This window comes from Myotis nattereri (genome assembly GCF_964212035.1).
Source record: "Myotis nattereri genome assembly, chromosome: 3".
NCBI lineage: Eukaryota > Metazoa > Chordata > Mammalia > Chiroptera > Vespertilionidae > Myotis > Myotis nattereri.
Genome location: NC_138077.1, coordinates 6654109 through 6724592, shown reverse-complemented (window position 1 = coordinate 6724592; position 70484 = coordinate 6654109). Strand labels below are relative to the sequence as shown.

Genomic DNA, 70484 nt, shown 5'->3' with positions numbered 1-70484 from the left:
TCGGAGAAACAACCCCCCTCAAGTGTGCGCCCCCCACTCCAGAGGAGTGTTATCCTGACGGCCACGCCCCTTCACCCCACCCGCCCAGACCTCGCTTCTGCACTCTGACCTGTAAGTGGGCAACAGGGCGGCAGGAACTTGGTGGGGCTGTGGGGGCGGGACAGGCTGCCGAGGACATGCCATTATCTCCCACCGCAGGTGCATCCACGTCAAGCCCCGGGTCACTGTCACCCACCGCCTCTGGGAGAGACTAACTGTGCCAAAGCCCCTCCTTCCACCATCACCCCACAGCCCCCCACCCCCAGCAGGAGGCATGTAGGTAGATGTTTGCATTACAAACGCTCTCCTAACACTTTGGGCCCGGTTCACCTTAACAGACACAACTGTTCACTCAGACCCAGTCCCTCTGCCTGCGTGTTTCTGACTGAGATTCATAACCCCGCTTCCGGTGGGTGGAGAAGGGCCGGTTACAGAGAGTCATCTTGAACGATGGCAAAGAATACACACCGGGCATTCTCACACTGTTGCCGTGTGAGTCATGTTAACGCCGTGGCCTGGAGTTTCTGAGGGTTGGCTGTGGAGCGTAAACTGTGATATAAACAGGTGAAGTCTGGAGCACTGTCTGACCAAGACCTGCAGGGCTGCATTAATGAAAAGAGCATGCCCGCCCACCTTCCTTCATCGGGGTCTTAAGTGAGTTCCACGCTGGCTATTGGGGCTGAACGGATGGTTTGGAGCAATGATCCCAGTGAAAACAACTATAAACTGGAGAGAGTGTCTTTTTAAACTGTTGGAAGGAACTGGAGCCCCAACAAGGTGGTGAAATGGTACGGATGAAGATCTAGGCAAAGGTGGAAAGCAGGGAGGTATGGCCAGCGGTGGCTGCTGCCCTTGTTGGGGGCGGCGGCTGAGTCAGGAAGGGAGGTGAGAAGCTGAATGAATGGCCCTCTGGCCACCTGGTGAGACGGGAGGACAAGAGCAGGAGTCCAGGCCGGCCAGGGTTAGGGTCTTTATTTTTTTTAATATATTTTTATTGATTTCAGAGAGGAAGAGAGAGAGAGATAGAAACATCCATGATGAGAGAGCTTCATTGATCGACTGCTTCCTGCACGCCCCACACTGGGGATCAAGCCCACAACCCAGGCATGTGTCCTGGTAGGGAATTGAACCGTGACCTCCTGGTTCATAGATCAATGCTCAACCACTGAGCTATGCTAGCCGGGCCAGGTCCAGGGTCTTCATGCTCCTGCAGCTTTGAGTTGGGAGCCCAGTGGGCCACACCCTCAGACTAGGAAGGGACAAAAACCAGACCTCCTGCGGACTAGAACTCAGGTTTTCTTGCTGCTTATTATTATAAAACAGGTACAGTAAGTCACCATGGGTCCTAAGAAGGTTAGTGATAGCAGCAAAATGAAAGGAAAGCTGTGAGAACAACAAAAGAATTTTTAAAAGCGTGTCTGATCTGGCTACTGAATATGGCATGATTAGCCCAATCTCAAAACAGAGAAGCTATCAAGAGGACGAATGTTGTTAAGGGTGTGAAAGTGCTCATGAAATAACAGTCGCAGGCAATTGAAGAGGTAGAAAAATGGTTGATTTGGATCAATGAAAAGTAGCAGGCCGGTGATAGCATTTTGGAGGCAGTGATGTGCGCTAAAGCGAAGATGCTGCGTCTGACCTCCCTGGGACAAGGGGTGGTTCGATAAATGTAAGAAGGGACGTGCCACTCATAGTGTAGTGAGGCCGCCAGTCCTAACCAAGCAGCTGCTGGTGATTCCGGGACAGAATTTCGGGAATATGTAGAGGCTGAGGGATTTGCTCCCCAACAAGTGTTCAGTGGTGGTGACACAGGCCTCTCCTGGGGGAAAATGCCCAAGAGGACCCACGTCACACAGGAGGGGAAGTCATTGCAGGACACACGCCATGAAGGACAGGCTGATGTTACCGTCCTGTGGGAATGGGAGGAGGGGCTTTAAATGGAAGCCTCTACTCACCTACCATTCTGAAAACCCGAGAGTTTTCAAGAAAAATTATATCATGAAAAACAAGTTGTGTATGATGGGGAGGGCTAAAAGCAAAGGTTGGGTAACCAGGCAATTTTTTTGAGTGGACGTTGAAGTGTTTGCCCCGAGTGTGAAGAAACACCTCTGGGAAAAGCAGCTGCCACTCAGGGCACTTGTCATGGGGCGGAGCTGGTGGAGGAGCACAGCCTCATCACTGCTAGGTCCTCGCAACCCACCCCACTCCTCCCATCCAGCCCACGGACCAGCAGGTCATTTCTAACTTAAAAACACTCTACACATCACCAGGCCGGCGTGGCTCAACGGTTGAGCATCGACTCATGAACCAGGAGCTCACGGTTTGATTCCCAGTCAGGGCACATTCCTGGGTGGTGGGCTCAATCCCCAGTAGGGGGCGTGCAGGAGACAGCCGTTCAATGATTCTCTCTCATCATTGATGTTTCTACGTCTCTCTCCCTTCCTCTCTGAAATCAATAAAGATCTATTTTAAAAGAAAGAAAGAAAAGAAACTCTATACAAAAGCCCTGTTTCAGGGGTGTTTTGAGGTGATCTCAGGGAACTCCTCAGGGAGTTCTGAAAGGAGCATTTTATTCATTTTGGAAGGAGCATTTAATATCCTCACTTGCTGAGCTTCGAGAGCAGACACTTTGTGAGCATGGTGACCCACTCCTTGTATGGGAACCAGTAGTTCTGGAATGTATGAGTATGGCATGATTAGCACAATCTCAAAACATAGAAGCTATCAAGAGGACGAATGCTGTTAACGGTGTGAAAGTGCTCATGAAACAACAGTCACAGGCAATTGAAGAGGTAGAAAAATGGTTGATTTGGATCAATGAAAAGTAGCAAGCTGGTGATAGCATTTTGGAGGCAGTGATGTATGCTAAAGTTGGTTGAGGTTGGGATTCCAAACACACTGGGGACATAGACAGGTGCTAATGCTGACGAGAGACAGGAAAGCCTGGGAGACAGGAGCACACAAAGCAATGGGAGGGAGAAGAGAATGGGGGTGGGCCTTCCCCAGGGGGACAGAACCCGGGCAGGTAAGGGGGTCCCTCCTGAGGGTGAGGGGCAGAGGAGGGGAGCAGAGCAGCTCTCCCAGGCTGGGGAGAGACACGCAGAGGGACAGGAGCGATGGGAAGGACACACTCCGGCCTCCCGAGCATTTCCTGGTGCATCAAGACGGCTCACGCAAGTTGACATCACATTGGACAACGTTTTGACCGTAACTTGGAGTTTCAGGCTACTTTACAACATTATAAATCCTAGTTTTGTTTCATAATGTTCCTATAAAGTAGATGAAACGCTATTTTCATTTTATGGAATGAACTGAGCAAACAGACACCTGGCTCCCGGTCACATAGCCAGTCAGTGACTAAGCAGAGAGGTACATTCCAGAACTGCTGGTTCCCAGCATGTTGGCAAAGTCCGCAGGCTGGCACCCCGGGCTTTCCCCTCCCTGTCTCCTCCCCACTGCACACCCACCCCTGGGGCTCCCTGCGATGAGAGAGAGTGAGCAGAGGGCCAGGAGTGGGGAGACGGGCTAAAGGAGGGCGCAGGCAGGTTGGTGGAGATGAGGGGAAATGCTGCTCACAGCTCAGCAGGTACTGGACTGCGGGGAAAACACTCTCCCAGCTGCTCGTTGGTCACCTGCCTCTCAGGCTCACCCCCGAGCACAGGTGGCTCCCCAGTATTCCACTCATCACCTCCTGTGGAGCAGTCGCTGTCACCCAGGCCCCCTCCAATAAATCTCCTCCTGAAACACATGCGGTGTGTCTGCAGCCTGGATAAGGGAGGGCTGGCCTGGTCACTCTCGTCCTAGAGCCCATTGGCTCATAGACACACTGCCTGGGGTCAGCCAAACCTCAGAGCAGGGCGACCGAGCACATGGGGGCCCCTTAGGGTTCCTGAAGAGACACACGGCCATGTCCCCCGGGCTGGGAGCCACCTGCCCCAGAGGAGGGAGTGGCAGGAGGGAGTTGATCCTGAAGCCAGACTTGGTCCTTCTGTGGTTCCAACTCAGTGACTCTCGGACACCAGGTCACTTCTCCGTGGCTTTCAGCTGAGGTGGGGCCAACCCAGCGAGGACTCTGGGACAAAGATTGTGTTCAGGGCCCTTCCGTCCCCTCCTGCACTTTAGATCCCTCAGCCCCGTGGGACCCAGATGTCCCCTCAGCCTTCTTCCTACACAGCCAGCTGTCACCGAGCAGAAGGAGGGCAGGCTAATACCAATTCTCACTCAAGTAGAAAAGGCTGATGAGGATTGTAGTAAGTTGTCCCTCATGACAGAATCCTGCTTAACATAGAAACCAGTCTCTGAATGTAGCAGCCAGGCTCTCGATGCCAGGCTGGTAGAATTCATGGACTCACTCATCCATTCACTCATTCGTTTCACTGTGGAAGCTGCTGGAAACCCCTCCCACATGTGGGATTATGCAGGACATGCTTTCCCCCTGTGTGGGACATGGCGCCCTTTCCCCTGCCCTCCACAGGACTCCTAGGGGCAGGGGCCTGGGAGCTGGTTCCCTGGCCTCTCCCTCCAGAAGAGCCCCACCTAGTCACTGAATAGAAGATGGGGGAGTGAGCTTTTTATGGCTGTCCTTTCCTCCCAGGATCAGCCTGGTAGGGCTCTGTTGCCCCTTTGCCTTCAAATCAGGGTCCAGAGTTCAAGGAGCCTGGACGGAAGTCAATTTTAGGATGACAGTGGGGATTACCCAGCCAAAGCCAGATCTCACTGAAGAAAAAGTGGGCAGTCATTAGCTCAATGGCTGAGTCTGGCTTTAGAATGTGGAGTCTACCATTCACTAGCCCTGGGCCTTTGGACAACAGATTTGCTCTCCCTAAACCTCAACTTCTTCACCCACAAAGTGGGGTGGTGGTGGCCCAGTCACTCTCCTCCTCTGCAGGTTTGTTGTGTGATAAACTCACATAGCACTTTTGTTCATTGGGCAGCTCGGCCTCTGCATGGCCTGTGCCTGCTCCCCTGGGCAGGAGCCAGTGTGGAGAGAGCGCATCAGCAGACAGACAGACATCCAGTCCCACAGACAGACAGCACGGGGTGTGGGGTGCTGTAGAAGCAGGAGTCTGGGGATGCGGGCTCATCAGGAGGTCAGGGAAAGCCTCCCCACCAAGGAAGGAGGCCTCTGAGGCCAGAGTGGAGGCTGATTCAGGCAAAGAGGAGGGAGGAGAGAGCAGCATTCAGGGATAAGGAACAGCATTCAGGGATAAGGAACAGCATGTGCGGGATTCCTGAGGCCGGAGGGAAGGAGCCATGAGCGTGGCTGGGGAGGAATGATCTTGAGTGAGGGATTTCATCGTTATTCCAAACCACTGAGGGGGTTTTATCAAGAAGGGGATGCGCTCAGACATCAGAGTTCATCATCCTTCCCCTTCTCACCATACGTCTCCAAGCATTACCTCTAAAAGTCTACCTGGAATCGGTACTGCCTCAATAACTTTTCAATGGACTGTGATCACTTTTCTGATGCTGTGATATGAACAAATAACAGCTTTTCTAAATTTCAAATAGAGCTAGTGGGTCCCAGGACATACGCAATTTGAAAAGGACTGAATTTTGTGTCATTTGAGGGGTGGTCCTGATGACAGGCGGAGAGTTGTGCCAGCTAATTTTAAACACAGCCTTTGGGAGCATAACTTAAAAGATGCGTTGAGCCCTGGCTGGTCTGGCTCCGTGGATAGAGCCTTCGGACTGCAGGGTCTGGGGTTTGATTCTGGTCAAGGGCACATGTCTGGGTTGTGGGCTTGATCCCCAGCGGGGGGCATGCAGGAGGCAGCCGGTCAATGATTCTCTCTCATCAATGATGTTTCTATTTCTCCCTCCCTCTCCCGTCCTCTCTGAAGTCAATACAAATATCTGAACAATAAAAAGATGCATTGGCAATTGCTTGACAGACTGTAACAGACTTTGTACCATGAAGCTCGGTTTGACTGCTTCGTTTGGGGCTGAAACAGCACAATTCACAGCACCGACATAGGCATGATAACCCAGGGGCGTCCATGGCAGAGCGGGGGGAGAGGGAGGGGCCGTGGGGGGAATGGACAGCAGGTGGCAGTTCTGCAGGGACGTGCCGTGTGTGAAGGGCAATGTGGTGGCACCAGGAAGTGCAGGTCCCTTGTCCTTGAACAGTCAGGGTGATGAATCCCCGGAGAGGAGGAAGACGCCGTGCAAACGCCCCAGGAAGTGAATGCTGTTTGAGAGAAAGCTGTAAAACACCCCCCAAGCCCCACATTTAACAACCAGGAAACAGGCAGGCAATCGGGAGCTACACTCAGCTCTAGTTTCCAGGAACAAGTGAGTCATAAACACCCAGTCACCAGGGAAACCACGTTGCTGAACCCCGTGGAGAGACATAGGAAGGTGTCACCGAGGGGCAAGTGCACTCGAGACACTTCCTGCAGCCATTACTCTAGTTCAGGGGTCCTCAAACTTTTTAAACAGGGGGCCAGTTCACTGTCCCTCAGACCGTTGGAGGGCCGGACTATAGTTTAAAAAAAAAACTATGAACAAATTCCTCTGCACACTGCACATATCTTATTTTGAAGTAAAAAAACAAAACAGGAACAAATGCAGTATTTGTATTTGCATGTGGCCCGCGGGCCGTAGCTTGAGGACCCCTGGTCTAGTTTGTTCAGCAAGAAGCTGGACTGGGAGGTGCAGGTGATGGGGTCAGTTTAAACCCGGCTCAGGGGTGATGGCAGCCCCTGCCCCTCCTCCACCTGGCCGCTTCCTGCCAGAGGCCCACCTACCAGAGGAGGAGGGGGCCTGCTGGGAAAAGCAGGCAAACCTGCAGGGAACGTGGGGTGCTCCTCAAAGCGTGACTCGGGCTTAAAATGCAGGTCCCAGGCCCTGCCCCACACGCACCGCCCGCCTTTGAGGGTAGACCCAAGGGATCTGCACTTTATACCACGCGCCTGAGGGGGTTGCACGCACATGAAGGTGTGGAAATCACGGGGAGGCTGGGCAGCAACGTCTGATTTATCAAAGGAAATGCCCGGATCCTTCACACGTTGGCCAGCTTTGATTTTAATGCGAAGGTCTCACCACGGCCCCACATGCCCTTGGTGTAGACAGCCGGGCAATGGCCGCCTCGGTTCGCGTGCCCCTGCAGCCCACCCCGTCCTAGGAGCTTGCCTCCAGGACCCGTGCGGTGTCGTCGCCTGACTCCTCAGGCAGTGACAGTGCACAACGCCTGTTCCAAGAACGGTTATTTGAGATGGAGATCGGGTTCCAGGGCAGAAATGCGGCCCTTCTCTTCCTGGATCCGTTTATGCCAGGGCAGGAGGCTGCGGCTGCTCTGTGTAAATGTCGAGATGAATTAAAATGCAATGCTTGGGCAAAGGTCACTCACCTTATCTTTCATAGCCACCCCGGCCTTCCCGAGAACTCGGTATCAAATAAACTCGTAAGGAAGTAACCCCACCGAGTAATAAGCTGATTCATTCCAAGTCCCCCTGCTGACAGCGCAGCTGAGATCAGAGCTCTGAGCCCTGCTCACCCTCGGGGACAGTGGTTCCAGATGTGCAGAGCAGAAGAAGGCCCAGGAGGAGTATAAGGAAGCGTTTCTTTCAGTTATCCGCAAACTCTCTGGCTACCTCCCAGGGGCGCAGAAAACATTAACTTGGTTAACGCATGGATTCTTTGTCCAACGTCATTGTGAATGAGCCGTGTTCGTGCCTTTTAAAAGACTCAGCCACCCATGACCTCTAAGAGGCTCCAGGACAGTTCATCAGACTCCACGCCTCAGCCTTCTCTGCTTCTGCGGGGGTCCTTGGCCTCTCCTGGCGGTTCTCAAACTTGGCTGCCCCCGGGGACTTGCCAGCTCCTGCCAGGGAGGCCTGACTCCTTAAGGCAGTGGTTCTCAACCTTCCTAATGCCGCGACCCTTTAATACAGTTCCTCATGTTGTGGTGACCCCCAATTTCATTGTTACAAATTGAACATAATTAAAGCATAGTGATTAATCACAAAAACAATATGTAATTATATATGTGTTTCCCGATGGTCTTAGGCGACCCCTGTCAAAGGGTCGTTCGATCCCCAAGGGGGTCGCAACCCACAGGTTGAGAACCGCTGCCTTAAGGATTAAAGCGGAACCTCAGGAAGGGAGCCCTAAGGATAAGACATTTAAAACTCTCCCCAGGGGGCTGCAGTGTGCAGCCGGGCTGTGACCCAGGGATCACAGATTTGCACGACTGAACTGACCTTCCTCTTCAAAACAGCTATAAAGTACTTGACACATGAATGAACCACGCAAAATTCAGATTGTCCCAGAACTACCTCACCTGAATCAACGACACAGTTGAAAGGGTTATTTTCTGCCCCCCACCCCCACCCCTCAATCCCAAACAATAGTTAATTACAGGAACTGACGTAGGTGGCTGAAATCTAGATTTGTTTTCCATCTGCCTGAAGTTACCAGGCAGACCAGTGATTTTAGCCCTGGCTGGACATTGGCAGGACCGACGGAGGCTGAGAACTGGCATGTGGCTCTGGTTTAATGAGCATCCAAGGCTGAGAGCCACTGATTCTGTGGTTCTTTCATCAAGGTCTGCATTATGCTCTTCGGTCTTTCTAAGTCTAAAGTGCTTATTGTGTATTCAATCTTTAAAATATCTATATATATAAAAGCCAAGCAACCAGAACGTTGGAACAACCAGAATGACTGGTTGCTATGAGCACTGCAGCTGGCTAATGGGCCCGATTGAGGGGAGGGGGGGTGGGGGAAGATTGGGGGTGGGGTCAGCAGGCCAACCTCCGTGGCCCCTCACACCCCCCTCCTCACCAGCCTGGCCCGATCAGCCCCCATTGGGGTGGGCTGGCCGGACCCCACCCATGCACGAATTCGTGCACCGGGCCTCTAGTGTATATATGTTTTTATTGACTTTTAGAGAGAAACGTCGATGACAGAGAAACATCTATATTCCCTCTGGGGATTGAGCCGGCAACCCGGGCACATATGCCTTGACCAGGAATCAAAACAGCGACCTCTTGGTACTTGGGTCAATGCTCAACCACTGAGCCACACCAGCTGAGCGTGCATTCAATCTTAAAAATAGTGTGGTTGCTTATAGAATTCTAGCTTGAAAGCCATTTTCCTCTGCCTTTTGCAAGTTTCCACTCAGCACCTTCCGTCCGGGTGCTGAGATGGCTGATGATTGTTTGTGTAGGTTACTTTTTCTTTCCTCTCTGGAAGCCTTTAGACGTTCTCTTTGTCCTTGACGTCCTGCACTGTTACTGCAGTGCGTCTGCCTGTGGGTTTATTTTTAGGTATCTTGCTTGCTCCACAGTGTTATCTTTCTATTTGGAAAATTATGACTTTCTTCAATTTTGAAAACTCGTCAACTCTTATGATTTGGATATTTCTTCCGCCTTTTCTGATATTCTCCTGTCCTGGAACTCCTGTGAGATGTATGTTGGAATGTCTCATTTTTATTCTCCTTATTATTTAACTCTCATGTTTTTCATGTCTTTGTCTTTTCTCTGTCCTATTAGCATTAATTCCTTGGTACAATCTTCCATTTCTCTAATTTTCTCTTTAACCGTATCCACGTTAGTGTTTATCCTGTTTTTTAAGTTGTTTATCTCAATATTTACAGGTGTGTTTTTTTAAATTCCAGTCATTTTAAAAATCTACTTCTTGATTCATAGCTGCTTGAGGTGTTCTGTGATTTCCTATTGTTCGTTTGCTTCTGTTATTTTCCTTTCCTCTGCCTCTTCTCAGATCACACTCAGTCAGCGGAAGTCCTTTGGTGATTACTCTGTTATTTGGATTTCCTCAGGAGCAGCTTTCCACCTGTTGCACTCGGGGGGAATGTGTGGAAGGCGTTTATTTTTACCCTTCGCTTTGAGTCATTATTTTGCAATCTCCAATGTTTTGTTTGTTTAGGGTTCCTCTTTCTTCTCTCATGTAGTATGGCGGGTAGGCTTATGGTTAACTCCACTCCCTTCCAAGGTCAAGCAAACAGTCTTTATCACCAGCAGTCCAGCTTTGTGTTCCTGGGTGGGAAACCACGCCCCTGCTCTCGCTCCTACAGTGAGCTGGCTCCTGCCACCCACACAGGGCCATTGGTGCCTCTTCCCACGTAGGAGGCGACATTCTGATGGCACTGCCAGTGTCCAGGGCTGAACACCAATAAGCCAGTAGCTTGTGCCCCTTCTATGAGTTTTCTCATTCTCTTTCTAGTCCATAACATTACTTTTGTTTTAGAGTAGCTATGTGCATAAAATATTTTGTGTATGTATATGAGGGTGCTTTGAGGTGCAAGAAAGAGAGAAGCGAATTTCAAACAAAAAGACAACCTACTGAATGGGAGAAGATACTCATCAATTATACATCTAATAAGGGGTTAATATTCAGAATATATAAGGAAGTCATGCAAGTTAACATTAAAAGAGCAAACAATCCAATTGAAAAATGGGCCAAGAAACTGAATAGATACTTCTCCAAAAGAGGACATACAAATGGCTAATAGACATATAAAAAGACTAGTGGCCTGATGCACGAAATTCATGCACTTGGGGGTGGGGGGAGGAGGAGGAAGTCCCCCAGCCTGGCCTGTACCCTGTCACAGTGCGGGAGCCCTGTGAGCCATCACCCCAAAGAGGTAGGCCTTGCCCACCCATCCGGGGCTCCTTGATGGGTTGCCCCAAGGAGGTAGGCTGGAGCCGGGGGAGGCCTGCGGACTTCCATGCACCCGCAGACCCCTGGCTAGGGCCACGGCGGAGGGGCCTGTCCGCGTGACTGCAGACCACCACCCCCAGGTGGTGGAGGGGCCTCTCTGCCATGGCCCTGCCCCCAACCCAATGCTGCAAGTCCCTGCCCACCTGCGCCTGCTGCGCACGCAGCCTGCTGATTGGTCGTTACTGTGAAGGCATCCCGACCAATTTGCATATTACCCTATTATTAGTATAGATGCTCAACATCATTAATCATCAGAGAGATGCAATTCAAACCACAATAAACTATCACCTCACACTTGCCAGAAAGGTTATCATCAACAAATCAACAAACAGTAAGTGTAGGTGAGGATGTGGAGAAAAGGGAACCCTCATGCACTGTTGGTGGGAATGTATGGAGGTTCCTCAAAAATAATTAAAAATAGAACTACCATGTGACCCAGCAATTCCAATTCTGGGGATTTATTTAAAGAAACAAAACAATAATTAGAAAAGATAAATGCATCCCTATGTTTATTGCGGCATTACAACTGATAGACAAGATATGGAAGCAATGTAGGTACCCACTGATAGATGAATGGGTAAGAAAATGTGAGAGAGACATTTAATGAAATATTACTCGGCAACAAAGTAATATTTGCAACAACATGGATGGGTCTAGCAGGGGTCCTCAAACTATGGCCCGCGGGCCACATGCGGCCGCCGAAAACATTTATCCGGCCCGTCGGGTGTTTTTGCCACCGCTGTGTGCATAGGAATTTGTTCATAGTTTTTTTTTAAACAATAGTCTGGCCCTCCAATGGTCTGAGGGACAGTGAACTGGCCCCCTGTTTAAAAAGTTTGAGGACCCCTGATCTAGAGGGTATTATACTGAGTGAAATAAGTCAGGCAGAGAAAGACAAATACCACGTGATTTCACTTATATGTGGAATCTGGACAAAACAAACAAAACAGAAACAGACCCACAGATACAGAGAACAAAGCTGGCGGTTGCTGAAGGGCAGGAGGGTGGAGGGTGGGTGGAAAGAATATCTGAAAGACTCTAACAATTACCCCAAACACTCAGGCTAAGTTAGTGAGCAGGAGGCAGCCAAAAGCCTGGCATCTGCATAAGAAGTGGATCCTAGTGGGGCATAGGCTATAGGGGGAGTATTTTTAAAAAGAAGAAAAGAAAAAAAAAACCCAACGTAACAGTGACTTTAAAACGAGGCACTGCACCATGCCATGCAGCTGCAGGTCCAGCTGTCCCTGTGGACCCCACACCCAATGGCCTAAGGGACTACAAGGCGCTGGATGCTACCCTGGACCCCGCTCCCCCATGGACCGTAACCTTTCCCGCAGCGCTGGAAGCAGGTCTTGTGTGAACAGCCTGCTTGTGTTGCCACTGCTGACATGGGTCAGAGCTGGGCTGAGCCAATCCAAGGACTTGGAAGGGGTTTGGGGGGGGGCGGCGGGGAAGGACCTGCACCCAGTTCCCAATCCCCGCCAGTCTGGCTCCCTGCACCGTTCAGCACTTTCTTCCCATTTCAAAGCCCCTTCTGATCCGTTGCTCCCTGGGATCCTCAGTGAAGGACGGATCACCTGGTCCCTGCACAGAAATGGATACCGGCCAAGGCTGGGGCCACATTGTTGGCAGGCGGACACCCCGCTAGAGAATGGGGGCCTGGAACCCCAGCCCAGATTTCCTGGGGACGTCAGTCACTGACTGCATGTAGGTGCCTAGTGAGGGCCGCATCCTAAAATCTGTGCATGAGGCCCAAGGGTTAAGGTGCCTCTGCCTGCGTTTCTGGTCCAACAGGAAAAACCAGGCCCATGGGCTCTGGTGGCTGTGGCTGCCGGTGGGGAGAGGACTGTGTCCCCAGGGCGCAGGGAGAAGAGGGAAGAAAAGGGGAGCAATCATTCAACAAGTACACAGACCACCCTGGGGCAGCGTGGGCCCCTGGACCCAGCACCCACTGTGGACATGACCCTGCAGGCCGTTGCGAGGAAGGGTCGGGTCACTTTGAGTTTCTGTCTCTTCTCTCCCACACTGAGCCCTGCCTTGTGCCAGCTCCCCCAGCTCCTCCCCGCCTCCCACTATCACCAGCTCCAAGACAGTGAAATAGGAATTTTTAGGGGTGAAATAGGCAGGTTTAGGGAATTTTTTAAATTAAGGAGGTCCATGGAAAAAACACAGGGCTACAGAGTTGCAAAAGGGCACATTATTTCCATAAGACAAGGAAGCTGGAAGTGGCAGAAGTTACATTTCCATAAGATAAGGGAACTGGGAGTAGCTAAAGGTCTATATCCTATATAATAAAAGGCTAATATGCAAATAGACCATATGGCTGAACAACTGAAACAACCAAACAACCGAACAACCGGTTGCTTTGATGTGCGCTGACCACCAGGGGGCGTGTGCTTCCAGAACAAGGCAGGCATCAGCCTTGGTGAGATGGTGGAGCAGGTGAGCGGGGGTGTCAGACCAAGGCGGGGTGCCAGTCACTGTCACTAGGGTGAGCCTCTGGTGGTTACTGAAAATTCTTTGCTCCTGTGTGCCATGGTTCTTCCCAGTGCTCGCGCCCTCTGCCAGCACCAAAGCTGCCGCTCGCACCCACTGCCGGTGCCCAGTGCCAGTCCAAATCACTCGGCGCCATCAGAGGGTGCAAGCGGTAGCTGCTGGCCCTGATTGCCTCTGAGGGTTTCTCTACTACCCCCGCTCCTGAGGGGTGATCAGGGCAGCAGCCACCGCTTGCACCCACTGAAGGCACCGGCCCCACTTGCACCCACTGCTGGCTCCAGCCCCAGTCGCTCTGCACCTTCAGTGCATGAGAGCTGCGGCGGTGGGAGCGGGGCTGCCAGCAGACCTGGGACTGGGGGCCACAGTAGGAGGGGCTGGGAGGGGGTGTGCAGGATGGGCTGAGACCCACCCCTGTGCCTACCACAGCCTCGTGGCCCACAATTCCTTTCAAGGTGCATGAATTCGTGCACTGGGCCCCTTGTCTTAATAATAAAAGGCCAAGAGGCATCACGACCGAAACGACTAAACAACCAGTCACCATGAGGGTACTCCCCCCACCCACCCCACCACAATAGGGGGCGTGGCCAGCCTGCAAACAACTGGGGGCCCCTCACCCAGGCTGGGGCGGTGCTGGGGGCTGGGCGTGTGTGGCGCAATCTTTTAAAAATAAAGAAAGACCCACTGGCGCTCCGAGGCACGGTGATATTATTCATGGTTTCCCATGTGGCTAGAGTAGACAGTTTGAGCTATGAGTTCATATATTTCCCTTTCTTTTCCCCCCCGTGTCCAGACGGGAGCTGCTCTGGGTTCTATTTCTCAGGAGATAGAGGTGGCAGGTGCAAGGAAGTGGCCAGAGTGGTTCTTGGTGGTTTTGTGAGGCCAAAAACCCTAGAAGAATCTTCTAGAGGGTGTACTCTAAAAGACTGAGGAATGAAGGGAGGAAAGAACTTGCTGAGAGGGCGAGGAGAAGGAGAGAGGGGCTGGGGGAGGGGGTGTGTTGCCATGCACACTGCGCCCTTGTCTAAGTGGAGACGAATTGTTTCAGCTTCCTCTGGTATAGACGGCTGATTGCCTTCCCCCGGGGGATGTCACTTTACCCTGCACGCGGCCATGCAGTCGGGTACCCCAGTAGAAGTGGGTGTCCTCCGTCACTGAGGGGCCCGCGGAGGCAGCTTCTGCCCCATCTGGATGGTGGGAGCAGAGTCAGGCCCATCTCCCGAGTTTTACAGAAAAGCTGGAAGCTGGATTTGATGTGAACTCTCCCAATTTTAAAATGTGAGTTTCAGTGTTTTTAGAAGTCTCTGTGTTTCTTTGTAAGATACATCATACCTGGCTGGCGCATGGCAACCAGTAAGGACTGTGTTCTAGATCAATCTAACAGTTGCTTGACACATTTTTGAAATCGACTGATGCTTTTACTGTCGGCCTCTAGCCATACACTTAAGTTAAAGGACAATTAAAATGCAAAACTGTGATTCAGTTCTACAACCACCTGTAGGAGAGTGCTGCCTTAGGGCTAGTTTCTCCCATTGGACAGTGGTGCCAGGACAGGTCGATGCCCAGACCTGGACAGGATGGTGCCCGGACCTGGACAGGATGGTGCCCGGATGTGGACAGGATGGTGTCCAGACCTGGACAGGATGGTGCCCGGACCTGGACAGGATGGTGCCCGGACCTGGACAGGATGGTGCCTGGACCTGGACAGGATGGTGTCTGGACCTGGACAGGATGGTGCCCAGACCTGGACAGGATGGTGCCCGGACCTGGACAGGATGGTGCCCGGACCTGGACAGGACGGTGCCCGGACCTGGTGCCCGGACCTGGACAGGACGGTGCCCGGACCTGGTGCCCGGACCTGGACAGGACGGTGCCCGGACCTGGACAGGACAGTGCCAGGACCTGGACAGGACGGTGCCCAGACCTGGACAGGACGCTGCCCGGACCTGGACAGGATGGTGCCCGGACCTGGACAGGATGGTGCCCGGACCTGGGCAGGATGGTGCCAGGACGTAGACAGGATGGTGCCAGGACAGGGCGGTGCCTGGGTGGGACAGTGCCCAGACAGGACGGTGGCCTGTATAAGTAGCCTCAGCATGAGCTTGTCTAGCGGTTTCGCTAGAATAAATCACCTCTTCGCCAAGACACTCTCTGGCATCAGATGTCATGGCCCAGGCCACATCCCTCGTGACCACCAGCGTGAAAGCGCGCCCGGCGTCCCGAAGCACAGGCTGCACACTAGCCAGGACCCCCAGTGCGATGTCTCTCCAGCCCAAACCCCCCCCCCCCCAGCCCTGCGGTGGTTCCATTCATCTCAGTTCTCCACTCGCTGGGGCAGATGCTGCCTCGCATTTGCCTAGCTCTTCACATGGACAAGCCTCTCCCCATTCACTCGCTAATTTAATCCGCCAGGATCCAGGAAGGTGCGGTGGTTCCTGATTCTCAGAGAAGTTAGGCAGTTGCCTGCCAGATTTCCAAGTGGTTAGAGGTGAACCCAAAGCCTCTGGCCACAGGTCCTGGTGCTCTCACTCCCACCGCAGCACCCACAGCCCCCGCTGGGGTCCTCCCCAGCCCCTCCCAGGGCACTGCCTGCGGGTTACTGTGTCGGGTTCAGAATGAGTCACCTTCCGTGGTGCCTCTGTGGTCTGTGGGTTATTTTGAGCTAAAAGCAACCAAGACCCTGTGGGCTCAAGAGCAGCTTCTGCTCCTCCCTCAACTCCCTAGAACAGTGGTTCTCAACCTTCTGGCCCTTTAAATACAGTTCCTCATGTTGTGACCCAACCATAAAATTATTTTCGTTGCTACTTCATAACTGTAGTGTTGCTACTGTTATGAATCGTCATGTAAATATCTGATATGCAGGATGGTCTTAGGCGACCCCTGTAAAAAGGTCGTTCAACCGCCAGGAGGATCGTGACCCACAGGTTGAGAACCGCTGCCCTAGAAGAACTTAATTAGGAGCCTGGCCCCTGATAAATGGATCAATAGGAATGACTTTCTGCCTGTCCATGGGGCAGGCAAGCTGCTAATGACTACACCTTCTGAAGCCCCGCGTGGCTCACCTCATCCCTAGCTCAGAACGTCACCTCACCCCTGGCCCCTTTCTGTCTCTGAACCTCTCCTGCGTGTGGGGTCTCCGACTCTCTCCTGTGTGCGGGGCGCCCCGACACATGTATGTGACTCTGTTATTGGTGAAGGTGGAGTTCTTGGGGTGCTGCGAGGAAGAGTTTCCTGAGCCCCTCCCCTCCTGGAGGATGGCGTTTCATGGAAAGCTTTATTGACGGTGTAAACTTTAAGGGGTCCCCCTCCAAGGCCCCATCGCTGTCTGTCTCGCCACGGGAGACGTGCAGCGGGGCCTGAGTGAAGGCTCCAGCCCGCGGTGTCTGCCCCAGTTGAAAGCACAGACCAGCCCAGCGTCTGGCCGGCTCCGCTGTGCCCCCAGCTGCAGTCCATTGCCTGTGGCAGGCAGAGCAAGAGCAAGCCAGGGGGGCGGAACTCTTTGCTGGGGAGTTTTACCTTCCCTGGGTTTCCCACACTCGCAGTGGCTCCTCCCTCCCGGCCGTCCATTGTTCCCCAGCTAGACTGGCAGACAGGCCCCCTCTCTACTGTGCGTGCGCCCATCCGCCCCTTTGTTCCATCCCCTCCCCAGGGATCGGCAGGGACTGGACGGGTGGTCCCCTGGGGGGCATGAGCCGTAGCTTCCTGGTGAAGCTGCCGGAGGACCAGGCTTCCAACGTCTGGCCTCCCCTTTGCTCCCTTCCTATCATTAGTGTTAATAACTAGCTAATGACCAGGGTAACAGTTGAACTGGGCTATTTCTCTCGCTCATCTGTCTTGTGTCCTTTTGATGAATAGACCAGCGGGCACAACCTTGAGGGCAGAGGAACTCCTCCCTCCGCCCCGGGCACCTCTGTTCCCCGCGTGCAGTCCCTCTTCAAGGAAGTGGTTCGTAAGGTGAAAGTAAGTTTTCGTCCTCTGCCTCCTTTTTAGCAGAATAACCTGCTGTTTCACAGAGCCATTTTGTGCCCAGGACTGAAAGGCTTACAGACGGCTTATGACCACTGTTTTATCTTCTTTATTAGCTCTACTGAGTGATTGATCGCTGTGTAGGCCCTACTCGGTTTGCTCAGTGGTCAGAGCATCGGTCCCAGGTTTGATTCTGGTCAAGGGCATGTACCTCAGTTACAAGCTTGACCCCTGGCCCTGGTTGGGGCGCATGTGGGAGGCAACCAATCAATGTATCTCTCTCACATCAATGTTTCTCTGTCTCTCCCTTTCTCTTCCACTCTCTCTTAAAAAAACACACACACAAAAACAGCCCTAACCGGTTTGGCTCAGTGGTTAGAGCATTGGCTTGTGGACTGAAGAGTCCCAGGTTTGATTCCAGTCAAGGGCACATGCCTGGGTTGTGAATTCGGTCCCCAGTGGGGGGCGTGCACGAGGCAGCTGACCAATGATTCTCATCATTGATGTTTCTATCTCTCTCTTCTTCTCCCCTCCTCTCTGAAATCAATAAAAATATATTTTTAAAAAAGACTCAGAGGGAAGGCAGGGGTGGGGGGGGGTGGGAAGAGATCAACCAAAGAGCTTGTATGTGTATATGCATAACCCATGGACGCAGGCTATAGGGTGGTGGAGACCTGGGGTGCGGGATGGGAGCAGACACTAAGGATTCAATGGGAGAAAAAGGGGACATGTGTAATGCTTTCAACAATAAAGATCTTTTTTAAAAAAGACTGTTGGGTGTAAATTGCTGCTCCTTTCCCCTGGAGCTGGTGGGCCTGTGGGTTGCGGTAATGAGTGATCAAGTCATTTGCCTGAGCCTCCTGCAATAGGAAGTTCATGCTAATTGAAGACAGTGAGCTGATTGAGGGGGAGGGTTGGGTATGGGTGGGTTCAGTTCTCATTTTGTTGGCTTGTGTTTGTTTTTATTAATCCTCACCCGAGGATACTTTTCCCATTGATTTTTTTTTTAGGGAGAATGGAAGAGAGAGGGAAAGACAGAGAGAAACATTGATGTGAGAGAAACACATCAGTTGGTTGCCTCCTGCATGCACCTTGAACAGGGCCCAGGCCGGGGAGAAGCCTGCAACCAAGGTACGTGCCCTTGACCGGAATCGAACCCAGGACCCTCTGGTCAGCAGGCGGAGCTCCATCCATTGAGCCAAACCGGCTAGGGCCAATTCTCATTTTTCTTTAAAGCACAGACTCACTAAAGCAGCGATGGTTTCTAAACTCCGGTGAGAGGAAGGAGTACCTGTGTATGTGGGTATTTGGAAAATATACACACCCTACATGTGCAGGAGGGGGCAAAAGTACATTTGCAGTTGCGAGTACCTGAAACACAGTTTATTCGTATCCTGTGATGTGTGAATTATTGTATTATTTCCCATACAAACAACTGTAGGCCTCCTTTTGCGCCCCCCTCCCGTGTATATATGCACATACAAATCCATGTATACACACACACGCATATAAACATGTATATGTATGTATATTCAAATTGTGCTTAGTATGTCATCTATTCAAAATCAACTGAACGAGAGGCGTTCAAATCCAAATGACGTGGGCTGCTTATGGATCAGGTCTGTTCCTGTCTCGTGGGGACGTAGGTGCTGATAACTAAGTACAGTCACCAGTGACGCATCCTCGTGCCCCAGGAGATGGAAGGAAGGCCGGCCGTCCCTGCAGGCTGCCCGCCACCCAGAAGGCCCCGGTCAGCCGGAAGCACTTGGCACATCTGCACCGCCTCTCCCTGGCTGGGCGCGCGTTTCTCTGGCAGAGAGAGGTTCAGGGCTTTATGAATCTTGCATAACCAGGAAAAAAAACAAACCAGAAAAGAAAACAGCGTAGCTCCCTGCATGGACTTCCTGCCCAGCCAGAGCAGCCAGGGCTGGCGTGGGAGGGGCCTGGCAGGTGGCGGGCGCTCCAGCGGCAGGACCTGGGATGATCCTGGCTGGACACATCTTTTTCTTTTAAACTTAATTTGAGTGCATTTTCACCAGAATAACGAAAACATGTATAAGCATAAAAATAAACATGTTTTATTATGAGAAAAACTTGTGCAAAAAAAATGTAAATTTCAGATTTTTAAGCACTTGCTATGAACAAAATCATATTTTTAATATCTCTTTTCAAAGAAAGCAACGATTCGGATCATTGGCACCCCTAAGAGGACTTGTCTGTGTTGGGGGGCAGAAGGGTGAGCGCCCGGGCTTACATCCGGGGCCCAGTGCGACCCATTTCATGAAGAAACTTTCTGGAAATGGTTGCATTTGGTGCTGTATTTTATTTCACTTGTGAGGCCTAGGTAACATGCATTCTGAAACGAGCAACAAAAACTGCACTACTCGTTTAGAAACACATTTTAATAAAATTATTTTTAAGAAAAGAAGGGTAGATGCTTGGCTGTGCAAATCAAGCTTAAAACTAGTCCCCTGGGCTCTGTGAGCACCCCTCTGAGCATCTCCCCCACCCCGCCCCTGCTCCCCCACACACATGCACACACACTCACAAACATTTCCCTCCCTACTGTGTGCCTGGGGGTGGGCAGGGCGGAGGGCACACCCCAGAGGTGTGAGTTACCTATCTCCCCCTCAGCCTCAGGAGCCCCTGCACTGACTCACACCAGGACACGCACACATATCGGTGGGCTCTGTGAGGCTCCAAGTCCTGACCCAGCCCACAGACGTCTTCCAGCATCAGCACAGGCTCCTGGGTGAAACCTTGCACCCCCTCTGCAAAGTGGACCCGGGCAGAGGTGGCGAAGGACAGTGCTCAGACCTGTGGGGCCCTCCCCACCTGGGTCCCCACCCCTACCATCTCCTCCATGGCACCTGCCCCACAGCTTACAGGGGTGTGTGTGCTGATGGGGAGGAGGGGGAGGAGCTCCCTCTGTCCACACCGCAGCCGCTCCCTGCCTCCCCCTCCGCCGTTCCTTGCCAAGACTGCCACGTTGGCTCTAGTCTTGGGTCTTGTTCTCCTGGGAATTGCGTTGCCCACACGGAAAGGGCTCCTGACAGCGGTCTCACCGTTATGCCTCATCAGCCCTGAGTTATCCTACCTGTCATTCGTGGGGCTTTTCAGAAAGCCCAGGATGTGGACTTGAGATAGAATGTGTAGAGGCTGACCTTTAGTGGAGTTTGCTTAACAGTAAGCAGTTATTGTCGGAGCCAGGGCTCGTCTATTAAAACACTAGGAAGGGCACGGCAGGCACCAGGCAGGCTGAGCATTGGCACTTTACCTGGAAGTCTGCAATTATGCCGCCATTCATTGTCCAAAATGTTGGCATTCAACAATGTCATGAAAATACTAATCTTGACATAATGAAAAAAACTGTTTCACTCTAAAAAAACCCACACACACAAACACGCACACACACACCACCGTTTCACTCAATGAGGCAGAAGAACACGACCCACTGGGCTCCCGAGGCGGGCAGGCACTGGGGGCTCGGGTGGTAACACAGCTTTGACGGTCCCAGGTGACAGTGCAGTTGGACAAGACACAGAGCTGGACACTCACCAGGCTGTGAGTCTCACGGTTCATCCGTGGGGGCAATTCTAGAAATGGATTCATTCACCTGCGCATGAAGTGAACACCTTTAACGGACGGTTCTTAGAGCCATGGCAGCCACCTGAGAGTCTAGACTACATCACTGTGATGACGTGGGGCTTTGCTAAAAGCTATAGCCGGTCATGTGTTAGAAGAAGGTGGTGTGATGAGCAGCAGCAGCAGCTGGAGCAGCAGCAGCTGGAGCAGCAGCAGCTGGAGCAGCTGTGGCACCAGCACTATTAGGAGGAGCAGCTGGCAAGTACCACTGGGAGGAGCAGCAGCAGCGGTAGGAACTGGGCATTTACTAGGGACCAGATGCTCTTCTAAACCTTTATGTGCCGTCACTCATCTCCATCTAACTAAGCTGCCTTGAGGCTTTACAAAGGAGGAAACCGAGGCACCGAGAGGTTGAATAGCTTGGGCCCTGTGTCAAGATTCCTGGGCGTGGGGGGTTTCTTGAGAAGTCCCTGGGGTCAGCCCTCTGGAGAGGGAAGGAGCAGAGCTGGGCCAAGGAAGGCATGGAGCCGCGAGGCAGGGCCTGCAGAGGCCTCAGCCAGCACGGGGGAAGGGTGGCTCCAATCTGCCCCATTGGGTGCAGACCGCCCGCAGGGGGCAGCGGTCCCAGGCGAGAGGCCTGGTGGCTCCCTTCAGGGCAGTGTGTTTTGTAGGGTGGGGGTGGGAGCCGATGGCGGTGGATTAGGAATCAGGGCGGGTGTTGATGCTGGGCGTTTGGGGGAGAGCCCAGCTAAGAGTCAACCTGGTATACTAGTAATCCAAGAGCCTGAACGCTGTTTTGTTGTTGTGGTTAATCCTCACCGAGGATATTTTTTCCACTGATGTTCAGAGAGAGTGGAAAGGCAGCGGGAAGGGGGAGGAAGGAAGAGGAGGAGGAGAGAGAAACATTGATGTGAGAGATAAACATTGATTGGATTGGTGGCCTCCCGTATGTGCCCAGACCAACTGGGCTGGGATTAAACTCCCACCCAGGTACGTGTCCTTGGCCAGGAATCAAACCCGCGCCCCTTCAGTGCTCGGTGTGTGTGCCAACGCTCTAACCACTAAGCCACCGACCAGGGCCAAGCGCCTGTGTTCTTGGAGGTGCCAGGATGTGTCGCTCACCCCCTCACCTGAACAAGCCTATTAGCTCAGGAATTCATCGTCTCCAAAGGAGAAAGGCTATCAGGCAAGAAGTCACAGAATCATGCAAGAGGCCAAGAGTGTGCTGTGTCCACCTGGCCTGGCTGGGGCAGTGGGACCTCTACCCAGCACCCTTCGCTCTCTGTAACAGGACACGGGCTGTGAGGACCAGCAGGACCAAGCCTGAGTCTAGCCCCGAGGAGCTTGTCTGACCAGAACTCTGGCTGATGGAGATCAACCCCCCAGGAAGCCCCCACGGACCTGAGGCTGGAGAAGCTGGGCCAGCAGAGCAAAGCCTGTGACACTCCACCCTGAGGCAGCCCTGGATGGGCGCCAGGGCCGCCAGGATTGCACTGCCACTGAAGGAAGTCCCCGAGGGCAGAGCTGGGGGCCACCGGCATCTCCAGGACAGCAGGGTGCCTCGTCCTTCCTGCTGGACCAGGTGTACAGAAGGCAGCTCACCACCCCATGCTGCTTCTCCTCCTCCTTCCAAGGGGACTTTTTAAATTTCAATTACCCCATTTTTCCCTCCACCATTAGGAATTGGGCGTGTTGGAGACAAAGTTATAACAGCCCCCAGCGCCAGGCTTAAGGGGGCTGCTGGTCTGAGTGCATATCAGCCAGCATCTGTCCGGGGCCCCTAGACGTGGGGTGTCTGTCGCCTGCGGAGGTGAGAGCAGTGGGGTGTCTGTCGCCTGTGGAGATGAGAGCAGTGGGGCGGGAGGACCAAGGTCAGATTCTGGGACTCCGGGCCCTAGAGGAGCATGTGGAGAGGGAAGTGCCAACCTCTGTTGCCCTCCCCACAGCCCTTCCTTACAAATCCTCCCTCTGGGTCTGGAGCCAAGGGGGCTGTGGGATTTGGGGTCCCTGGGGACAGACTGGGAGCAGGGGAACCTTTCCAAGTCTTGGTGGCAAGAGTTCAGGCCCCTGCTTCCTATCCAGCCGCCCGTGAGCCGGCAGTACCCACAGCCCCAGTCTGGCCTCAGGTCCCCTCCCTCCCTCGCCTCCCTCCCCTCCCCCCGACTCCCATGTGACCAGGCAGGTCAGGCGCTGACCCCAAGCAGAGCCCCAGCGGCCACAGCTGCGAAGCGGAGAAATCAATGTACCTATCTCACAAGCACGTGGGGGCAGACCGGAGTGTGGTGGCTGGCACAGTAAATGTGTAATAAAAGGTAATTGTCCCCTTTATAGCCTGAGACCCAGGACATGCTGCACCTCGGGGCCAGGCCTCAGGACTTGCTTCAACCATGACGAACAACAAATACTGAAAACCTGTTCCTTGTCTGAGCCATTGGGATCTGCATTCCTCCGAGGACGTGCCAAAAGCATGGTGACTGCGGAAAGGGGCCCGGGGAGGTGAGTTAATTCTCTCCCCGCCGTGAGTGGGCGAGGAGCCTCCTCCGTCCCTTGGGGACACGCCAAAGGGCTGGGCTCACTGAGCGGTGGCTTCATGTGGCATCTGAGAGTGCTGAGCCTCCTCTTGCGCCTTCTCTGTGTCCCACATCCTATATTCCAGGGACCAGTTAATTCTCTCTTGCTCCTCTGAGTATGGGCCTCTGGGGGACTCAGCACCGCTTGAAGTGCAGAACCTAAAGCACAGGATTATCGTCTCCGGCTTAAGCAGCACGGGGCCAAAGATCGTCTTCTTACTGCCAGGTGGTGACTGGTTCCCTTATTCCCCTCAAGGGACTCACTTTCCGACACAGGCATTTTAAAATCAGTTCGTTAATGATTACACATACATCATTGGTAAAATTACGCAATATCCCATATCCCTATATTTCATGCAAAAAGGTATAAAGAAAAATAAGTGATCAGCTATGGAGTCACTGTCCAGGGTAAGAAACAAATTGTCACCAATGCCGCCAGGTCCAGACCCCAGTTTGTGTTCCCCTTCCTTGCACCCCCAGTTACTCCCACTAGTGGAAAACACTATACTGGATTGTGTGTTTATCCACTTTTTTTTTTTTTTATCTTTTACAGTTTTACCATATAGGTACATGCCTCTAAACAAAATCTTATTTAATGTTGAATGTTTAGAACTTTATATGAATGCAGTCATCTGTGTGTGTTCTGCAAATTGCTCTCTAGCTCAGTGTTTTGAGAGCTTCATCCGTGGGTAGAGCTGTGGTTTTCTCATTTTCATTGCTGCATAGTATTCCATCTATGAATACACCCCTATGTGTTTATTCCGTGTCCTACTAGAGGGAACTGAGAGCAGTTTCCTGTCAGTATTTGGGTTGTTTCCATGTTTTTGCAATAGAAATAGTGTTTCCGTGAACATCCCCGTGGAAGTTTCCGGCACTTTGCACATACTTTAGGGCACGTACTTAGGAGGGGAATTTCTGGGTGGAATTTCTTAAAGTTTGCATATCTTCAACATTACCGCAGAATACTGAAGAGTTTTCAAAGTGGCTGTGCCAGTTTACCAGTAGACCCTCCTCCTTCCTCCTCGCCTGCCCTCCACTTGACTATATTTTGGCCATACATGGTATTGGGTAACTTTATTATTTTGCCAATTTAGCATTTGGGTGTTTTTGTGATGAAATACACATTACATAAAATGTACTATGGCAACCATTTTTCTTTCTTTTTAAAAAAATATATTTTATTAATTTTTTACAGAGAGAAAGGGAGAGGGATAGAGAGAGTCAGAAACATCGATGAGAGAGAAAGATCGATCAGCTGCCTCCTGCACGCTCCCTACTGGGTATGTGCCTGCAACCAAGGTACATGCCTTTGACCGGAATCGAACCTGGGACCCTTGAGTCTGCAGGCTGATGCTCTATCCACTGAGCCAAACCGGTTAGGGCTGGTAACCATTTTTCAGTTGTTCAGTTCAGTGTTATCTATAATAATAAAAGCATAATATGCTAATTAGACTGGACGTCCTTCCGGACAACCTTATGGACAAAGCTGGGGCTGGGAAGGAAGCCCGGGTCCCGGGTGCCAGAGGGAAGCCAGTGCTGGTAGCCAGGGGAAGGAAGGCCTACTCTTGCACAAATTTCGTGCATTGGGCCTCTAGTTAAGTATATTCACATTGTTGTGCAGCCATCACCCATCTCTCTCTCCAGAACTCCCCATCTTCCCAAGCAAACCCTGTCCCCATTAAACACTAACTCTCTCTCCCCATCCCCAGCCCTGGGCACCCACTCTTCTACTTCTTGTTCCAGGGGCCTCCTATAAGTGGAACCACACAGTGTTTGTCTTTTTGGGTCTGGCTGGTTTCTCTCGGCCCAGCGTCCTCACGGTTCCTCCGCCTCAGAGACCTCACGGGTTCTGATCTGTGCTCCACATACTACAGTGACGTGTGTCTGGGTGTTTGTAGAAGGGGTTGGTTAGAGGATTGCTGCCTAACCAGTCTCTGTCTGACTCCGGTCTTTGCCTCTGGGGCTGTAGCTTGAAGACCACGGGGCAGGGAGAGATGTTGTCTGAGCCTGCTGGACTGCCACGACAAAATACCACAGGCTGGGGGGCTTAAACAGCACACATTTATTTTCTCACAGTTCTGGAGGTTGCAAGTCTGAGGTCAGGGGTGCCAGCCTGTTCGGTACCTGGTGAGGGCTCCCTTCCTGGTTTGCAGTGGGCAGCCTTCTTGCTGTGTCCTCACATGGCCTTTCCTCGTGGTGTGTACATCAATCCTACCACTCCACCAATCCACTCTAGGGCCTTATTTAACCTTAGTTACCTAACAGCCCTATCACCAAATCGAGTTACATTAGGGTTATGAATCTGGGGGGGAGGGGGGTCATCATTTAATCCACAGCAGATGTAAAATGGGGGAGACCAGGACAAGCTGGGACCCATAGGCATGAGCTGAAGCCCACAAGGCCAGACTGTAGCCTTGACCTTGAGGAGGGTTTCCTGCAGACATTGGGATCGGGCTCATCACTGCAGAGCTAAACACATGCCCAGTCCAGAAGCTGGACAAGCTGGAGGATCTGGGGGAAAGGGGAGTGTTTGCAAGGAGGTGAGTCTGCAGACCAGCACCAAGGCGTGGGAGCAGAAACTGGCCCTGCTTCATTTCTGCCCTCGAAATCTCCAAGATCTCTCAGGGTCCAACCTAAGCAGAAACACACTCTGGCGAAGCTGTCACAGCCCAAAGCCACCACATCTCCTGAAAGTTGTAACACTTTACTTTCACGTGTGGCCTTTAATTCACCCGTGCTGAATCACAGGGATGATGTGATGTAGGATGCGAACCCCACCTCCTTCCATGTGGATGATGGGTTTTCCCATTAGACTTCTGCACTGACCGGCATGCCCACCAGTAACCTCCATGCCTCCTCGTATGCTGTTTCCATGCTCTCCTTTCTTTCCCACTCATTGTCCTCTTCTCGCTACGCCAATACCGTCGTACAGCTCCCGACAATGACGTTAACAGACTCCATCTCTGACAGTCGGTCCTCTGAATGGGACAGTTTATTTGGGAATAATCCTGCTATGTCTTCGCTTTTCTTCAGTGATGTCTTGGTGACTCTTGGTCCTTTATTCTCTCATGCTCTTGCATATTTATTTTAGACTAAACTCATCGGTGAACTCCAATACACATGTGTTAGGGTCACCGAAAGAGGAACACACAAGGCCAAAAGGGGTAAAGAATCATGAATTCATTAGGTCATCGGAAAACCAGATGGGCTGAGCCCCAAAATGGTGCCAGCTCCCAGAGACAGGGAGTCGGAGGTCTTAAAGGACTCTAGGCGGGCTTTTTCTGGGCGGAGAGTTCTCTGGGCGGGTCCTGAGGGGAAAGATAATGTCTTAGCAAATGGAAGGTGGTCTTAGCAAGTGAAACGTGGCCTAAGCAAAAGGGAATGTCTGTTGTGAAGTGGTCTAAAGGTCAGTTCCCGGGAGGGGGGTGTTGGTTCAATTATTTGAGCAGACCTAACAACATGTATTAAATTTTTGGTTGCAATTGAATTAAATCCTTTATGTCAATTAAAAGAGACAATTGATATAACATGGTAGCTTCTATAACATTGTATCTTCTATACATGAATTGCTATCTCTCCATTTATTCAGTCTTTACTACCTTTTAGTAAAGTCATCATTTTCTCCAAAACATATGTTGGTAGATCTATTCAAGGTAACTAATTTTTTGTCGCCATTTAAGTGGTACACCTTTGTAGTTTTTCTCGGCTTTGTATGACCACACATTTCAAAGATACAGAAAATATGGAAGATTAGCACAATGAATACATTGTCCTCCACCCAACAATTATTAACATTTTTTCCACATGTGGCTTTTCCTTGATGAGCCATTTGAAATTAAGTTGCAGACATTGTGGCATGCCTCTTCAAGAATGGCATTCTCCTACAAAATCTCACTGCCATTATCACAGGAGGTGGGACATTTAAAATGTGCATTTCCAAACTGACAAACAAAATAGATCCAGAGACATGGAAGGAAGCAACAGACTGAGGATCCTCAGAGGGAAGGGGCGGGTGGGGGGAGGGGGGGGGAGATCAACCAAAGAACTTCCATGCATATATGCATAGACAGGCAATAGTGGGAGAGGAAGGGAGTGGGGAGGAGGGGGGCATCTGTAATAACTTTCAACTATAAAAATAAAATTTTAAAAATAAATAGAACATTTTTTAAAATGTGCATTTCCAATGGAATGCAGTTATTTTTGTGTATTTCCTCTGTCTTTATCAAATATAGGTAGCTAAACTTCATTCTCATGATTGTCTCTTTAATTCTTTGAGGTTTTGTAGGTATACAATCATATCTTCAAATACTGACAGAATTGTTTCTTCTTTCAGTGTAATTTCTGTTGGGGTCCAACCCCAGCCGGTCCAGGGGTCCCCAACGGTGTGGACGGAGTCGGCGAAGAAGGAATGACATGGAGACAGCGTTCAGTTGATCAGCAGCCTAGCCAGGATCTCCAGCCAAGTTCTGGTCAGGATCTCCAGCCAAGTTCTGGTCAGGATCTCCAGCCAGGTTTTGTAGCCATGTTCTCTAGGTTCTCCAGCCAGGTTCTGTCTAGGTTCTCCAGCCAAATTCTGTAGCCAGGTTCTGTCCAGGATCTTTTGCCATGCTCTCTAGGTTCTGTCTCTAGGTTCTGTGTCCTGTTGTCTTGTTATATCTGTATTTATACCAGTTGATTCCAATCCTATCACTCTCTATTCCAAAGGTTAGGGCATTTCTTATCTCCATTCCAGGGAGTAAAGATTATGTAGCTTAAGCGTGATTGTTCGTAGTTAAAGTGATTAACTACCCACCTGGCACTTAGTTAAGGGGTTTTATTCCCTGCCTAACTTCAGGGGAAAATCCCTACCTGGGGAAACAACCTTTCTTGGAGAGGTGACCTTGGTTAAAACACATAGCGCTAAGGGGAGCAAACATATTAAGAACAGTATGCCATATACGTCAGGTCCCTTGAAACATATGCTGTGCAGATGTTTCTTACCTGCAGCGACTGTGTCAAGCAGCAAGGATGAACCGGCTTCCGGCAAATTTCTTTTCCCTCGTTGACTACCTAGCCTAAAATATTCAGTATGATGATGAGCAGAGTGGTGCTAGAAGTAATCTTTTTCATTCTATCATTAAGGGTATTTGGGGGGATTTTTATATGTCATGTAGGAAAGTTTCTTTTTACTTCATCTTTGCAAAGGACTTTTTTGCCAAGTTCTCATGAATGCATGTTGAATTTCATTCAATGCTCATTCTAAGTATGTTAAAATGGCTTCATGATTTTTTGTTTTAATGTGTTACTGGGTTGAACTATAGTGAACACTGCTTTTCTGATGTTAAAGCAATATTATATTCCTAGGATAAACCCAACTTGGTGATAATCTTTTTATACATTATGAGATTAATTTTCCTACTATTTGTTTGGGATTTTTATATTTATATTCATGAATAAGATTGGATTGTAATTTTCCTTGAACTATTTTCCTAGGCTTAGGCACTGATAAGTTGGGCAGTATTTTCTATATTTCTATCTCCTTGAAGAATTTTTGAAAGATTGGAATAGTATGTTTCTAATAACTGTCTCTAAGAATTAACCTGGAACACCACCTGGCCAATTATTTGGTATAGGTTTCTATATATGCCCATTAATGAAGCTGGTTCATTGTGTTGTTCAAATCTATATTTTTACTGTTTTTGCTTGTTTGTTGGTTAGTTGGTTGGTTTGCTTGAACGCCTCATGACTAAGAGAGAAGATGGTGAATTTGTAAAGATCTTGTAATTTTCGAAATATTTTCTTTATTCATTTTTGGAGACTATGTTGTTAGGTATACATAAGTTCACAACTGTTTATATTTTCCAAGTGATTTATTTACCTTATCATTATTAAGTGACTCTTTTTATTCTCAATGCAACTTTTTATTCTAAAGTTTATCTTGTCCACTATTGATATAGTCAAGCCAGCCTTCTTTTGTATATGCCCATTCTACATGTTTCATAAATAACATACAATTATCTTAAAAATGAAATAATCTGATAATTTATATCTTTAAAAAAGTCTATTCATATAAATGGAATCATTTGGCACACTTGGATGTATTATGGTTACTGGTATATTTGTATATATTTCTATATTTATATTTGTCATTTTTATTTCTAGGTTCAACTTTACTCCTCTTCCTGCCTTCATCCTTCTTCTTTGCTTTATTTCACTTGGTTTTATTGAATTTTCCCCATTATCTGATTGTTTCTACTTTATTTTATTTTTTTGATTGTTTCTACTTTAAATGAACCATTTGAAATTAAGTTGCAAACATTGTGACATTATTTAGACACAATCAATATGTACTCTATTTTTATTCTTTTGTAATTCTCTTTTTAGCAAACATATTCAACAAAGTCTAAAGTTATTCAGTATGTTTATTCTCCTCCAGAATAATACAATAATTGAAATATTTTAATTTTGTTCATTCCACTAGGGATAATATTTGGTTTTCATGCTATTATTTTCCAATATTTTAGTTCTACTTTTGTTGCTGTTGTTACTTTTACAAATTAAACATTTTCAGTAGTATTATTTTATGTTGTCAACATTTGGTTAGACTTACCCACATTTTTACCATTTTCTTGACTTACCATTTCCTCTTGCATTTCCTTCTGGAGTTATCTTGACTTGTCTGGAAATGTCTTTTTCCTCTTTCTTGAAGGATACTTTTACAGGATATGAAATTCTAGGTTGACAATCACTTTTCCCCAACACTTTAAATATTTAATTCTATTATAGTCTGCCTTCCATTTGAGGACATTTTGTTTCAGGATGCTTTTTAGATCTTGTTTTTATTTGGGGGTTCTGTAATTTCACTATATTATATTTAACTGTGGATTCCTCCTTTTTTCCGTTTGGGAATTGTTTTAATAATCTGAAGATTCATGACTTTCATCAGTTTTGGAAAATTATCAATCATTATTACTTCAAATATTGTTGTACCTTTTTCTCTCTATTATCACACTTGGAGATCTAATTAGACATATTTTAGATTGTCATACTCTATTCTCCATACCACTTAGCTTCTTTCTTATATAATTAAAAAATAACTTAGTATCTCTATGTGAATTTCTTCAAATCTATATTTCATGTCACTGATTCCCTCTTCAGCTAATGAAAATCTACATTTTTTTTAATTTCTGTAAGTTCTCTTTAGTATTTTCTCCTTATTTCTGCCAGGTAATTTTATTTATTTATTCTAAATATATTTTATTGGTTTTTTTACAGAGAGGAAGGGAGAGAGATAGAGAGTTAGAAACATCGATGAGAGAGAAACATAGATCAGCTGCCTCCTGCACACCTCCCACTGGGGATGTGCCCACAGCCAATGTACATGCCCTTGACCAGAATCAAACCCGGGACCCCTCAGTCCGCAGGCCGATGCTCTATCCACTGAACCAAACTGGCCACGGCTCTGCCAGGTAATTTTAAACAATCTTTGCTTCTTATTCATTTTTGGATTCTCTTTCTTATTTTTTTAAAATCATAAACATGCTTATTTTCTCATTTGTGTCTAATAATGGCAATATCTATGGCCTGATTATATTGCTTGTTGTTTCTGTCTACTTTTAGGTCTTATTTGAACTGTTTTTAATAAAGTCTTATTATAATTGTGACTGTGTGGGAATTTTTCCTGGGTTAAGTGGTGTATTAGTCAGGGTTCTCCAAAGGAAACACACTGATATTGTGTGTGTGTGTGTGTGTGTGTGTGTGTGTTTATTATAGGAATTGGGTCACATGATTATTGAGGCCAAAAAGTCCCATGATCTGCCATCTGGAAGCTGGAGGACCAGGAAAGCTGGCAGTGGAATTCAGTGTGAATCCAAAAGTCTGAGAACCAGAAATGCTGATGACGAGGGCAGAAGAAGAAATATCCCAGCTTAGGCAGAGAAAACAAATTCACTCTTCCTCTGCCTTTTTGTTTTATGCGGCCTCTCAAAGGATTGGGTGATGTCCACCACATTGGGGAGGACAGATTTTCTTTACTCAGACCACTGATTCAAAGGTTAACCCCTTCCGGAAACAACCTCAGACACACCAGAAATCACATTTACCAGCTATCTGGGTGTCCCTTAGTGCAGTTGAGTTGGCACATGAAATTAACCATCACAAGCAGCAGTCCGCTAGAGAGGATATGAGTTTGCTTCTGCCACGTGCCTGGGGCATTGCCAATCTAGGACCACTTTAAATTTGTGGCTTGACATTTTTCTGACCACAAAGCTTGTGGAAATTTGGGTCTAAAATCTAAATTCTCAGGAGAATATTATTCTTCCTCTACTGAGAGCTAATACTAAGATATAGATAAGTTTATTAGTCATCACCCTCCAGTGGGGTAGATATAAAATTAATTAATTAATTATTATTTTTTTTTACTAGAGGTCCAGTGCATGAAATTCACACATGGGTAGGGTCCCTAGCAGCTGCCAGCTGCTGGCCAGGCGTTCCTTCATTCCACACCGCCCGCTGGTGTTCAGTGCACATCATAGCGCGTGATCAAACTCCCGAGGGGACACTTTGCATATTAGGCTTTTATATATATAGATTTTAAATTAATTTTAGAGAGGACGGGAGAGGGGGAGAAAGAGAGAGATAGATAGAAACATCAATGATGAGAGAGAATTATTGATTGCCACCGAGCCATGACGTCTGGGTGATATAAAAAAAATTTCTTTTAAACATTATCCTTTGTCTGAGAGATGTTGACTTGATGTGGTGATAGCCTAGCCAACTTCCCAGTATGCAGAGGCCCTTGACCTTGACTGAGGTGGTTAGATGATTTCAGATGCCTTGCCACCAGGATTCTTTCTGCATTTCCAATTTAACTTTTGTGTCAGAGGATTTCCTAAGTTTTCTTGCAAATTTGGCTTTAATTTTAAAGGATATTAACATATATTCTACCCAGCTATTTTTGCTGTTTTGCAGTGTGAGCCTTATTTCAGGATATCTAGGCTGCCACACAGCTATATCTGTTGCTTGTTTGTTTGTTTGTTTGTTTTAATATATTTTATTGATTTTTTACAGAGAGGAAGGGAGAGGGATAGAGAGCCAGAAATATCAATGAGAGAGAAACATTGATCAACTGCCTCCTGCACACCCCCTACTGGGGATGTGCCCGCAACCAAGGTACATGCCCTTGACCGGAATCGAACCCGGGACATTGAGTCTGCAGGCTGACGCTCTATCCACTGAGCCAAACCGGTTCTGGCTGCTTGTTTTTAATATATATAATCATATTGTTTTGTTTTCATTGTATCGCAGCTATTCCCCTTGGTAAACAATTCTGATTTTCCATTTCTATTCATGAAAGAAGACATAGATGGGGCTTAACTGCAGACCTGGTTTGGCTCAGTGATTCCGTGATGCCAGGAAGAATTGGGTTTCTGGTCATCTCTATGCTTTTTTTTTTTTTAAAAAGATATATTTTTATTGATTCCAGAGAGGAAGGAGAGGGATAGAGAGATAGAAACATCCATGATGAGAGAGAATCACTGATTGCCTGCCTCCTGTGTGCCCCACACTGGGGATCGAACCCTCTGGTACATAGGTCAATGCTCAAGCACTGAGCCATGCCTGCCAGCCTCTATGCTGTGTTTTTGATAGAGGAGCTATCTTTAACCTGGAATCAGCTCCCCATGATGGAAAGATGGCAACCAACAACTCAGAGACCACTTGCTTCTCCTTCCACCCGGCACAAGGAAAGGGGATTCTGGAAACTTCCGTAGAAGAGTGGGAAATGTTCCCCTTCTCCCCCAAGCCCAGGAACCCTCTCTTCCACATCTCACTGGCCAGAGTGGGGTGTGTTCGTTTCTGAAGCGGGGATCTGGCAGAGAACAGGATTCAGCTGCTAAGCCAAGTGACGGTACGCCCACCTTCTGCACTGGGTGGGGCTGGCTCCCCAAGCTGGTGGTCTGCTCCCGGGAGATGCGCATACCCCAACAAAAATTCCAGAATGTTGCCCAAAGAGCAGGGAATGAATGCTGAGAAAAAGCACCCCAGGAGGGCTGAACGTAGACTCACAACTCCCGGGTGTGTAGTGGCCTAGGGGGTTTGGGGAACACCGGTGTCATTCCTCACCGGCTCCAAGCACACCATTCACAGCAAATTAGTGGCTTGCCACCAGGAGAGAACAGCCCTGACCAATTTGCTAAAGATGGTCTTGGAGGGTCTTCTCCTTGGAATAACCTGGACACAGGGCAGTAGGAGAGAGGGCAGGACTGGGGCATGTGTACGTAGCACAGTCCCCTATGGTGGATGTAGGGGCGAGGGCCAGAGGAGAGGGTGGAAGAATTACCAGGAAAGTCCAGCTCCCAGGAGACCTGCCAGGAGGGAGCCACGGCAGCAGGTGACGGGAATGAAGTAGGTTTTCTGGGCTTCCCCCTCATCCTAAACCGGTGGTGGGCAAACTCATTAGTCAGCAGAGCCAAATATCAACAGGACAACGATTGAAATTTCTTTTGAGAGCCAAATTTTTTAAACTTAAACTATATATGTAGGTCCATTGTTATTAACTTAATTAGGGTACTCCTAAGGCTTAGAAAGAGCCACACTCAAGGGGCCAAAGAGCCGCATGTGGCTCTCGAGCCGCAGTTTGCCGACCACGGTCCTAAGCAACCCACTGGGTGTGTTGCAAACAGCATTAGCAAGAGCCACTTAAGGAGGGAGTGGTGGGGGTGGGAGCCTGCCTGCTAGACCAAAGTTTATCTCACTCCCTTTCCTCAGCCCCTGTCCCCTGCCTTGGGTGGGCGGGGACTCCTGGCGCCCCTGCTGGGACGTCCCGAGGAGGGGGAAGGGACTTGGGACCCAAGACAGAGAAGGGGGGCTCAGGAGGACTGGGGGGTGGGGGGGGGGCGTCCTCGGGCGCTCGTGCCTGGGTCAGCGGTCCCAGGGCCTCGCCGAGGACACAGGGGCCAGGCAGGGCTGGGGCAGGGCTCGGGCAGCGGTTGACAGCAGCTCGCGAAGCAGCAGCTCCCGGGATTACCGGGGGTCCCGATCGGCGTTCCCGGGAATCCCCTCCTTAGTTCAAATCGAGTCCTCGGGCTGGAAGCGCCCACGACCGTCGAGGTCCAACGGACCTGAAGGGAGACGCTCCCCTCCCCGGCCCTAATGTGCCGCGGGGAGACGGGCCGGGGAGCGTCCCCAAGTTCCCTCTGGGCCCCGCCCCGGGCCAGGTCTGGAGCGCGTCCCGGTCCTTCCCCCGGGGACCGCCTCCCCGCCCCTCCCCGCCCCCTCCCGGATCTGCCCGTGCTCCGGCCGCCCCGCCCCGAGCCCGGAGACTGGGACCCGCACTGGGGGTGTTGCCCTGGGCACTCGGACGCCGCCTCCCAGGATTAAAGCGCGAGCCCGGGAGGACCGGAGACTCCCGCGCGGGATCGAGGAGGACACGAGCTCCGTGGGAGGCGTGGAGCAGGAGGAAGGGCGAGGGGCGGGGGCGCCGGGCCCCGGGTGCGGCAGGTGAGCGTCCCTGTGCGGGGTGCGGGGTCCCGGGCGCAGGAGGGAGAACCTGGGCGGCGAGGGCGACCCGTGCGCGGTGGGGAGGCGGCAGGTGGAGCCGGGTGTGCGCAGGGCGAGCGCGGCCGGTGCGGGACGCGCGGGGTTGAGCGGGCGAAGCGCTGTCCGTGGGGGCAGGGAGGGTGCCATGTGCCGGGGGCCCAGGGGCGCGCCGCTCGGAGACCCCCGGCAACACGCGGCTGCGGGGCTGGGGCAGACTGCCTGGGGGTCCCAGGGCAATTGGCCGAGGACGAGGGTGCCTCGGGCCCCTCGGGTGGGTCCCCTCGGTGGGAACCGGCCCCGCTCCACCTGTCCCCTGGGCCTCGAGCTGGGGACCGGGGTGCGCCTTTTCCTTTTTCCTCCGGGAACGAGGAAGAAGGGGGTACGTCGGCCCGTTTCTTTGTTTCGGGAAAATCTCTGCAGCCCCGGAGTGTTACCTGAACTCCTTCTGCTTCTCGGTTCCCTCCGGGGTCGGGAGAAACTGGAAACTCGCTGAGATGCCCGGAGCGATACGGCCGGCGCGGCTGGGACGGTGGGGAAAGGCCGCCGGAGGGTCCCGCGCGAGGCACGGACGGGGGAGGGACCGCCCGCCGCCCCAGCCTACGCGGCGACCCGGTAGCGGCACGGGAGCCGCCGCCCCCCCCTCCCCCCCTGGCCCCTGGCCCCGGGCCCCGCAGGAACCGGTCGGGCGGAGCGGTCCTGGCCCCGGGGCGCGCGCTCCCTGCAGGAGAAGCCGGGCCCCGGGCGCTCCGGTCCACCGCCTGCCGGACCCGGGACCGTGGCCGGGCAGCCAAGCGCACCAGCCGGGCAGTGGGCACCTTGCCCGCGGCCCTCGGGTCCTGCGGGAGAATTGCTTTACGGCCTCAAAGTTGGTGCGTCCACATCGCAGACGCCTGCTTGCACGTGGCCACCGGCGCTGGCTCAGGCCCAGGCCTGTGCGTGCCCGCAGTCCCACGCACGCAGGTGTCGCGCGGGGCCGCCCTGCCCGAGGCACAGCGCAGTGGCCCCCAATTTCTTTTCCGGGTGCTCAGGCTTCAGGCTGCAGGGGAATTCTAGTGGCTCCTTTGGGAGGGAAATAAATAATGGGACAGCGTTCGAGGTCGACCCGGTCAGCGGGGTTCCCCAGGGCCCAGTCTCAAGGCTGCGTACCCCTCAATTCAAACTCGCCGGGTAGTCCCTGCGCTACAATAAGGAGGGACACAGGCGCATGGATCCTTGCGCTCCTGGCGCCCACAGCTGTGGAGAGTCACTCACAGAATGGAAAGTTACAAAGGCAGCAGGGCGAGTTCTAAGATGTTTAGGAAACCTAGAGTGGGGGAGGGTTGTTGACTTTGCCTGGGAGGTGGGAGGGCTCCCCAGGTGTGAGAAAAGAGCCAACCACAGGGGACTAAGGGTGGGGTCAGGGAGTGGGGCTGAGCTGACCAAGGCCAAGGGACCTGGGGACACAGGCACTGAGGGAGCCAGCGTCCTCGGCTGCTGCTGCTGCTGGGTGAGTTGGAGGGGTCTGGTCGGCCAGGTGATGGGGATCCCCCTCAAGAGGGTTGCTGGCTGCTCCCCCAGCTTTACCAGAGGTGGGGCCTGCCTCCATTCTGCACCCCAGCCCACCCACCCTGCTGGGCAGATGAGGTTAGAGTGGAAGGCAAGGGCTCCAACTGAGTGAGCAAACAGGAGGTGGGTCCTCTGGGCTGGGCCCCCTCCTGGTTGGCCATTCACACCTGGTTCTGTCTTTCAAAAAGAGCAACTGGTGAGCAGCATGGGCCTTTGTGCCTAGGTTGGCCATTTGTTTGGTCCCCAGTGACTTCCTTCTCATGGATGCCCCCAAGGTCAACCTTCTAGCAACAGGGTTGTGAGCGCCTTGGAGCTTGGCACCTACACCCTGGCTGCCCTGCCCCGGGCAGTCACCTGAACTGTAGGAGCAAATTTGGCCGCACTGGTCTTAGAGTAACAGCAAGTCAAACATGTGGCGCTTCCTGCTAGCGAGGCGTCGTTCCTTACCTATTTAATGCAGTGGAAGGAGCTGAGGCAGGGAGGTGAGGTGACTGTCCAAGGCCCTGTGGAGAGAACTGGGGGTGGGGGCAGGCCCTCTGGCTCTGGGCTGGCACGGGTCACTTCCCTTGCCTTCCTCCAGGAGGTTTGCATGTGTGAAAGCCAGAGGAGAGAGGAGAAAGGGGAGCTGAGGCCAGGCCTGGGGGCCTCAGGTGAAAGGGCCGGGCTAATGTCCCCCCTGGGCTGTGCTGACCCCTCCCAGAGTGACCCCAGAGGGGCTCCTCAGGGGCTGACCTCCTTGGGTGATGAGGCATCGAGGGACAGGACGCTGGTGAAACGTCCTGTGGATGGTGCAGCCTAGTCACATGCGCAGGACAGCATGCCCGTGATCATCGTCCTCTTCCGGGCGCACTGACTGCCTCTGGGTCCAGCCTGTGGGGAGGGGGCGGTCCACCAGGAAGCGTAGACCAGGACCCGGGCTGGTGACGGAGTCCTGGGGGAGCTTTGTCACAGTATGGGGTCATTGCCTTGGTTCAGTTACTGCATTAGACTCTGGAAGCAGCGAGTCTATTTCTCTAAACCTTCCAGAAAATTCAGTTTGGGAACTGCCTCTCAAGTCCAAGCCTTGGGCCTGGAAGCAGAAAGGCAAGGTGAGCGGGTCGATTTATGGTCAGCTTGGGTTACTTAAGGCTTGGAAGCCGTGCCTGCTGGGGAGGAGGGGGGAGGGGGGTCTGAAGGGGCATTCAAGGCCCTCAGGGCTTTCCCACCTCTGTTCTCTCCCACTGCTCTGGACCCCCAGAAAGGTCCCCCTTCCCACACTCGCTGGGCCCCTCCTTACTCTCCAGGGTACCTGCCCTGAGGTGCGGTCTGCCTCAGAACATCAGGTGGCCTCGGAGCTTGGGTACAAAGGTGTCAGGACCTAAGAGCTGAGATCTGCCCTGGGCTGGGCTTGGTGAGCCCCTTGGGCTCAGCTTGGAGTAGGGGAGCACCGCAGGCCATCTTGGGGAGCTCTGGCTTGCAAGACCCCAGGGCGATGGGCCCTGGTATAAGGAAGGTGACATCCAACTACATGTACCATCCCCGAGACTAGCAGAGGCCGGGGCTGATCACACAAGCAGTTTTGGGAGACGGTCTAGAGGAGGAGTCTGAGGTCAGGCAGCCTGGGACTGGCTTGTCCTCACCCCGGACAGTGGTTGGAAGAGGAACTGGAACACGGGGGACATGTCACAGGCGGCGGCAGAAGCGCCTTGGGAGAAAGGCAGGCAGTGGTTTTCTGGGGAGGGTGCGGGCAGTCACTTGGATTGTAAACTGGCGTGGGAAGAAGGGAAGTGACTCAAAGACAGGCTTTTGCTCTTATTAGAGGCGAGCCAGGGAGGAGGAGGAAGGGACTTGCTCTGGGTGACCATCTCCAGGCACTTGGTCTGTGTGTATAGAATAGACGGTGGTCAGGCATCAGGCATCAATGGGGGATGTGTGCGTGCGCGAGGGGGATAGTACAGGAATGTCATCAGAGAGAAAAATGTTCGGAGGGCTCTGCGAGCTCGCGACTGTGGCTGCTGATGTCTGGAGGTTCACGCCAGGACAGAATAGCCGAGAGAGTGAGCACCTGAGAAGGGCTGAGAGGAGCGGGCATGGCGATGGCCGGCCAGCGGACGTTAGTTAGATAAATATTTCCCAGTGAGAGCCGAATTGGAAGATGGAACAAAGCGCGGTCTTTATTATTGTTGCTTCGTGTGTGGCTTGAGACCCAGTGTCAGGTTCCCTTCAAGGTCATTGCCTTCCAAGGGGCCTTCCTGGCAGGACGCCGCAGCTGACCGCATTCCAGCCCTTGAGCTGGGTTTTCTAGGGACGAGTTTAGTGTTCCTCCTTCGCGTTTCCGACCACACAGCATACACGATCATGATGTCTGGCCTCCCAGCTACACCCTCCCCAGGTCTGTTCTAGAATATTCTTGAGTAATGAGCTTCCAGTATTGGATCAAACAGTCTTAAGTGTGAGAACTCTGCTCTTTCCAAGACGACCCAGCTGGGAAACCATTTGAACATGGTTTCCCTGGGTTGAGTGAAACCTGGCTTTCTGATATTTCTGACTATTTTGGTCCTGGTTTTGTCCTTTGGATTTGCACAAATGGAGTCCCTCTCCACATAACAGCCCCTTGGATACCGGGAGGGAAATCCTAGCACCTGTCACTGTTACCACGGAGTGCTCATCACGGCTGGGCATGGCGCTGGGAACTTACACACTTCCTCCTGGCGGCAACCTGCTCATGTATTAGCCCCATTTCACAGACCGACTGGGCCAGTTCCCTAAACCTCAGCCAGTGGCCTTTGCACACTCCCTCCTGGAGAGGCCTGGACCCGTCTGTCCTGTTGGGCGTGGCTCCGTTTTGCACACCTGGACCTGCGGGGTTTTGTCCAGGTGCAGGCTCTCCGGCTCTCTCACTCTTACGTTGCCTCTTACTCATTTGGCCTTTGGAACTCAAAATATATCGGAACAGTTTCTTTGTATGATACCAGCTAGATTTTAAAAATAATAATAAAGGACCACACCCAGTTCCTGCCCTAAAAAGTGTCAGGACAATGAGGCATTCATTGAAAAAGAAACTTGGATGCTGCAGTGCCTCTCCTGAGGGATTCTCTCTCTCTCTCTCTCTCTCTCTCTCTCTCTCTCTCTCTCTCTCTCTCTCTCTCTCCCCCCCCATCACTGAATATGCCATTTGTCTGACCGCCTTATACTGTTTGTGTTGAACTGCTGTTTAAATCTACGCTGTTAACTTTAGCAGTGTGCGCTGTCCCCAACAGGCATGAGAGCATCCTTTTGTATAATGTGGTTTTGTGCAGCGGTTGAGGCATAAGGGGGCCGTTTGCTCGTTGGATGGGGAGTGTCTCCTGCCGTTGCCTGCTTTGGCATTTGAAGAAGGGACACCGGTTCTGAGGTCCAGGAAGCTGGGCCCCATCGGTGCGTCACACCTGTGACCCCCGGAAGGCGCCCAGCGGGGGGCTGCACCACAGCACATGCCTAAAGGGGAGTGTGAGGTGAAGTCAGCGGACCCTTCATTGTAGGGAACACCTGACCCCCTGGATGCATCTCTGAGCCGATTTGCATTAGTTTGGTGGTTTTTCCAGTTGGCCTCTAGCTAATGTAGGCAGAGGTGTCCAGAGGACAGACACCCGAGAAGAGATGATGCTTGTTCGGGACCAGCTTTGTCATTCTGTCGTGGGGTGCAGCTAGGATTTTACCGCAGGGCCGCAGGTGACTCAGGCGTGACTCAGCTCCCTGAAAGGAGGCCCACAGTGGACCGAAACGACCGGGCTCTGTTGTGTGCAGTGGACGAGGAGCCAGCCGGTTAGGAGCTCGGAGGCATATTTGCTTTTTTGTCACTTAAAGGAAAAGTGTTTCTTTGTGGCTGGTGTTCAGAGGGAAGAACAATCGTCGGTGTCCTTTAAAGGGCACGAGAGGCCATTGGTGGCACAGTGCCGTCTCTAGGTTGCCTGGCTACTTTCAGAAAACAGACTCGCTATCCCGCGTGGGCGCGCTCGGACTTGCCATTTGAAGAGGAGCAGGACCGAAGGTGATCTGCGGGTTTCCTTCCAGACCCCGTCCCACCGGGAAAATCTGGTCCCTTCTGGGCCAGAGGAGATCCTAGGCATTGCGACCCTCGTCCTCTCCTCCAAAGTCGGGGAGCTGATCGGGGCGCACTGGGTGCTTTTGGGTCTGAGGCTTTGTGGGCCGTGGGTGGCTGGATGAGACGGGACACGCTGCATTCGTTCTGGGTCCCTGGGCTCTCAGTGGACCATTCATGGCCGTGGCTCCCCGCGCTTCCTCTCCGGCCTCCTCGTCTCACTGTTAGGGATCTGGAATGAATAGGAAGCCTGGATTTTGAGCACCGACGCCTCACTCCTTTCAGAGGGCTCCTCACCTGGGAAAGCCGCCAGTGGATCGAATGTTCATTTCCTGAAACTTCATCCACACCTGTAACTGGGGAGCTGGCTCAGAGGCCCCCCCACCCCCGCATCGCGGTCGCCGCAGGGAGCAGAGCCACCAGAGGGGTGAGAACGCCCGCTCAGCCGGACTCTGTTCTAATTAATCTCAGGAAGGTGACGAGTTTAGTCCAGCTTAGACTAGAGGGGAGTGGAGTTTACTGAGCGGATGTTGTTTTAGAAGGCTTTTGCTTCACAGGACAGAGGCAGGGAAAGTATATGAATATGTGATAATCGCACCGTTTAAAGGCTTAAATGTCATATGTACCCTAAATGCGGATCCCTCCCCCTGTGTATAGAACAGTTCTCTTGTCTCTTACCTGGAAAGCTGTTGACTTCTTTTTAATCGTACAAAAGCCTCAGCGCTGTCAACGTGACCTGGTTCTTAGGTTTTATCCTGACATGAAGAGTAAATAGACAATCTGGTGCATTTGGGGGGACCTAGTCAACGAGGTTTCCCAAGATTAAAAAACCACCCTCCTGTTTTATTCAGAGCATGCTGTTGTTGTTAGATTCATGAGTCAGATGGCAATTCTGCTCAGGAGACAGCAGGCTCTGTTCCTCCTCCTCCCTGTGTTTTCAGAGCTGGTGGGTTTCATGCCCGTAGCTTACCAGAGGCAAATTGCAAATGCCATGCTGAGCGCCCCAACTGGCTGCTCAACATTTATCAGCCTTACAATCGCTTTTATTTAAAACAGAAATGTATGTAGCACTTACTGTGTGCCAGGCACTGAGAGCGTCACTGGCATCAACTCATCTCATTCCCCGACGACCCTGGAGTGGGCGTTACTGTACCTCCTTTTGCAGATGGGGAAACTGAGGCAAAGAAGCATTAACTGACTTGTCCCAGGCCACAGCCTGTGGAAGACCGAGCTGGGGTCAGGACCCAGAAGCTGGCCCCAGAGGTCCTGGGCTTACCCACGTGCCTGCTGCCTGCTGCCGCTGAGCGCCTACTGCGTGCCAGGCACGGCACAGATGGAACATCTCCGGACCTGGTCCCAGCCTTGAAGCCCAGAGCTGTCTCACTGGGACACGGTCTGTGTCCGCATGATGGCAGAGGCCATTCCTCGAAGCATTCTTTGGTCGTTGCCAGAAAGCAGGGAGGGCGGGTGAAAGCCCTCATTTGCCCCCAGGAGGGCGAGTGAGGTCAGACGGGCTTTCCCACAGAGCTTTCTGTGTTGACGGTCTTTCTAGCGATTACTGTGAGCGCCTCACGGACAGCAGACAAGTGACCCAGAGCTTCCTTTTCGTTAGAAACCGCCCAGAAGATGACTTCTGAATTTCCTGTCAGGATTTAGGCTAGGGTGGGTGTGGATGTGCTTCACAGATTTTTTTTACATGTGTGTTTATTAAGAAATGGAAGATTCCATATGGCTTAGTTAAGAAGCCAGGTGTGGCCTCTACTCGGTACTCCGTTCTAGGCCACCTGCTCCGGTGTGGGCTGCTTCCTCGTGCCGCTGGGCGCTCTCTCTCTGCAGGTGCGAGCCAGGTCGCGTCGGATAGATGGATGCCCACTGTCACTCGGTGCCCGGCACTGCCCGGTGACTGTGTCCACTCGGCCTGAGGTTTAGAGAGATTTACTTTTGGCCCAGGGAGTGGACCTGCCAGGAGTTGACTCCAGGTGTGTGCCCACCTGTCGCCTCTGCTGCACTTGAGGCCGAGCCTCCTTGTGTGTTTCAGTCCCTGGATTGTCCTGTGGGTGGAGGCCGCCTCGCCGGCTGGCCTCCTGGCTGGCGGGAGCTGCAGCCCCAGGCTCCTGCAGTGGCAGCTGTGGGGAGGACTCGGCGGCCTGTTCTGGAGAGAGGTAGCTCTCACCTGGACAGTTTTCTAGTTCTTTCTCAACTGATCTTCTGGAAACTGACTGGTATGGAAAGATCACCGTCTTGTCATCCTTTCTTCTAGGTCATCTTGAACGTCCCAAATACCTCCCGTTACCTGATGCTGCTGACGGAGTCAGGATGGCGTTAAACTCAGTAAGTGGTGAACCGCTGCGTGCCTGCGCTTTTCCTTGCTCCCTCGTTCCTTCTGGTAGTTCCCGGGGGGGGGGGGGTGGAGGGGGGGGGGCCGGAGGAAGGGAGGGAGGTCAGCACATTAAGAGCTGTTTGTCGGGACTGTGTGTGCTCGGTGGAGGTTGGTCGCGGCCTTCTGTACATCACAGGTGAGCGGGAGGCAGGGTGTGGCCGCACAGCAGCTGCTCAGAGGAGAGTCCCGAAGCTGTTGGGTGGGTGTGGGGAGAGGAGGGTTCTCACCTTGGCCTCTTCTCGTCCTGCCCTAAGGGTGGGCGTGGGGCAGGACAGGGTGGGTGTGGGTACAGATGGGGGCAGGATGGCGCTCAGAGGGGTAAGATGGGCCAGCAGACGGTCCTGTAGCCTCGCTCCTGATACACTGGGACAGGTCCTCACTGACGGGGGCGCTGGGCTGGCTCTCTCTCTCCCTGGAACCCCCCACTGGAGGCAGATGCACTTCCCTCATTCGCCATCGTATCTCACAGGTTCGTCTTCTTCCTGGGATAACTCTTTTTTTTTTTCTTTTTTTTTTTTTAAATATATTTTATTGATTTTTCACAGAGAGGAAGGGAGAGAGATAGAGAGTTAGAAACATCGATCAGCTGCCTCCTGCACATCTCCTACTGGGGATGTGCCCGCAACCCAGGTACATGCCCTTGACCGGAATCGAACCTGGGACCTTTCAGTCCGCAGGCCGACGCTCTATCCACTGAGCCAAACCGGTTTCGGCCCTGGGCTAACTCTTTAGTGAAGAGTTGTGGTTACTAACAGTTTTCTAGGTCCTGTATCTGGAAAATAGACCCGTTGCTCCTCCGCCTTTAGTTGCTACTGGTGTATATATTCCTGGTCCATTTTAAATTCCAAGTCCGCGCACGGGAATCTGCCAGGACGGACGCCCGTGCTTGCTGCAGCCTTTCCTGGTGGACGGCATGTTCTCAGATGCTTCCGATAGGGCCGGACACGCGTGCCGCTTGTTTTGCCTCTGGCGGGAGATTACATCTCGTTTTCTCTCTCTGCCTGCTGCTTGGTTTAGACTTATACTCTTTAGACTTTAGAAGGGGAGCATTGGTGAGTTATTAAGGGAAGGTGGACTCTGGGAGCCTGCATTTGGCTCACTTCTTCATAATCACATGTCCCTGAAGGCTCCGTTTAAAATTCCAAGTGTTGAGTTGCCTCTGCTCAGAGTACGGGTCCTCTCTGAGATCACAATCAACAAGACCTGAGGGGAGAAATTAACCAGGGGAAGAAAGGTTGCCTGGGGGCCTCCCAGCCAGCAGGTGACTGAAGGTGCTGACATGGTGAGGGTCTGAGGGTCGAAGGCTGCTTGGGAGGGGTGTGTGGCGGGGCCGGGGGGCGGGAGGGTTGGGGGGTTGGGCGGGTGTCTTGAAGGGTAGACCTGGAGAGGCAATTTTTAAAAAATATATTTTTATTGATTTCAGAGAGGAAGGGAGAGGGAGAGAAACATCAATGATGAGAGAGAATCATTGATTGGCTGCCTGGCTGGGCCTGGAGAGGCAATTTTTAAGTAGAAAGAGAAGAAGGGCTTTCTAAGAACACAAACCAGCCCAAGGCTGCAGCTGAGAATAAAATTTGATGGCTGGGGCTGTACCTTCCACTTTTGGACCCAGAAAATCCACAGACTCTCCACAAAATGCATGTGATGCATAAGGAAGGTTTTATTTAGGCAGAACTGCTAAGCAGCCCCCAATTGTAAACCAGGTACAGGACCTTTAATAAGAGATGGTGAGTACACGTGATATACTTTTATAAGAGAAGAGGAGATACAAAAGGAATTTGCAAGTAACATGCATAGGTAAATTTGGTAACCTCTCACTCACGTGTCACTCTGTTTAATGGGTCTATTCATAATTCTGGTATCGCTAGTTGATAACTTTGTACACCATTCTCATGGTATTGACTCATTCCCAGACTGCCACACTTTTTCTTAAAAAGGGAATGTGTGGCCGAAGCTGGTTTGGCTCAGTGGATAGAGCGTCGGCCTGCGGACTGGAGGGTCCCAGGTTCAATTCCGGTCGGGGGTGTGTGCCTGGGTTGCGGGCACATCCCCAGTGGGAGATGTGCAGGAGGCAGCTGATCGATGTTTCTCTCTCATTGCTGTTTCTAGCTCTCTATCCCTCTCCCTTCCTCTCTGTAAAAAATCAATAATATATATATATATATAAAAGGGAATGTGTGAAATGGGTGAAGGGGGTCAAAAAAGTACGAACTTCCAGTTAGAAGGTAAAAAGTCCCAGGGATGGAATGTGCAGCACAGTAACTGTAGTGACAATACTGTACTGCACATTTGAAAGCTCTTAAAAAAATACATCTTAAAAGTTCTCATAAGAAAAAATATTTTTAACCATGTATGGTGATGGAAGTTAACTAGACTTATTGTGGTAATCATTTTCACAATTTGTACAAATATCAAATTATTATGTTGTACCCCTGAAACTAATATAATATTACATGTCAATTATCTATACTAATAAAAGGGTAATGTGCTAATTAGACTGGGTCGACCGGATGTCCGACTTCCTTCTGGACAAAGCCACAGCGGCGGGGGCTGAGGCAGAGGCAGTTAGGGGTGATTAGGCCGGCAGGGGAGCAGTTAGGGAGCAACCAGGCCAGCAGGGGGGCAGTTAGGGGGCGACCAGGGCAGCAAGGGACCAGTTAGGGGGCAACCAGGCCAGCAGGGGGCCACTTAGGGGCAATCAGGCAGGCAGGCAGGTGAGCAGTTAGTAGTCAGCGGTCCCAATTGTGAGAGAGATATCAGACTGTCAGTTCAGGCGGGATGGGGCCTAAACCAGCATTCAGACATCCCTCGAGGGGGTCCCAGATTGGAGAGGGTGCAGGCCGGGGTAAGGGACCAACCCCCCGCCCCCCCTCTTTGCATGAATTTCGTGCATTGGGCCTCTCGTACCTCAATAAAGAAATGAATATTAATTGAAAACTTGGTTAGCCTTTCTCCTAGGTAAGTTTGGCTTTTGGTATAATTAGGGTCATTAGGGTTGCATATTATTCATCTTCTTTTTTATTGTTTAGGGATTACCACCAGGTGTTGGGCCTTACTACGAAAACCATGGGTACCAGCCCGAAAACCTGTACCCACCACGGCCCTCTGTGGACCCCAGTGCCTACGTGGTGTATCCAGCTCCCTACTACCCGCCCACGGTGCCCCAGTACGCCACCAGGGTTCTGACGAACACCTCGACACCTGCTGTCCGCACGCAGCCCAAGTCCCCATCGAGGACACTGTGCACCTCAAGTAGGAACCTGTTTCTCATTTATTTCCTAGACTGGACCCCAGGTTTGGGATTGGCCTTCTCTAGTGGGCTCTCCGTTCCCATCAGCCCTGTGGCCAGCTCTCCTCCGCTTGGGGCTGGGCTGTATAACATGCCTTTCCTCTCACCCTTCACCCTGCCCTTCCCCGTGTCAGCTGTCAGCTGCCAGGTGTCACCATCTGCCCCGGGGCCTCTCGGAGTACAAGGGCCATTCTTGGACTCAGTGTATCTGTTTGCTTTACCACAGTGGTTCTCAACCTTCCTAACACCGCAACCCTTTAATACAGTTCCTCATGTTGTGGTGACCCCCAACCATAACATTATTTTCGTTGCTACTTCATAACTGTCATGTTGCTACTGTTATGAATCGTCATGTAAATATCTGACATGCAGGGTGTATTTTCATTGTGACAAATTGAACATAATTAAAGCATAGTGATTAATCACAAAATCAATATGTAATTATATATGTGTTTTCTGATGGTCTTAGGCAACCCCTGTGAAAGGGTCATTCGACCCCCAAAGGGGTCGCGACCCACAGGTTGAGAACCGCTGCTGTAGCAATAGCCATCGCCATCGGTGGTATTTCCCGTCGAAGCACAATGTGTACACATCCGACAGTAGATTTCGGAGAATGAGGGTCAACAAGCCTGTGGCGGGAACCCTTGACACCAGAAACAGTAGGGCTGAATCAACAATAGACTAAGTGGATGAGGATGAAGGTAAAGGGACAGTAAGTTATGGTTAAACTCAACAACAGATGCAGGGGCAAACCAGCACTCTGGACGGAGCGGACACTGATTCCAAAGCACTTGCCCAGCAAAGGTAACACCAGGGGAGCCGCCGCCCGCATGCTCCTCGCGAGAGCTGGGCAGATCGCCCACCACACCCTTGAGAGGTCAGGCCTCCCCAATTTAATATTCCCTAACTCGCCAGGCAAGCTGTGTTTTTCTTAGATAAAGTGACACACATGGAAGTCGCCCAAGGGAAAAGATTATCCTTGGCCAATAGCTAGGACTGGCTGTTTGGAATTTCCCCAGGGAGAGAGCGGCCTCTTTCACGCCGCTCTGCCTGCCCAAGACGTAATCCCTGTCGGCTAAGGTGGCAGGGTGGCACTTGGCGCTCCCGGACCGGTGACCTTGACCTTACCTGGGAGCCTGTTAAAGCTGCACAGCCAGGCCTCCCTCTCCCCACCTGCATCAGGATCTGGGTGGTTACCAGGCTCCCCAGGTGAGCCTCAGCCTGTCACAGCTCACAGGTTGAGAGCAGACTGTGGAATTTGCAGAATGCTTTAACAAAACAAAGGCGGGGCTTTGAGCCCTAGTCCCGATCTCTGGGCTCCAGAGCTGGGCTTGCCCGCGGACCCCAGAAGCACTGATGTGTTCCTCTGGGTGCACCAGGTCTCCCCTCGCCGCGCCCTCCCCAGCCCGGTGTCCTCCTGAATAAACCAAGGGGGTCGGAGGGTCTGTTTAAATGTGTCCTGCTCACCCTCCCCTCCACCTCTCCGCCTTCCTCCAACGAAAGCTCCCTGTAGGAATTGGGGGTGGGGGTGGGCGTGTGGTCCTGGCCACCCCACTTGTGGCTTACGCTCTGACCCACAGTGGCACGTCAGTTCGTTTTGGCTAGAGAACATTGGTTTCCTTTTCCAAAGTCTTTTGTTTTTTAAATATGTTCTATTGATTTCAGAGAGGCAGAAACATCAGTGATGAGAGAGAATCATTGATCGGCTGCCTCCTCCTGTGAAAAAAGCTCCTAGGTTTATTGAATTTCTAGTCCTGGGCGGGGGGCGGGGGGCGGCCGGAGAGGGGTGCCTTGGCAGGGTCAGACCAAATGATTTCGAGGGTCTTATACGGCCCGTGGGCAGACGTTCCCCACCCCTGCTTCGCATCATGGCTTTCTGCTCTAGCATAACGTTTAGTGCTATGGAACAATGAAGACCTCCCAGGATATGCGTTTGAAAGTCACATTTTTAAGTGCATGAGGAATTATTTTTGGATATGTGATATTATACGGGTAATGGATCAAGTCTGAGAGCGTGACTTCAAAAGCCTCCGCAATGAATTGTGCGCGTGTTTCTTTTTCTCAGAGACGAAGAAAGTGCTGTGCATCACCGTGGCCCTGGTGGCCGTGCTCGCCGGGGCAGTGGCGGCCGCTCTCCTGCTCTGGAAGTTCAGTAAGTAGGGAGCAGCCCCTGACTCCGGAGAGGGCGTGATTGAGGCCGGGTGCTGGGTGCTCGGCTGGCGCTGGGGCTGGGCGCTGGGTGCTGGGGCTAGTGTTGGTGCTGGGTGCTGGGGTTGGCACTGGGTGCATGGCTGGGGCTGGTGGTGGGGCTGGGCGCTGGGTGCTGGGGCTGGTGTTGGGGCTAGTGTTGGTGCTGGGTGCTGGGGTTGGCACTGGGTGCATGGCTGGGGCTGGTGGTGGGGCTGGTATTGGTGCTGGGGGCTGGCCCTAGGTGCTGGGGGCTGGCACTGGGTGCTGGGGCTGGTATTGGGGCTAGTGTTGGTGCTGGGTGCTGGGGTTGGCACTGGGTGCATGGCTGGGGCTGGTGCTGAGGCTGGTATTGGTGCTAGGTGCTGGCGCTGGGGGCTGTGGCTGGTCCTGGGTGCTGGGGGCTGGGGGCTGGCACTGGGTGCATGGCTGGGGTTGGTGCTGAGGCTGGTATTGGTGCTGGGGGCTGGGGGGTGGCACTGGGGGCTGGGGGCTGGGGCTAGCCCTGGGGGCGGGGGGCTGGGGCTAGCCCTGGGGGCGGGGGGCTGGGGATGGCCCTGGGTGTTCGGCTGGCGCTGGGTGCTGAGCATTCTTGGCCCTGCTGTCTGGGCCGGAGCTCCCTCCCTCAGCCCTTCCTGAGTGTCCCTCTTACATAGCGAGCTGCTTCTCTTTGCTTCCGTTTAGCCGTGAAGGTGCACGAATAACCACTCTTGGAAGCAGGCAGCCTCCTGGCCTGGGTTGCGTGCTTCCTCCTAATCTGAGGGTGGTCACAGCCTGTGCCGTTTCCGAGGTGTTGACATTCCACGTTTACCCAGTGGTTTGGGGCACTGGGTGCCACCTGGCACTCTGAGCGCAGGCTCCCCGCCTTGGGCCCCACCTGGTGCCCTGTGACACGGTGGTGGCTGCAGGCCAGCCTGCTCTCCTCCTGCGGCCAGGCCTTTCCCAGCAGCTGAGGGCCCATGGGAGTCACCTGTGGGGCAGAGAGGGCGTGGAGTCGGCCCGAATCCAAGGCCGGGAGCCATTCCTCTGGCCCTGAGAGGAGCCTGACTAGGGGCTCTGCCTTGCTGGCATGCGGCCCGTTTCCTTTTCTTTTTTTAAGGATTTTTTTTAAAAAAATTTAAAAAATTTTTATCCATTGATTTGAGAGAGAAAAAGAAATATCAGCGTGTTGTTCCACTCATTGATGCCTTCACTGGTTGCTTCCTGTATGCGCCCTGACTGGGGATCGAACCTGCAGCCTTGGCTTATCGGGACGACTCTCACCTCCTGAGCATCCGGCCTGGCTGCAGCCCCGTTTTCTTTGCTATGTTGCAGCTAGGACACAGCCCCTCCTTAAATGAAGGGGGACGGGTGCTTCCGCTTTGTTGCGTGGGGCGGATGACACGCTGTGGTGGGCGAGGGGCAGCTTCCCTGGTTCCTGAGCCTGACGGTGTCGCCCTCCCCTCTCTCTGCAAGCGGAGAGCAGGTGCACGGTGTCGGGGATGGAGTGTGGCTCCTCGGGGACCTGTGTCAGCGCCTCCCTCTGGTGTGACGGGATCCTGCACTGTCCCAGCGGGGAGGACGAGAACCAGTGCGGTGAGTGGGAAGCTGCACGTGGCCAAGGGCTGGGCGCCGGGGTCTACCGTGTCCGGGGCCCACCGTGGCCAGGGCATGATGGTGCAGGGCATGTCCACTCCATCGTGAGTCCCTGCCTGGAGCCTTGGGTTAACCCCGATTTTCAGATGAGGAGACAGGCTCAGAGCGGGTGTGCTCCTCACTCTGCATCACACAGCGGCGGGAGGGACATGACAGGGCCAGTCCCCGTGACAGGACATGCCCACTCCCATCTGCCACAGATGTCCCACACGGCAGTAACAGTGAGCAGCCGTGTACAATGTGAAGTTGAGCGCACACTGAGTTTTTGTGGCTGTGAGAGGGCGAGTGACGCTTGGGTACCAGAGTGGGGCTAACGTCACTGGTGCCCAACCCCGAGCAAAAGCCTGGTCCTCTGAGCTAATGTCACTGGTACCCAACCCCGAGTAAAGGCTGGTCCTCTGAGCTGACGTCACTGGTGCCCAGCCCCGAGTAAAGGCTGGTCCTCTGAGCTGACGTCACTGGTGCCCAGCCCCGAGTAAAGGCTGGTCCTCTGAGCTGACGTCACTGGTGCCCAGCCCCGAGTAAAGGCTGGTCCTCTGAGCTGGGAACGCTTCGTGCAGTGCACGCCGGGAGGGAAAGACTGGGCATCGTGGTCGTCCTCCTGCCCCTGTGGCCCCCTCAGCAAGCTTCCCTGTAGACACACAACTCACTTCCATGTAGACACACAACTATGTACACATGCACACACATGCCTGGGCCCCGGGCTGGCCTCGGCCGCCGCATGTCACCTGTGTCTGCAGGCGAAGGCCTTTTCTCTGCCGGGAGCTCCCGGTCAGCAAGTGGCTCACGCACGCTTCCGACTTGGGCCAGAGCGCCTGCCTCTGTGTCAGCGATGGTGTTTGTCACCGTTTCTTACAGAAAGTGGGGCGTTTGTGAGGCTGAGTGGAGGGTGGTGAAGATTCCAGGTAGAATGGCTTTTGGTATTTCCCATGTGCATGTGCGAGACAGACTCATTTTACCTGGACAGCCTCTTCCTCGCTCTCCTTTAACATGTAAGTCAGTGATGGCGAACCTATGACACGTGAACTCATTTTTTTGGTTGGGTTTTCTTTGTTAAATGACATTTAAATATATAAAATAAATGTCAAAAATATAAATCTTTGTTTTACTATGGTTGCAAATATCAAAAAATTTCTATATGTGACACGGCAGCAGAGTTAAGTTAGGGTTTTTCAAAATGCTGACACGCCGAGCTCAAAAGGTTCGCCATCACTGATGTAAGTTGTATGTATTTAAATACCTGCAGAGTTAATACATTCAAATGGGTCAGAATTCAGGAAGTCCCGAAGGGTATGTAGTGAGAGATTTCATCCCCTGACTCTGCTCACACACACACACTCATACACCAACTCACACACCACACACACTCTCATATATGCACACCACTATGCAAACATACATGCATACACACACACTCTCATATAGACACACCACATAGACACACTCTCATGTACACACATAATCAAATACACACACGCACATGCACACACTCTCATGTAGACGCACCATGTATGTACACATACACACATGCCTGTGCACCAGCCTTGCCTCGTTTTTCAGGTGCAACTAATATGAGTTTCTTGCTTCTCCTTCAGGAGAGATTTTGCATAAACGAGCACATATTGTTTGCATGTTAAGGCCATTTCCCCGTGGCTGCCATCCAGCCGGCACGCAGCCTGGAATCGGGACTCGGCTCCTCCCCGTCCCCTCTGCTGCCCAGAGTCCCTGCGCGTGGCCGCGCCCTCCATCCCAGTCTCCTCCTGGGGACAGTTAGTTCTGCCACCACTTGTTGTCACACACATGCGCCAAGCACGTGAGCACCTCCAGGACCGTTTCCTGCTGGGTCGGAGGGCTGTGCGTGTATAATTTCTAGGTCCCCCTCAATGTGGTTGTGCTATTATCTAGTTTTCATATCAGTGACTCACATAAAACAGCGTAGACGGACGCGATGTGCGTGGCCTGTACTCGAGCAGGACACGCATGCGATGCGCTTTGAGCCCGTCCTCCCCGGGGGAGGAGGGAATTTTCCTCGGGGCGCACGGCTCCGGACGCGGAGACCACCCGCCGCTCATGGGGAATGAGCAGCGTGTGGCGCTTTCCTCCCACGTTGGCTCACTGCCCACGTCCGCTGCTGTGCTTTCTGTGAGCTTCGCCCTAGCGAGGGGAACGGGAGAGCCGGCGAGGTGCCGCAGCCACCATGCTGGCTGCACGCCTGAGAGCGGCGAAGCGGGCAGGAGAAGTGTTCTCACCGCCACAGGAAGCAGGAAACTCGGCCGCGGTGCTGGAGACGCTCATCAGCTTGATTGCGGCCTTTCTTTCACATGCACACGTACGTCGGAACAACATAAATATACACACTTGTACGCCTTAAACACACACACTCTGTATGTGTCCGTGCTGCCTCAGTAAAGCTGAAACAGGTCACCATCCTGAAAAGCACACACTGCTCGCGACCGGCTGGGTGGGCTCTCGGGCGCGCCCCGTCCTCTTTCCGAGTTAGCCCTTGAGCGCAGATGGTTGGAAGGGAAAATAAATCCCCGCAGCACCCACAAGTCAGGACGGACTGTCTCCCTCACTTTCCACCACGTCTGTGTCAGTTTTACTTTAATTTTGGAAGTAGTTTAATTCTGGTTACCTTCTGAACACTGGTAGACTTTATTTTTGGAGCAGTGTTAGGTGTACAGAAATCACGCAGGGAGTGCAGGGTCCCCTCCCCCTCACAGTTGTCCCCGTCTGTAACGTCCTGCGTTAGGGTGGTACGTGCGTTACAATTGATGAGCCAATGCCCATGCGTCATTATTAACTGCAGTCCTGAGATCACAGTCGGGTTTGCTCTCGATACTGTGGACAAGTGTGTAATGTATTTACATTTGGGCATTGGGTTTGGACAAATGTATAACAACGTGTCTCCATTTTTGAAGTGTCGTACCCAGTAATTTCACTGCCCTAAACATTCTCTCTGCCCCACCTGCTCATCCCTCCCCCAGCGCCAGGCAACCCCAGGTCTTTTCACTGTCTCCATGGCTTTGCCTTTTCCAGAACGTCCTATAGTTGGGATCATACATTATGCGGCCTTTTCCGATCGGCTTCTGTCCCTTAGTAACACGCATTGAGGTTGCCTCCGTGTCTTTTCATGGCTCGATAGCTCATTTCTTTTTAGCTCTGAATCATCTCCCATTGTCTGGGTGCAATACAGTTGGCTTATCCACGCACCTAACACGTGGCACCTGGAACCACTCATCACGGAAACATTGGGAAGTAATCAGACCGAGGCTGGAATTTCACGGAGGAATAATGTCAGTCAGCGTATCCAGCGAGTCAGGGGCACAGATGGGAGGCGAGAGTGAGGCCTGAGAATAGTGGGTCCCTCATTTTACACTTTGGGCTCACAGACACCCCCCAGAACACATCCCCTCAGAACAGAGTGCGGTTTTACATGGCATCGCCACCCGACTTCTCTCCACACAAGATGTTCTCGGAATTCTTTTTTTTTTTTTTCCAAATATATTTCTTTATTGATTTCAGAGAGGAAGGGAGAGGGAGAGAGAGATAGAAACATCAATGATGAGAGAGAATCATTGATCGGCTGCCTCCTGCACCACCCTCCCCCTCCTCCCTACTGGGGATCGAGCCGCAACCCGAGTATGTGCCCTGACCGGGAATCGAACCCGGACCCTTCAGTCCGCAGGCCGACACTCTATCCACGAAGCCAGATTGGCTAGGGCTGGTCTCAGAATTCTGAGTTGTGCTCCCTTCTAGGGAGAGAGAGAAAAGAATGGAACTGGGGGTGGCTCACGCTGTATTTATAAAGTTTTGTCTGTAAACAAAAGAGCTGCAGTTTTGGCAAAACGTGGATGGATTTAGGGGCAGAGCCTTGCACCAGGAACTGGGCACATCCCTGGGTGGTCTGCTCAGCCCAGGGTTTGGGCCAGAGATGGTCACGTGCTGCTCAAAGTGATGGTTGAAAGAGCAACTCTCAAAAGTAGTTGTATTGCGATCTAATTCACAGACCATAGCCTTCACCCTTTAAAGCGAACCATCCAGTGGTTTCACGTACTCAGAGATGCACAGCCATCCATCGCCGCATCCATTGAGGGGTGTTTCTGTCACTTCAGAAGCAAGCCTCATCCCTTACCCCTTCCCCACCCCCCAAGCCCTTTGCAGCCTCTAATCTCCCTCCGGGCCTTGCTGATTTCCCCTGGACGTTTCCTAGACACGGATCCAGACGGTGTGTGGCCTGGCATCTGGCTTCTGTCAGTCAGCGGTGACAGCGCTCATGCTGTCCGTGTGTCCGTGCGTCCTTCCTTTGGTGGCCGAGGACCCTCTATGGTGCCTCCATCTGCTGATGGACACTTGGGTTGTCCCCCCTCTGCTGTTGGGAACAGTGCCCCCAGGGAATGTCTGTGCACAAGGTTTTGTCTGAGTCCCTGTTCTCAGTTCTGTTGGGTAAAGAGCACTTCTTAGCAGGAAAAGGAGACAGCGATCCCTCGTGTGTGGTCGGCGCCTGGGGGAGAGGGACCTGCCGCCTCGAGTCTCCGCGTCCGGGGGAGGGTGGGGCGCTCGCGCAGTGGGGACGATGGTCTGAGACTCACGGGCCTCTCTCCTCTGCAGTGCGTCTCTACGGACCCAACTTCATCCTGCAGGTGTACTCGTCCCAGAGGAAGTCCTGGCACCCAGTGTGCCGAGACGACTGGAGCGAGAGCTACGGGAGGGCAGCGTGCCAGGACATGGGCTACAGGTGAGTTCAGGGCCCCCGGCTTCGCGGCTGGAGCTGGGCACCATGGTGACAGAGACAGGCAGAAACTTCAGAAAGACCAGTGGTTCTCGCTGCCCCTCCCTGGGCGTGCCAGCCCACGAACACCACCTACGGAACACCACCCGCTGTGTCTCCTTCCCAGGGCTGCTTTGGGAAATCAGCAGGTGGCTCTGCTGCCCCCCCACAGCACCCCTGCTCTCCCCCTCCCCCACCCCCCCGTCTGTCTCCGGCCACCCAGCCCTGCCTTGACCTCCATCCACTCCTGGTTACTCAGGACCATCCTGAGCTGAGGTCACCAGGGCCCAGGATGTTGACAGAGGGCCACCCTGGTGGGGGGCTGGGGTCAGGGTGCCTGTGGAGGGCTGGACGGGGAAGGTCAGCAGGAACAGACCCTGCACAACTTTCACGGCATTCACAGGAGGCAGTGAAGGCCACTGAATGTGGGAGCACTGATCATCAGACATATACAAGAGAATTCCTTCCTGCGCGCGGCCACAGGGAAGGAGAGAGAGGAGAGGGGGTGTCACCGCCCAGAGCGTCCCAGCCAGAGCTCCCAGAGCACCCCTGGGAAACGCAGGGCAGCCCCCTGCCCCCACGAGGCAAGGCTGTGTGATTTGGTTACCACCGCCCCTTGCTTGGGGTGTCCCTGTGTGGCTTCTCTGCAATTACAGGGTGTTCTCTATGTGCCAAGTTTCAAAATGAACCACCACTTGATAGAAACATTGGCAGCTTAGCTAATGAAGTACCTGAATGCCACCCTACTGCAGGGTGGAAGGGCATAGCGAAGCCCCCGTCACAGCCCGGCGCCTGAATTTATTTCTAACTGGGGCATTTTAACATCCGTCAGTTTTGTTAGGCCGCATGTGCGTACACACCCCCCTTCTCGTTTCCTTGGCCTAACCCAGTGGTCGGCCAACTGCGGCTCGCAAGCCACATGCGGCTCTTTGGCCCCTTGAGTGTGGCTCTTCCACAAAATACCGACTTCTGTGCATGGGCCACGAAGTTTCAGTCGCACTGTACGTGCGCGCCCGCACGTGGTATTTTGTGGAAGAGCCACACTCAAGGGGCCAAAGAGCCGCATGTGTCTTGCGAGCCGCAGTTTGCCGACCACTGGCCTAACCCAAACTAGATTAGAATCACCACCGGTGGGGGACTTGGCCCGACCCTCACGGTTATCGGGTCCAAAGATGCCTATAACAGTCCCTTGTCCATGTTTGTGATGCTGTTTTCCAGCCTGCGAAGGCATCCCTCTTCATCTCAATTTCATGCAAGGGGAGTGTTAGCACAGGGTTTGTAATCGCTTGCGACTTATCATTTTGAATGGATGTTCTCTCTTTTTCAGGAATAGTTTTTATTCCAGCCAAGGAATAGTGGATGACAGCGGAGCCACCAGCTTCCTGAAGCTGAACATCAGTGCCGGCAGCACCGACCTCTATAAAAAGCTCTACCACAGGTATGTGGCGGCTGCCGCTCCCCTTTGAGACATTTATAATGAGAGCAACGGCAGGGACGTCAGGGCAACACCGGCCCGGGGCTGACTTTTCTGAGCTGCGGCTGCGGGTTGGGCCGGTTCTCACTGCCAGGAGCATGGGCTCTGGGCAGGACCACTGCCCCGAGCAGCTCTGGGTTCGTTCCGGGGAAGGTTTGTGTGCCATCTCGTGGTGCCCTGTGCGCTCTGCGCTATTAGATGACATTGCAAAACAGAGAGTCCGCACTCGTTTCTTCACTGTCTGGATATTAGAGCTGAGCCTACTGGGCGGTCAGGGGAGGTCTCTGGAAACGAAGAGAGCGCCTTGGGTCCCTGCAGGGTGACCACCTCTGTTTGCCTGCACTTTGCTGGTTTTAGCACTGACGTCTTGCTTCCAGGATCCCCGCCGCCCCAGGCAGCAGGGTGGTTGGTCCCCAGCCCCAAGCCCACGGTCACAGGATGCCCTGGGAGGGCCGGGAGGCAGCAGCTCAGGTCAGCCATCATTTCCTGTACCTCCAGGCTGACTTGCAGTCCTGGGTGGGTCACAGTGTGCCCTGTGGGTGGTAATGAACCCAAACGCCAGGTCACAGGATCCCCAGGTCACATGATCGACGGCTTAGCTGGTTAGGAAGGTGGGGCGGGGTGGGCTGAGCTACGCGATTTGTTTTGCGTGTATTTAAGATGTTGACAGTCTCCCTAGCCTGGTCATTGTCTGAATGCTCTTTAATGTGAGACACAGTGTCCTTTGCGCACGAGCCTCCCCCAGCTGCCAGGTCCCGGTCCCTCCCCCCAGGTGTCAGCCGGCCGCCACCTCCCGCAGGCCAGGTGCTGCTGGAGGGAAGGATGGATAATCACGCCGTCCCTCCTTCCCGTGAGTGGGAGGCCGGAAGCTGGTTTGCATTCCTGGTGGCCGCTGGCTGAGGTGTCTGGGGGGGCCGACTTCCTCTCCAGCCTGGCTGTCCCTGGGAAGGTGACAGGGTGCGCCCAGGAGGCGGGCTGTGCCCGGCCAGGTGTGCCCATCAAAACGGCAGGGCTGCGGTCTGCCCGCTAGGGAAGCCAAACACAGCTGCCTGGGCCCTTTGTACCTGCTGAGTGCTGCCTCGTCCCCCTGGGTGACCGCGGATGGGGCTGAGCAGGGGCAGCTGCCACCTCGCCTCTGTGAACCTTGGGAGCTCAGGAGGGCCGCGGCCTAGGAGGGGAGAGAGAAGGCATTGGCCTGGCTCGCGGTGTCTCTACGTGGCAGGGGTGGGGAGACTTCCCTTTTGCTCTCAGAAGCTGCCCTTTGTTATTGTGGACGATAACAGACCCCAGGAGCTCACTAAACCCCATGCATACTAAACCCCAGGAGCTCAGGGACTGGAAGTAACCACATAGGGTGGTCGGGAGTGAAAACTTCCTAACCACAAGTGAGCCATGGCGATAGTCACGTCCTAGGCCGGTATTCTTCTTTAACAAAGGCCAGTCTTTGCCTTCACTGCGCCTGTCTGTTGTCTTTTTTTGCATCTACAATAACATAAATGATAACATACCTTTGGAATATCAACGTAATTTCCTCCCCCTCCCCCCTCAAAGCACAATCAGAGTGGAAACCATGATCCCCTCATTGTTATTATCATGTTAATTGCTAACTGTTAACTATCCTTACCCACCTCTGTAGAAGAAGCATGTGTCTATTATTTCACTTTTTATCCAATCCCAGAGGTTTCCTTGCTTTGCTTTCTCCCGCCTCCCTAATCTATCACCAGTGGATTTCATGTAACCCACTTATATCTCCTTCTTTAGTTGTAATATATAAAATAAGCCAAATCCATTGTGATTTTGCTTCCCAGCAATTGTCGCCAGTTTGGCTCAAATGAACTAAAAAAATTCGTACAGGTTTGGGCATTTCTTACGTTGTCGGTCTTACATCTGAGCCGCTGGTGGGGCCTGTCGGAGTGGCCGCAGCGAGCCCAGAGGCTGATGACTGCACAGCGGGTTCCCTTGGAGAATCAACCTCACAATTCTTAGAAAACATCTTTTCGTGGGAATGTGCTTCTCGGCGTTGCCAGGACCGCCGGGACACGCCGTGGTCCTTGGAACGTGGGTCGTGTGGGCAGGAGGGTGTTGCAAACGGCTTACAGGATTTGGGCTTGTGGTGGGTCATTTGGGGGAAGATTCGAAGAAGCAGGGATTGGCTCTGGATTGGATGCTGGCAGGAGTCGAGGGTGATTCTTGGATTGGCATCTCAGCACTTTTTTCCCAGCAGGTGGGCGGCATGAAGCCCGGCTACCACAGGGTTGGCATGGAAGCTGCCGTCACTCAGAGTAGAGGGTCCCTGATTGGGACCAGGCCCGCGGTGTGCCTGCTCGGGCAGGCCTGTGCGGTGGGCTTGTGTGTGCTGTCCTTCACGAGCAGTGGCTGGCCTGGTGTTGGTCTCTGTAGTTGTTTGTGTGTAGTGGACCGTGGCCAGCTGTGAATGCCCAGATGTTGAGGCCGCTTCTCTCCTCCTCAGCATATTAGGAGGAACATTCGATATACACCAGGATGTATCGGCAAACCTCGAATGTTTGCCTCCCAAAGCAGTAACTCTTTTTTTTTCCCCTTCTGCTCCCGGACGAATAATTGCTTGAATTGTTGTCAGTGTGACAAATGTGAAGAAGCAGTCATAGGAAACCAAAGTTTACAAATGGCTCCCTTGAAAAAGTAGAGGCTGATTTAAAATCCCAGAATAAACATAATGGCCGATGCTGTTGCATGCTTACCCTCAAAGCCATCCTCTGAGTTGGTGCTGTCATTAGCCCATTCTGCAGATGGGGAAACTGAGGCACAGAGGTTACGTAACTTGCCAAGCTGGGGTTTGACCCACTCTCGGTGTCTGCTTTTCACCACTGTCCTCTAACTGGATTTACTTTCCTGATCTAAGCCTTCAGTCACGGACCCCTCTACGTCTGGGGAGGCAGGGGAGTGAGAACGTTGGAAAACACTCTTAAGTATTTTCAGAGTCAAATGGCTCACCGATTGTGACCACAGAGGTCAAAAGTGCAGATGAGAAGTCGCCTTGCCCACTCGGTACGCTCATCTGTCTGTCTTTCTTCTTTTGTAGTGATGTCTGTTCTTCAAAAACAGTGGTTTCTCTACGCTGTATAGGTAAGTGAGCCCGGGTGTTCCTTTTTGGTCGTGTTTCCGGACACAGATCCCGTGTCTGGGAAGGTGGAGAGAGAAGGGGGCCCCTCTGGACCACCCCGAGGTGGAGCTGGAGGCCTGAGGCTGCTGTGTTTGCATTACTTCTGCTTGCAAACCCCTTAGCAGCAGGGAAGGCTCTGCCCTGCGCCCCGCTCGGGGACGCCCGTCCTGTTCCTTTACGGGCGCTCGGTCCTGAAGCTCAGCTTCTCTGATCGAAGGGGCGAGACTAGCAGATGCTCCCAGTGGTCCTGGCAGTAGCTGCCCAGCCCACTGGGCTCAAGCTTCTTCGGGTACCAAGGGAGCCAGGTGCCCGCCCTGCCCTCCGGCCGTGCCAGCACCAGGTGGGCAGGTGACCAGCACACAGGCGGATCCGTCCTTCACTTTATTCCATGATCTTGAGCCTCTGAGCATCCAATCCCTCCAGGACTCGGGAGATCCAGGGCCTTTGTCACCCAGGACCCACGCTGGGTGTCCGGAATCACAGTGGCAGTCAAAAAGGTGCTTGGAGGGGGTGGGGGAGCTCAGGGTGACTGGCATGTCCCTCACCCCTCCAACCTAAAAGAGACCAGGCCAAGTTCTCCAAAAGTCAGACCCCAAACAACCTGGAATGAGAGGTGGGAATAGTTGTCCACCAGCCTGGCGGGGCCTGGGGGACGGGCGCGGTCTAGGCGCACGCTGCACGGGTGGGTATTGGGGTGCACGGTGGCCCGGGTCCCGCTCACTGGCCTGCTCTGTTGTGCTTGTCGCTTCCAGAGTGCGGGGTCAACTCGAAGATGGGCCGCCAGAGTCGGATCGTGGGCGGATCGAGTGCTGCCCAGGGGGACTGGCCCTGGCAGGTCAGCCTGCACGTCCAGGGCGTCCATGTCTGTGGAGGCTCCATTATCACCCCCGAGTGGATCGTGACGGCCGCCCACTGCGTGGAAGAGTATGTTCACGGGGAGGCGGCTCCTGGGTTGGGAGGTGGCTCTGTGGCCCCATGACCTTGAGCGACGGGTTTTGACCTCTTCGAGCTCCAGTTTCTTGTGTATCAGGGGGGCTGTAATGGCGCCCCCTCGGTCCCTGGGAGGGTCAGAAGAGCCACTGCACATGATGCCTCGGCCACACCCATCCCTCAGCAAGCGTGCATCGGGCGTCCACTGAAGGCAGGATTCTGGGAGCAAGGACGCAGGGTCAGGGTGGGGTGTCACTGCCTTTCCTGCCCTCGAGGGAGCTCTGGTCTCTGGACGATCGTCCTGGGAGAGGCCACAATCAGACACACTCGGGGATCGCACACGGCCCTGCTGGAAGGTTCCCTGTGGCCTCAGGTAGGCTTCCTTGGCCACACAGCCGGCTGGGAGGGGCAAGGGGAAGGCATAATTTATAAGGTTAGCTTTTGTGGAAGATACTGTCCCCCCCCTTTTTTTCCCTTAAACATAGAGTTGTTGTTGTTTTTAATATATTTGTATTGATTTCAGAGAGAAAGGGAGAGGGAGAGAGAAACATCAATGTTTAGAGAGAACCATTGATCAGCTGCCTCCTGCACGCCCCCTACTGGGGATCAAGTCCCCAACCTGGACATGTGTTCTTGCCTGGAATCAAAACTGGGACCCTTCAGTCCGCAGGCCAATGCTCTATCCGCTAAGCCACACTGGCTAGGGCTTAAACATAAGAGTTTTTGCTCACATGTCGGTTTTGGAGGAAAACTCACTCATCAGAGCTGTCTTTCTGGTTTAGCGTGAGGCTGGGCCTGGCCCAGCTGTGTGGCCTCAGGCGGGGCCATCAAGGTGTCTACACATGACAGGTGTGTGGGCTGCTGCCAGGGCTGTGGTGGCAGCAGATATGTGACATGGCACCAGAGTTAAGTTAGGGTTTTTCAAAATGCTGACACGCCGAGCTCAAAAGGTTCACCATCACTGCTCTAGATAAAGGTGAGGGCTAGGGACCTAGAGGCTATTCGCCACTACACATTCATAAAGCACCTACTGAGTGTCAGGAAATCCCTAGCACATCAAGGTAGGTAAGACCCGGTCCTGCCAGAAACGAAGTTTAAAACCTCAGAGAGGCAGGTAGGTCCAAGAAACAGTATTCTCGGAATTGTGGGGCTCCATGGGCTGCTGCCGGGGCCCACGGGGCACAGGGCTCAGCCAGGAGGCAGAGCAGGGGCTAGAAGGCGGGAAGGTGTGCAGGTGAGGCCGGCCGAGGCGGGGACTGGGGAGGCCCAACTCCTGCTGGACAGTCTCACTGGCTTTGGTGGTCTTGTCACCCCCGGGGATGCTGGGCTCCAGCGTCTGACTTCTGCTCCTCCAGTGAGTGTTTCGCGTCTGCGGCTCTGAGACGCTGAGCGGTGTCCACCTTTGCCCCCAGGCCTCTGAACAATCCCCGGTACTGGATGGCCTTTGCGGGAATCCTGAGACAGTCCGCCATGTTCTACGGAAACGCGTACCGCGTGGGCAAGGTGGTTTCTCATCCACACTATGATTCCAAGACCAAGAACAACGACATCGCTCTTATGAAGCTGCAGACGCCGCTGACTTTTAACGGTACACCCCTCTGTCCGCGGGGCGCGGGGCGCGGGAGCCATGCTGGCCACAGCTGAAGGAGAGGCTCGCTGGACATAAAACCTGGGCTGGGATCCCTGGGAGGCAGGGGTGGCGGGCGGAGGGGTGGCTGGCAGGAATGTGCTCAGCAGAAGCCAGATCACCTGGAAACGTGCCCGTGTGTGTTGAGGGAAGCAGTGACCACCACACTTTTCCTCCACATTGGGGGGGCAATTTAACCAACACGGGAGAGTGTGGCATGTTGGCATCGGGGACTGGCAGGCTCTTTGGGGGGCGTCTGTGCACTGTGGGGCCCCTGCCTCTAGATGCCGGGAGCTGCCTCGGTTGTGCAGGCAAAGGCTGTCAGACACTCCTTGGGGGCAGCGTCACCGCCAGTGAGGCCAACTGGTCTCTGGCTTGTAAAGATGCTTTAGTTTTCCACATTATTCTGGAAAGAAAATACTTTAAAGTAATAACAACTTAAAACGATATGAAAACAAACCAACATGCGTCCCCTGCGCTTCTTAGTTGGGCCCCGATCTAGTCCATCCAAGGGTCCAGAGCCCTCTAGCGCCCCCTCTCACCCTGACCCACCCCCAGGGAAGAAGACGCAAAACCACGTCCCTGCCCTCCAGGTGCTTGCATTCCAGTCAGGAAACAACGCAGGTGGAGGCGGGTCCAGCATGGCCCCCAGGAGCTAGAAGTGCCCTCCAGCCTCCTGGCCACTGGCCACTGCCACCGGTCTGTCTGTCTTTCTTACCGTCTGTCACTTGGAGACACTGTGTATTTTTCATTTCTGTTTCTGGAAGACTTCGTTTGAAGAAAAGTTAATTGTGTGTGTTTTGAAGCAGAGCTAGCCAGTCGTTCCATTTGTAAGTCGCACAACTTCCGGAGGCGAGCGTCCTGCCTGTTGGAAGGAGGGCGCCGGCAGGGGCAGAAGGCGGGGTGCCAGGACCCGCTGGCACCCGGACTTTCCTCGGGCAGAATGGCCCAGCCGCGGGCACACGGGGAAGGTCCAGAGGAAGGCCACCGCCTTCGTCAGAACAGATGAGCTCACGGTGCTTTTTCTTCTCGAAACAGACAAAGTGAAACCGGTGTGTCTGCCCAACCCGGGCCTGATGCTGGAGCCGAGACAGGCCTGCTGGATCTCCGGGTGGGGGGCCACCTACGAGAAAGGTGAGGCTCCTGGGCACACAAGTCTGCAGTCCCGTGAGCACGGCCCTGGGTTTGCAAGGGGAGGCCCGAGGCCCGGGTTTCAATCCTGGGTCTACTCCCGCGGGATGGGTGACTGGGGGCAGTTCACACAGGCTTTGTGCCTCAGTTTGACAAGTGTACGAGGAGGGTGTGGGATGGAGAAAAGCTGGTTTGTTTACAGAGGGAGACAGGAGCTCCTGGCTGGTGGGGTCGTTGGAGAAGAGGGAGCAATGACTGGGGCAGGGTGAGCCCGCAGAACCCAGTCGCTGAATGATGACAAGGGCGATTCTGGAACACGGCGGGGGGTGGGGGTCGGGGGGGGGGGGGAGTTCCCTGGCTCCAGGGGCAGGACGTCTTCCCCCTGAAACCCAAACCTAGAGCTGCTCTAAGCGCAGACCCACCAGCTGCGGGGTGACCCAGGCTCCCCGGGAGACGGCTTAGGAGGTAGGAGGGAGGAGCGAGGCCGGGCCACCTGTCTGTCCGCAGTGGCCTGTCTCCAGGAGGGGGTCCACCCCTCCCGTGGGAGCCTCTGGCTGCACTGATGGCGCGATGACCTGGTCTGTCTCAGGGAAAACGTCGGACATGCTGAACGCCGCGATGGTGCCCCTCATTGAGCCCGGGCAGTGTAACGGCAGATACGTCTACAACAACCTGGTCACGCCCACCATGGTCTGCGCCGGGTACCTGCAGGGCAGCGTCGATTCCTGCCAGGTGTTTGCCGTTTTCTGCTCTTGCCTACCCCACTGAGTCCTTGAGTCCCTTCTCCCCGCTGAGAGAGAAGGTTCCATGTCCCTGGGATACAGGGTTTTATATTAGCTAAGTGTCCATGGAGCAGAAACAAGTATTGGACTGTTTTAAAGTACAGACACCAATTGACTTAGCGACTCTTCGCGCATCTACTAGTAGACTAAAATTCATCGCTGGCATAGTCTCTCTTGGGGATTCTATTACTCTTACCTACTGGAGGAGAGATGACACCCACACACCCACTGGGACCCCCACCCTCTGTGCAAGGTCATGGCGCGTGCGGTTGTGGCTTGACGTCGCTCTGTTGCGTGCTTGTCCCCCAGGGTGACAGTGGCGGCCCTCTGGTCACGTTGAAAAACAGCATCTGGTGGCTGATTGGGGACACGAGCTGGGGGTCCGGCTGCGCCAAGGCGAACAGGCCAGGAGTGTACGGAAACGTGACGATGTTTACAGACTGGATCTATCGACAAATGAAGGTGATTTCCCTGTCCTCCTGGCTCAGAGCTCGGACACGTGTCACAGCCCAGGTGTCTATGAGCCGTGGTCCTGCTGCCAGGAGCTGAGGGCTGCCCACATCACCCTGCATGCCCGCCCCTTCCTCCCCACCGTGTCCACCCGTCACTGCTGGGGGCCTCGCTTGCACGCCGCCCAGTGGGCGTGCATGAAGCAGCGGGGCTCAGCGTGGCAGGGCTGACGTCACACAGGCTGTGCTCTGCTGACCACAGTCCGGCTCAGCTGGCTCCACCCAGACTTCGGTGCGGGCAGCGAGTACAGGGACGCAAATTAGCCAGTGGAGTCGGGACGGTGCCCTGTCCTTTTCTGGGCCGAGTGCACCCCGGGCAGGTCCCAAAGTCCGGGGGTGGGGGAGCAGCTGGGGCTCTCTGGTGCACACAGAGGCGGTGAAGGCGGGAGGTCCCGGGGGCTCCCTGCCATCCTGCCCTTGGGACTCCGGGCCTGACCACGCTGCCCAGCGGGGACCTCTCCCCTGACGCTGCCCGGATCCCGGGAGAGAGCCAGGTCCCTCTCCATCCCCGGCCCCTGCCAGGGCTGGGCTGCCCGTGAGAGAAGTCTTTTCACTTTGTGTCCCCCCAAGTCTCCAGTCTGGGGAGGGGGGCAGGACCCGAGGGCATTATCTGACATGGCCCCCAATAAAACCAGAGGACCTCAAACCTTCTAGTGGCCACAGCAGCTGGCCAGCCCGCACCCGGCAGAGGGCCGAGTGCTGGAATGGGCACCCGGATGTCCTGTTGGGGGCTGTCCGGTGGAGGGACGCGGGTGGGGCTCGGCGGGGAGCCAGGCCCAGGGGGGGACAGTCTGTCGGGTCTGTGAGAGAGCAAACTGCATGGATGTTCAGGGCATGGCCAGGGCCCAGCACCGGAGCATCAGGCGGAAGGCGGGGTGCAGGAGAGGCCACGGCAGGGAGCCAGGCGGTTGAACACTGATGTCTCTCGGTGCCGTGAGGAGCGGGATCTCGCAGCCCAGGCCTGTGTCCCGGCCCTGCTAAGCGGTTTGCTTCCGCACACACCCTGCTCCCCCCTCCCTCCAGGCCCGGGCACACGTGGACCTCAGCCCAGCTGCCCGCCGCCACGGTCAGCCTCACCCCTTGACCTTCGTGCCGTGGGGAAACCACGTCCCTTTGTCCTCGGGGGCTTGCTCAGCTGGTGTACAAGTGCCTTGTCGACCTAGAGAGAAAAGACGTTTTCTACCCGTGTTTATCTCAAGGAAGTAACATCCTTTCTTCTCCCTGTGAACAGGCAAACAGCTGATCCGCCGGCCTCGTCCCCAACACCGTCAACCAGAAAACGGCGGGGCTGGTCTTTCATTCCCCGTGCCTGGTGTATTTTAGAGATGACCCAGAGGTCCTTTCGTTTTGATTAAATCATGAGCTTGTCTGTCTTTGGCAGTCTCCACCGTTCTGCGCAGGCCACGTGGGGCTCCTCCCCGGGCCCTGCTCCCTGAGCTTCTGTCCTAAAGGGGTGACCACCCAGGTTGGGTGTGGGTGTCTCGGGCCAACGCAGGGCAGAGGGCTGGAGTCTGCCCACCCGCATCTCCCTCTGAGCTCGTCCAGGGGGTGCCCACGGGGCTGGTCCCCCTCGGCCGTGGACGGTTGGAGATGGGAAGGGTGCTTCGCCCTGGGCCTCTGCTAGGGAGGCCCCTTGGTAGCCCCGGGCCAGTCTCCCCACAGGAGGTCTCACTCATCATGTTTAACTGACTTAGCCCCGGGTGGTGGCTGGAAATCCAGGGACCCGCCCTTCATGGGGGATGACTTGATAATCACGTGAAGGGGCAGAGAAACCTTTTTTCTTCTTGTGGGTGAGAGTGCAGACCAGGGTTCTCAACCTTCCTAATGCCGTGACCCTTTAATACAGTTCCTCATATTATGGTGACCCCCAATTTCACTGTTACAAAGTGAACATAATTAAAGCATAGTGATCAATCACAAAAACAATATGTAATTATATATGTGTTTTCCAAGGGTCTTAGGCGGTGACCCCTGTGAAAGGGTCATTCAACCCCCAAAGGGGTCGTGACCCACAGGTTGAGAACCGCTGGTGTAGACAGAGCCCTTGGAGCACGGCAGCCATTATACGGGTTCGTCCTGAGCGCGCTTGGTGTGGCCACCAAATATCAGGTGGGGCTCCGCCCGGAGAGACCAGCCTGGCTCCCGGCCCCTAGGGCCTAGGCCAGTGGTCGGCAAACTCATTAGTCAACAGAGCCAAATATCAACAGGACGATTGAAATTTCTTTTGAGAGCCACATTTTTTAAACTTAAACTATATAGGTAGGTCCATTGTTATTAACTTAATTAGGGTCCTCCTAAGGCTTAGGAAGAGCCACACTCAAGGGGCCAAAGAGCCGCATGTGGCTCGCGAGCCGCAGTTTGCCAGCCACAGGCCTAGGCGAGTGCACCTCAGGGAGGGCCAGGTGCGCTGCCACGCTGCCCTTCGGCCTGCTGATCACCGGGAACTGAGGTTACGGGGCAATCAGGGATGTGTGATCCGGCGACACTGTCTGCCTGTACCGTTTCCACCTGCTCCTCTACCTCAGTGCTCATGGCGTCTCGGCTGTGAGGCTCCCAGTAGTTGCCACACTGGGTTCCGTGGAACTGCTGTCCTTGCCACGGGTGAGCAGCGGCCTGTGGGAGCTGCTTTCCCAGTGCCTGCGCCTGGTTTCACGTTCTGTAAAGGAGTTTGCTGGAGAGCAGCACCGTGCTTGCGGCGAAGAAGGGAAAGGTGGATTGTGGACTCCGCGTGGGTGGCCCCTTCGGCCCCTGGGTGTCCCCGGAAGGAGGGGCCACGCTGGAACTGCGGGGGGCGGTCAGTGCTCAGCCAGGACGTTGGGTTCCAGGAATGAAATGATGCTCCTGCTAGGACTTGACCTTGGAGTGGCAGGTGGTGTGACCGCCTTCTCAGATTCTGGCTCCATTGGCCTCCCTGGCAGCGGCGTCCCCGAGGTCTCCCAGACCCACGGCACTGAGGCGCCCGCTCCCCACGCTGAAGGTTACCCAGTGTGAGAACGGGTTCCTCCTTTCCTGCTCCCTTTTATTTATGTGACCCCCGTTTGTCTTGTTTTGTATCTTTTTTTTAAACTGTAAATTGAATTGTGAAATATTGTACAAATAAATTATACTCTTTTTCCAAATACGTGTTGAGTCTTGGGTGTCCTGTTCCCCCTCGGCTGAGGGTTTCCTGCCACGTTCACAAAAGCGCTGCTAGTTCTGAGTCGGGGTTACCCCAGGTTTTAGCGAGTAGGCCACGTCACAACAAGGGGCCGGGTCTGATGACGGAGTCTACACCCAGAAGTGTCCACGTGGGCAGAGCCAACCTTTTCCGATACAGTTTTCATTTTGGATTCACTTTGTGAACGGTTTTCCTATGGGATGAGGCTGACTCCACTTCAAGATGTAGCCGGAGAGCTGAGACTAGGGACTTACAGACATGCTTGTATTCATACTTTTATAAAGAGAAGGTAGGCCCTAGGCAGTTTGCTCAGTGGTCAGAGCATCGGTCCCAGGTTTGATTCTGGTCAAGGGCATGTACCTCAGTTACAAGCTTGACCCCTGGCCCTGGTTGGGGCGCATGTGGGAGGCAACCAATCAATGTGTCTATCTCACATCAGTGTTTCTCTCTCTGTCTCTCCCTTTCTCTTCCACTCTCTCTTAAAAAACACACACACAAAAAAACAGCCCTAACCGGTTTGGCTCAGTGGATAGAGCATTGGCTTGTGGACTGAAAGGTCCCAGGTTTGATTCCAGTCAAGGGCATGTATCTGGGTTGCAGGCACATTCCCAGTAGAAGGTGTGCAGGAGGCAGCTGATCGATGTTTCTCTCATCAATGTTTCTAACTCTATCCCTCTCCCTTCCTCTCTGTAAAAAATTAATAAAATATATTTTTAAAAATCAATGGGGAAAAATAGAAAAACAAAGAAGTTAATTTGCTTAATATAAAATGACCCAACATACTCATGAAAACGTAAGTATTAATGACAGTGCATAATTCGTGCCGATCATGTTGCTTCATGCAGCTGGGTCAGCAGGTGAGTCCCCGCATGGGTTCCCCTCCCGCTGCGTGGCCACAGGGCCAGCCCCACTTTACGCTCCGGTCTGGTCGGATCCCAGCTCTCTTTGTTTCATGGTCCCCTGGTCCTGCCCGTTTCCCAGCCTTTGCCCCTCGGCCCAAGGCTGCGTCGGGAGCCCGACTTCATAAACAGCCACAGATCCCAGCCCCGCAGCCTCGGCTGCTTGGGATGCAGAGCGGGGGATGCGAGCCCTGAGCGCCCTCTCCCAGGCTCCCAGTGTGTTAAGGAGAGGCTGGAATTAATGATGCTTCTAAAGGAACATTTACAAAAATCACCCACGTGCCAGCGATCTCATTGTAAACGAGTCAGCTCCATAACTAGTGGAGCTCGGGCCGCCGCTTTGCTGGGACTGAGGAGCCTGATCTTATCCTTTTCCCTGGAAGGAAAAGTGAGGTGGGATCTGACCACTGGAGGCCAAGCCTTCCCCTGGCTCCCCCTTTGCTGCTCCCGCTGCTGCTGGTGGGGGACTTGCCGCTCAGATTGGGTCCTCGGTTCCCAAACGCACACAGACCCTCGGGGACTTGCCAGCCTGCCGGGTGCTTCTGGCTTGGCCTGGCCTGGGGAAGGTAGTGATAAAGGCAGGTGCCCCGCATGGCATCTTAGAGGACAACCACACACCCAGGACGTCCTCTGGACAAGCACCCGTGTCTCCCCCGCCGCCCGCCCTCCCACAGCATCATTGAGCACCTGCAGCGGGCCAGACCGTGCGTCCTGTCAGCTCAAGGCTTTGGTCAGTTCCATTCTCTCCAGCCCTTCATCTTGCTCTGCTCCAAACTCAGCCCCATCCCACGGACAACCGAGCCCGACGTGCCTGGAGTGAGGGCCCATGAGTGGGCATCACTGATATCTGAGCACATTGTGCACGGCCGATGGGCCTCCAGGCCGGTGCTACCGCGTGGGCAGCGGAATCTGGGGGTGTCCCTCAGGGATGTGGGGCACGGCTGGGGGACTTCTGGGCGGTTCAGCCCCTTGCCTGAGCCCTACTGCTCTCTGAAGGAAGCCCCCACATGGACTCCAGCTACTTCTTCCTGTGTCCTGACCACCTGGGAGGGACAGTGCACTCCTCCCCTGCTGAGATCCCTGGACACCTGCTCTTTTTGGCCAAAAGGAAAGATACTGTGAGTCCTCATTCGCTTTACCCTCCTCCCCCATCCCGCTGGGTAGACTCCCCATCCGGAGCACAGACTGTCAGCGTCCTTCCTCCGCCCTCTCTGGGACTGCCAGAGAAATGATAACAGCAAAGAACCCTGGGCAACACTGCCACCTGTGCCCCTGGTCCCCAGGTGTCTGCTCAGTGGCAAGAACACCTGGGACTGGAGCAGTTACTTGGGCCGGCCACAAGGAGGCGCCAGCTCTCCAGCTCCGAGGTGAGAAGCTGGCCCAGTCTCCTAAAGGGACACGTGCCTAGAACTGGACTGGGAATGTGTGCCCTGCCCGCTTACCCCCGTTCTTACAAAAGTCTGTGCGTACTGGTATAGTGGTCTCTAAAACGAGTCACACTGGCTCCTGGGAGCGCTCCATCCTGCATCAGCCTGCAGGTGTTTGGCCCTGAGCGAGGCACGAAGGTGCTGCCCCATCGTCTTGGCATTCCCTCTGGTACATAAATTCCCAAATTGTCCCCAAGCATTGAGGAGCTTGGAGTGTCAGGAATGACGGGAGGAGACAGCGTAACTAGCCCTCTCTCCGGCCCTGACCAGCGGTTGCCCAGCTTGGCCGGAAGCCCCTCCTTTCTGGACACGTTGGGAGAAAGTGCTCCTGCCGCTCAGGCTGGTTGTGCGGAGTGGGTCTCCCTGAAGGGCGTTCGCTCGCGAGTCCTCCCCTCTGGCAGCTGGCTCACACCTCGTCGCTCTGCCTGTCCCCTGCCTTCCCTCCTCCGGGCCTGCGAGGCTTCAGCTCCCTTCAGAGGACATGGTGCGTTCAGTGTCCTGCCCTGAGCTGCCGTGGCGGCGTCTCTGCGAGCGTCCACCCCTGGCGAGACCAGACGGCAGGACTGCGGTGCCCCTCCAGGCGATTCGTGGTCAGCAGTCCTGCCTCTGCTCCCCCGACCACGGCCAGCCAGCCCCTCTGCCTGTTGGGCCACCTCTCCCAACTCGGCCTTTATCCTCAACTCCAA

At 53.4% G+C, this 70484-nt stretch overlaps 1 protein-coding gene across 2 annotated transcripts; it reads left to right on the top strand.

The window, feature by feature from the left end:
• Positions 1-34723: 34723 nt before the first annotated feature.
• On the top strand, positions 34724-67431 carry TMPRSS2 (transmembrane serine protease 2). Of its 2 annotated transcripts, none has more exons than XM_081088253.1 (14): positions 34724-34814; positions 42719-42789; positions 45868-46090; positions 48193-48279; positions 49770-49889; positions 54561-54687; positions 56048-56158; positions 59256-59299; positions 60089-60260; positions 61679-61854; positions 62932-63027; positions 63614-63756; positions 64116-64268; positions 65547-67431. In XM_081088253.1, the coding sequence occupies exons 2-14, from the start codon at positions 42775-42777 to the stop codon at positions 65556-65558; spliced, it is 1479 nt and encodes a 492-aa protein (XP_080944379.1). In that variant the 5' UTR covers positions 34724-34814; positions 42719-42774; the 3' UTR covers positions 65559-67431. The 2 variants fall into 2 exon arrangements, with proteins under 2 accessions (XP_080944379.1, XP_080944380.1); XM_081088254.1 differs by lacking the exon at positions 34724-34814 and adding an exon at positions 42021-42620.
• Positions 67432-70484: the final 3053 nt, after the last annotated feature.

Bases quoted from the DNA above. Each gene is read 5' to 3' on its own strand.
- TMPRSS2 (XM_081088253.1), top strand. The intron at 56,159-59,255 runs GTATGTGGCGGC...CTTCTTTTGTAG, and splicing joins TATAAAAAGCTCTACCACAG to TGATGTCTGTTCTTCAAAAA. The intron at 63,028-63,613 runs GTGAGGCTCCTG...GGTCTGTCTCAG, and splicing joins GGGGGCCACCTACGAGAAAG to GGAAAACGTCGGACATGCTG.